The sequence below is a fragment of the Mastomys coucha genome, unplaced genomic scaffold, assembly GCF_008632895.1.
Source record: "Mastomys coucha isolate ucsf_1 unplaced genomic scaffold, UCSF_Mcou_1 pScaffold21, whole genome shotgun sequence".
NCBI classification, from domain to species: domain Eukaryota; kingdom Metazoa; phylum Chordata; class Mammalia; order Rodentia; family Muridae; genus Mastomys; species Mastomys coucha.
This window is the reverse complement of record NW_022196904.1, coordinates 158,478,800-158,543,283: the sequence shown is the minus strand read 5'-3', so window position 1 is coordinate 158,543,283 and position 64,484 is coordinate 158,478,800. Positions and strand designations below refer to the sequence as shown.

The window sequence follows — 64,484 nt, the reverse complement described above, 5'->3', positions numbered from 1 at the left end:
TTTTCTTATGCTTGCCCCCCACCATCTGGTTAACTCTAGTGCTACCTGCCCTTGCTAAATCTGACTGGGGATGTGGCACCTGTCTAGAGGAGGTGGCTGTTGCTTTAGACCCATGGTACTTCAGATAACCTTGATGTACCTTGAACCTTATGCTGCCTGACTTCTTTTTCTTTTGTAATGACCATAAAAGTCTGATGCCTGTTTTGAGAATATACACTTAGATACAACACTCCCTTGTGTCTAAGTCTGTGGGTGTCATTTTTTCTTCACCAAATCCTTGCCCACCTAATTACCAAGACCCCGATTTCTCCCATGGGTTGAGGGACCTTCAACCGCCTTGGCCCATGGCAGGTACCCAGATAGTAAGGGGGCTCCCAGTTTATCCACTGTTGCAACATTAATGTGGGAGTGGTTTATCCATGTTCTGATCCTTTATGTCTTAACTGCTGTAAGTGTGGTCAGGATCGTGGTGTGAGGTCCTTTCCAGTGAGGTTCCAGAGTCTGTAGTTATGTCTCTTAATCCAGACTTCTGTCACCTGGTTTAAAGCAGTGCGAGTTTGGGGGAGGACCAGATACATAAACCTGGCAGATGGCAGGTCAGAGTTGCTTCCAGACTCTATTCAGGGCTTCCAAGGATTTTAAAATCTTAATTTGGTCATATTCAGCTAAGATATCAGACTGGATGTTAGGCAGCATGGGCCTCCCACATAGGATCTCAAAGGAGGTGAGACCTAAAGTATTCCTAGCCCTATATATGTCATAAAGTAGGGTGTTCCTAACCCTATATATGTCATAAAGTAGAAAGAACACCCAGTCACTGCCAGTTTCAAGGGTTAATTTGGTCAATGCTGGTCCATTGTCAGACCCAAGCAGGGTAGGCAAACCATATCTGGGTATGATATGTCCTCCAGAAGTTTCTTTGCCACTATGTTGGCAGTCTCCTTCTTTGTAGGGTAGGCTTCTACCCATCCTGAAAAAGTGTCTATAAAAACTAGCAAATACTTATATCCATATGTTCCTGGTTTTATTTCTGTATAATCTATTTCCCAATTAGCCCCTGGCTATTGACCTCTGATTCTGGTTCCTAGAGAGGCCCCTAGATGGGATCTGAGGAGTTCACAGCCTGGAAGGTGGCACAATCTGAGACTACCTGATCAACCAAGTGTCCTAAATTAAATATTTTGTACCTTGCCCCTCACAAAATTCCTTCAGTTTTCAGTGGCCAAGTGTGAAGCTTGATGAATCTGATGGGTGAGTTGCTTAGCGAACTCCTTCAGTAAAGTGGTGCAGCCTTCAGAGGTCAGCAACCATCTGTCTCTTCTGTAATCTACTTGGCATTTTGCTTGATGTCATTTGTCTTCAGAAGTATATTCAGGGATGGCTGGGAGTGCAGGGGGTGGCAAAGCTACCAGGATGTTGGCAGTGGAAGCTTGAGTGGTATCCTTTTTGGCTTTATCAGCTAGCCTGTTCCCTTAGACTATTTCTGATGTCCCTTTCTAATGCCCAGGGCACTTTGAGAGGAAGTCATAATACCTCCAATAAAGCAAGTATTCCTTCCTTGGTTTTGATGAATTTTCCTTCAGCAGTCAATAATCCCCTCTCTTGGTAGATGGACCCATGTACATGAGCCTTCGCAAAGGCATAGTTGCTGTCAGTTTAGACATAAGTTATGACCCCTTTTCCCAGTTTTAAAACGTGGGTTAGAGCTGTTAGTTCATCTTTCTGGGCTGAAGTTCCTGGTGGCAAATCAGTTCCCCAAATAACAGAGTCCAAATCCACTACCATTATCCATGCATACCTAATTCCATTCTGGATGAATCTGCTCTCATCCATGAAGTAGATACATTTTGCTTCTGGCCAGGGTATGTCAGTCATGCCCCAGAACTATAGAGCAATCATGCTGCACATCTGAGGATGGGTCAGGTAGCAGGGTGGCTGGGTTTAGGGCAGATGATGGGTTATATCTTAGGCAAGGGGGATTCAAAAAAGCCTGAAAGTACACCAGCCTGGTGTTGGACACCCACTGGCTGGGTGAATTCTTGACAGTCCCCTCAATAGCATGGGAGATGATGATAAGTTCCTGCTCCATGGTTATTTTGTTAGCATCCTTGACTAGCAGGACAGTGGCAGCTATGATCTAGAAGCAGGCTGGCCATCCTTGGGCCACCAGGTATGGCTACTTAAATAAGCTACAGGTCTTTCCCAAGGTCCCAAAGTTTGGGTGAACACCCCCTTTGCTATCCTCTTTCTCTGATCTACATACAGGTAGAAAGATTTGTGAATGTCCAGGAGAGCCAAGGGTGGCTCCTCCAATAAGGCTTTTTTTTTTAGAGTCTTAAAAGCCATGTCCATCTCAGGGGTCATTCTATTTTGTCTTCTTGGCCAAAGTGGCCTCATATAACAGTTTGGTTATCTCAGTGAATCCTGGCAACCAAAGTCTATAAGACCTGGCAGATTCCAGGAATTCCTGTACTTGCCTTCAGGTTGATGGAACTGGGATGCTAAGGATGGTTTGCTTCTCACCATCTAACAACATGTGTTGGCTGCTCCTCCTTGAATATATACCCCAGATAGGTGACCTCACATTGACAAAGTTGGGCCTTCTTAGCAGACACTCGGTAGCCAAGTTGACTCAGTTCCTGTAACATGTCTCATGTGGCCTCCTGGCATGTCTCCAGGTCAGGGGCCCCACAATCAGGATGTCATCTTCATACTGGAGCACAGTTATTTGGGGGTGGGCCTGCCAGTATTCACCCAAGTCCTCATGCAGTGCCTTGTCAAAGATAGTGAATGAGTTCTTGAATCCTTGAGGCAGGCATATCCAAGTCAGTTGTCTCGTGAAGACTCTCTCCAAATCTTGGCATTCAAAGGCACTGGCTTTTAGGTGCCAGAAGCAGGCTGCAAAGCCATTCAGTGGCTGAAGTTTCCAACAGATGGCAGGGGCAGCTTGGTTAACAAAATCCATGTTCACAGCTGACTGGTGCACTCTAGATTTTGGGTCAAAAGGAGTGTAGGTCCTATGGGCTTCAAAAAGTCTTTCTAGATTTTCCCTGGGGCTCTCATTCTTTCCCTGCATCACATAAATTAGATAAATTTATGGGCCACCTGGCAGCCTCTCAGAGGCCTTCCATCAGAATCTGGGGGTGGACCAGGAGCGTCTCCTTACCTTGAGCAGTGTTAAAAGCCCAGTAAGGTCAAGACAAAGGAAAGGCTGCATCAATATCAGCCTGGACTTGAATGGGCAGCCCATTTGCTCCTGGACCCAATTTCTGGGTGGCTCCCATGATCCTCCCTCTCTCTCTCTCTCTCTCTCTCTCTCTCTCTCTCTCTCTCTCTCTCTCTCCTCTATCATAAAGAGGACCTGGAGCAACTGCTGACAGTCATCCCAGGTGGGCAGGTGAGTCTGCATGATTGAACCTAGAAGACCTGTGAGAGCTGATGGTCTTTCTAAAAGTGCGGTGTTCTGCCAGTTTCAATTGTAAAGATCATTACTGGCAAATGGCACATATGTCATGAATTGTCTCCCTTGAGTGTCTAGGGGTCCCATAGCCTGGAGGAGTAAGGCTGTAGTAGAGTATGGGCCCAAGTGTAATGTGGATTCAAAGTGGAGTCAGGGGAGTCAAGGGTTGTTCCTCCCTCTGTCTGTGCTGGCTGGGCACCCACAGTAGCAGTAGCAGCAGGAACATAAGGTGGGGGACAGAGATCCTCCCCAGGAGCAGAAAGGGAGAACAAGGCAGGGGGATGGGCTGGGGAGCAGCAGGGCTGGTGACAAAAAAAAAGAAAAAAAAAAGAGGTCTCATCTAAACAGGGAGCTTCTCAACCAGGTATTGCCGCACTTGGTCCCAGTGGCCCCAAGCCTCATATACTTAACCTTTACCCTGTAAGTGATGGGAATGTAGAAAGTTCCCTCCTCAGGCCATCCTATTTATAGGTGGGCCATTCATTCCTGCAAAAGATGGTTAGTTTGTGGAGAGGAACAACCAGACCAAAATCTTCTGAGACTCTGCAAAAGTGCTTAAAATGGCTCAGGCCCAAACCCAGTGTGGTGCTTTGTGCCTGTTCCATCCTAGGAATCAAAGAAAAGTTTGTACTCGAGGACAAAAAGAACAAACAGAACACACACAGACAGACACAGAAGGATAGCCCCTGGGAAAACAAAAACGAAATGAAAAGCTTGTCTTGGACAATCTTCCTCCCTGCTCACGGGAGGCACACAGACCCACAACTGGTTCAGAAATCAGATGAGAACTAGCAAGTTCTCCTGCTTCTGGTAGGGGCTCTGGAGTGTCCTCCATTGCCCCTGCCCAGGGGACAAAATACTTGTCTTCTTTGTCCTTCTCAGCCTCCAGATTAAGCCTGAAACAGAAACACAGAGATGGACAAAAGACAACTTACCATCAGAAAAACACTCTACTATTTGGGTCACGGTGGTCTCCAGTGAATCCCATACAATCTCCCTAATGTAAGGGTTCACGGTTTGCTGAAGAATAGTATTCCAGACTCAAATAGTATGCAAAAGCAAAGAGTGTTTTATTCTGTAAAGTCCAGCATCCTGGGGTCTACCATCTTCCAAGATGGAGGCACCCAGTGAACTTGCAGGCCCAATTTAAAGAACATTAGGGGAGTTCTGGGGAGGGGTAGGTGGCCTCTATCTCTAGGGACATTCCAGAACCATTGTTGGGACATGGGGGCATGGCAACTGTTGCTGAGGAAGTTCGGAAATTGTTGCTGAAGAATTCTGGAAATTGCTGCTGGCCCATTGACCTTGCCTCAGGCCAGGTTGTGGGGCTAGGACTTGCCCAGTTCTTGGAAATAGAGATTTAGGCCTAGTCTCCTGAACTGCCAATTTGAAGCCTGTCATAGAGTCAGTTTAGCCTGTCTCTAGGGCTGGGGGTCACCACACCAAGAGGAGAACTGTATTAAAGGGTTACAGCATGAGGAAGGTTGAGAACCACTGGCTATCAGAGTGGCACATAAAAGTTTTGGGTTCCTTTTAAATTTATAGTAGGCTATACCTTTATATGAAGCAGTCATCATTTCCAGCTTCGGACACTTCAGTTATACAAGAAAGAATGTTGAGCAATTCATGGCGAACAAGCCAGTAAGCAGCATTCCTCTATGGTCTGTGCTTCAGTTATTGTCTCCAGGTTTCTGCCTTGAGCTTCTGCCTCTAAGTGTCTGCCCTGCTTGAGTTCCTGCCCTGGCTTCCTTTCATGATGGATTGTAAGCTATATGATGAAATAAACCCACCTTTCCCCAAGTTGTTTTTGATCATAGTGTTTTATCATAGCAATAGAAACCAAACTAAAACAGTTTCTCTGAATTGCCTGCTTTGAAATGGTTAAAATGACACCTTTTATGTTATGTGTATCCTGCCATAGTTTAAAAAGGTAAGACATAATATTAAACCCTGCTTTAATGAGCTCAGGGAATAGAGGGAAATGTCCCTCAGAGACAAAGGTCTCTGATTTTTATTTTTATTTATTTTTTATTTTTATTTTTTGATTTTTATTTTTAATTCTGTCATGGCATAAGACTTTGGCAGCATACACACTTGGTACAAATCCACGCCCTGCCACACACCAATTGGTGAATACCTTTAGTTGATATATTTCTTGCAGAGCCCCAGCTTTCTTGTTGGTAAAGTGGATCAATGAGAAATGATGATTGTAATATTGTTGTATATGTGAGATGCTTAGCACAGTGCCCAACTCAGGCACATATGGAATAGTTAATTCATAGGCTCTCTCATGCACACCCCAATGCCTACATTCTCTCCCCATCCCTATACCATCTCATCCTTCCCATCATCCTTTTCTACTTGCAAACATTTTTTCCTCTGATCCAAAACTGCCTCAGGGATAGGTGGTGTCCTCCCTGGCTGGCTCAGGGAGTAGATACCATGGAGGTATCTGTGGTCCAGGTGTGTGTTTGGAAAGCTGTGCAGCTGTTTAAACAGAAGCAGAGACTGTTCTTTGGGCCCGTGGTGTTGCCCACACATTCCCACATCACGGTAGAGTCATTAGATTTCTTAGAATGTCAGTTTTACCTTCCTTGTGCCAAAGCATGAAGGATCCTCCTCTTTTCTGTCTGTACCTGGCTTTCTTTTTTAAAGTTAACTATTTTTAGAGCAGGCAACTTTAAAAGTCAAAAGGTTCTACAATGATATAATGAAACCCAGCATTTACTTTCTTACTCATTCCTCTTCCTGCATCTAGTTACACAGAGACAGGTATCATTAACTCTTACTGATTTTATTGCTAATATTATATCACACTCCATTTTCCAAATTATATAATTTTACTGTTCTGCCTTAGTTTTTATTTGGTTAGATATCATCAATTGACTTACTACAATTAAATAGAATTTTCTTGAATTTTGTTCCAAGAGATCTGACATGTTCTTTTGACCTCCACAGAGAATGGAATAGTAATCATACACACACACACTCATGTGCATTTATACACATATACAAACTCACATACAAACACATACATACAAATAGATTAGATAGATAGATAGATAGATAGATAGATAGATAGATAGATAGATTTTGAAAAACATATTAATGGACAATGTTGCTTCCCAGCTTGATTATCCTACCGTCTATGAAAAGCCTCTGGTTTGTCTTTTTAAAATTATATAGCTGAAGATTGCTGTCAAGATTAAAGAATGATCTGTATTATGAAAGATATCTAAAAGGTTTTCAATTTGCTGCATGGAAGAGAGTAGGTCTATATATTCCTTTACAATTCAGTATTTAGGAGAACTGGAACAAAATGGAATGCCAATGGTAGAACGTAGTCTTGGTTCAGCCCTGCCCTGATGTTTGGACGATAAAAGGATTATTTAGACAAATCTGCTACAGAGGAAAATGTTCATAATGTAAGAGAGATAATCAAGAGTTCATAAGATAAAATATGTATAATATTTTTTAAGAAAACTGCAAAATTGTTGTCATTATTAAATACTTTGAATTATAAGACAAAAACTGTGTTAACAAGATAAATGGCTCTTTAAATGTAAAACCAAAGTGGTATCTTTTCAAAAAGCTTTCTCACTTGATGAAGTATAAGGAGATCACATTCTCAGTTGTGTTGGCTTTCTTCCTACCTCTTGTCAGTGGTGTGATTCATAGATACTTTTGCTTTGACTCTTTGGCCAAAGTAGGAGGTGAAATACAGTATGAGCTCTGTGACACCAAGTGACCTAGCAGCCCATGGCCACTCTCTGTGGTATAAACTAGAAACTCAAGGGGCCTGAGACCAGGAGGTGGTTAGCATGAAGAATGAGAATAAGTGAGCCACAAGCATCCTTGGTAAACACTATTATTTTATTGAGGGCCTTAGAAAAAATGTCAATCACACGGCAGTAACTTTGAAAATGGCATGTTGGCCCTTAAGGTTGTATGTTCTCTCTGTCATTCTCTCTCCTTCCTGCTCTTTACCATTTTATTTTTATTGTAAAAATTTATTTTCTCCATATTTTTCACCCCTCCCCCATCCATCCTTCGACTGTCCCACATCCCACACCTCCTCCCCACCCTCCTGTCTCCACATGAATGTCCCCACCCCCCACCCCACCTGACCTCTAAACTCCCTGGGGCCTCCCATCTCTTGAGGGTTATGTGCATCATCTCTGAATGAACATAGCCCCGGCAGCCCTCTACTGTATGTGTGTGTTGGGAGCCTCATATCAGCTGGTGTATGCTGCCTGTTTGGTGGTCCAGTGTTTGAGAGATCTCAGGGGTCCAGATTAACTGAGACTGCTGGTCCTCCTACAGGATCATTCTTCTCCTCAGCTTCTTTCAGCCTTTCCCTAATTCAACAATAGGGGTCAGCTACTTCTGTCCATTGTTTGGGTGCAAATATCTGCATCTGACTCTTTCAGCTCTTTGTTGGGTCTTCCAAAGTACAATCACTAAGGCCCCTTTTTGTGAGTGCTCCATAGCCTCAGTAATAGTGTCAGGCCTTGAGACCTCCCCTTGAGCTAAATCCCACTTTGGGCCTGTAGCTGGACCTTTTTTCTTTAGAATCATCTTTATTTCCATCCCTGTAATTCTTTCAGATAGGAACAATTATGGGTCAGAGTTGTGACTGTAGGATGGCCCCCCACCTCCCTCATTTGATGCCCTGTCTTCCTGCTGGAGGTCGACTCTTTAAGATCCCTCTCCCTACTGTGGGGCATTTCACCTAAGGTTCCTCCCTTTGAGCCCTGAGAGTCTCTCACCTCCCAGGTCTCTGGTGCATTCTGGAGGGTCCCCTCAACCTCCTATCTCCTGAGGGTGCCTGTTTCCATTCTTTCTGCTGGCCTTCAGGGCTTCGATCTTTTTCCCTCACCCAATACCAGATCAGGTAATGAAGTTTCCTTACAATCTTGGATTTCAAAGGGCTTTTACTTAAAAGTTGTCAGTTGACTTTTATAGAACACCTTCTGTAAGCTTTTCCTTACTCGATCCAATCCATTGATATGCTGCATTAGATTGCTTAATATTTAGTATTACTGGTTTAGCTTGAGAATTATGATTTGGTCATGGCAGATTGTGCACTCTAGAATACCTTTGAATTTGATTTGCCAGCATATTCTTTGGGAATTTTTTTCCATTTGCCTTCATAAATGATGATAACCTGTAAATTCATGTAAGCATGGATGTGAATTCAAACAATCTATCCGTGTTAGAAGCAGGATAAGATTATTTCCACTGTAAGTAAAATACAGTAGATAATCCATATTTATAATAAGAGACTTCAGTGTTTCTTAATAATGTATTAATAAGAAGAGCTGTACACCTGAAGAATTTTTATGTCTTTGATCATGGGGTGCATTGGCCTATTTTCTTGTAATATGTCATCTAGTTCTGTATCAAAATACTGTTTGTATCTTGAAATAATTTGAGAAATAATTTGAGAAGTATTCTATAGAGTTCACTTTTCTGGGAGGTATTAGGTAAGCATGATGCTACTGTTTTCTTCAATATTTGGTGGGGATGGCTTTAAACACCATTTTCATGAGCAGACTCATGGTATAAAAAGATGATGTCTACATGGTTTGCTTGAGAAACTGAATCTAGCACTTGTAGTAGGGAGAGAGCCTAGACACTGAAGAAAACATATTCTAATTGCCAGTGTCCCTGAAGATAAAGCTTCTGGCTAATTTTGGAAGGCTTGGGGATATTTGTTAACATAGGAGAGAAAGTGACTCTCTCTGATGAAAACTGAAAGGAATGTGTTCTTCATGGGAAGGCTATAAGAAGGCTGTCACCATGGACACGGACGAGTGACACCTCCTGCCTGGAACTTCTCATGCAGCTGAACAAATCTAGCCTGGCTTCACACATGCTTTTTGAAGTGCCAAAAATGAAATCAGGCCAGAACATTTTTGAGGAACTGGGGTATTCAAAGACTATCTTGGATTTCCTTTTCTTTGTATGTTTAAACAACCATAAAGGAAAGAGAAATCCAAAGGACTTATTCATAACACCACTCTGCAAAGCTGCTGGCTGCCTCCAACTCTGAAGATTTGTCATATTAACAAGTACAATCTGGACTTGGTCTTCTATGCTAGACATGGTGTCCAGAGAATTTTCTTCCACACTGTTCATTGTGTTGAAGGGAACAATACTGCAATATGTGCTCTATTGCCACGGCTGCTCTCACCAAGTTGCCTGGCATTGCATCAGCTCTCAGCATAGGACAGGGCCAAATAAAAAGCTAAGTAAGGCCAATTATAAGAATAGTAATGTCGGCTTATTTGAAGATCAAAACTACAGTATTCTGTAATCTGTTATAGCTCTTGAAGATATCTCCTAAAATACAAGTTTTCTAAGAGTATCTTTTGAGATTTCCTTCTGCCCTTTGAGTCCAAGAAAACCTGTGTGTTAGTAAAGCATGCACACCTTGCTAATGTTAAGAACTGTTGCCAGCAGGAAGCCACAGTCAACATCTCTAGAAGACTTATTGAATTACAGATTAGGGCTCACTGGTATCAGTGTGAATGATTTGGCTTTACCAATGTGGGTGGCATTATTTTAACCACAGAACACCCTGCACTGTGATTCTTGTTGTAAACTGAAGGTCTGTGGTATCAAACATTAGTACAGTCTCTATCTGGGATGTGAACCTGCCAAATGTGCACATGGCAAATGTGTCTTATTCAAATAGCTCTGGGGAAAGAGAGCTCACATTTGAATAGTGCACATCTGTTTTCCCATCTGGTTCTCATAACAACTGTGGGCAGTGACTGAGTCAGAGTTTATCATTGGCTTGTTTGAAGGTGGAGAAATGGAGAGTAAGTAATAGAAGGGAATTTTCCAGGCTTATAAGGCAAGTCTGAAGCAGCTAAGATTAGAACTCGCCACTTTCAACCCAGACTCTCATGGCAGTAGAGGTGTGGTAATTTTTCCAGAATGAAAACATGGATATTGTAGCTAAGGGTTCAGTTTGAAAGATCAAAATACACCCCCATCCCCATGCCACAGTTAAAATCAACATTACACTGCTGGAGTTAGATTTGTTAATTTCTCTCACTAGCCATAGGGTTCTGGGTGGGTTTTCTTTAGCGGGGATGTGCCTCTTCCTGTGGAGTGGACCTCAAATCCAATCAGAAGGCAGTTAATTACCTTTTTCCCCAACCCCTGCCTGCAAAACAGTCAAACTACCAATTGCACAGTAGGCATATCTTGCTAGTAGGTTAATGCTATAGCACAAAAACTTCAAAGCTGAATAAGACTGTTTGTGACGATTCTCCTCCAGCATCCTGTGTAGCACCTTCTGGTTCTATGGACAATGATCAGCAGGGAGGACGCTTACAGCTCAGCTCCTGACTGATTTCTGTGTCCTCTAACCAAAGTAGAATTGGATATTTTGTGAAATTTTCAATTGTTACAACTATATACAGGACACCTAAAGTGTGCATCACATCGGATACTGATTCTGCGGTTGGCTCTGTCCATTTTGGCGGCATCTCAGGACTTTTATGTTGTATCTTAGGAGTAAGGAAACGATAACAGAAAATATGGAGGTTCTGAGATGTATGAGTTCTACCTCATATATTCATTCTAGTCTAAGGTGTGCACATCTTTAGATTTCATAGCTAGATAGCAGGAGATCCCGGGTCACTGACATTAAATGTGAGAATGTGTGTTTTAGTCATCCCTCAGTATCCACCAGGCATATTTCCCAGGATCACTGTCTATTGAGATCTTTTGGTGCTACTTCTAGAAATTTGGCATTTGTCACTGGGCTCAGACAAGGAAGTAGGGTTAGGTAAGAATATTAGAAACAGAGACCATGGGACTTTGTTTACTACTTAGCTGAATTATTACTTTATTAGATCTCTTTGCTTACTACTCTACTTAATTATTACCTTGTGTGATCGTTTGGCTTACTACTTCACTTGATTACTATCTTGTGTGATCTCCTTGTTTACTACTTCGCTTGATTACTTTGTCTTTGTTCCAAGAACTGACCGTGTTTTTTGAATGTACCTAGAATGACATAAAAGTAGGCTGGCAAAAGATAAGGCTGCTTCAGCCTCTGCACTGGGTGGAGTCATGTTACCACTAACATGTTGTCTAATTGTTTTTCTTCTTCTTTTTTTCAATCCTCACTCCCTCCCTTGAGATTCTGTTGCTGGACTGAGGTGGCTTTGTCACCTGTCTTCCAAATTTCATGGATGTCAGAGTTTCTCCTATGTTTCCTTGAATGCTAGCACTTGCATACAACCTATGCCTCTCCTCCTGTGTTCCTTATCATGTCAAGATGGCAGGTTGCGCATCCATAACTCACGAACACCAAGTAGAAACTTTTTGATCTCTAACATGATACCAGAAGAAGAAAATATCACACCATGAACCTTGCTTCATATACAAAATGATCGAACCCTTTGTATGACATCACCTTCAGTCTGCATGTATAAGGGCGCTTGAACCATAAATGAACAAAACTACCTGGGCTCACACTCTCTTGGGCTCTATGCTTTTCTAGAGACTGATGTTCAGTTAAAGGGTTACCTGCTAAGTCCCTTGATGAGCTGACACTTGAGCCCAGGTCTAGGACTGCTGTCTCGTTGTACTTTTCATCAAAAGCCAGGTAAGTAAGTTTTACTGAAGGGACACACACACACATACTCACTCACTGAAACCTGTGTATTTCACATTCCTATTGTTCACTTGAGGCACAAATTTCCACTCCCTACATTTTGGTTCTGCCTTACTCCCTGCTTGATTTTTTTTAAAATACATTTTTGGATCAATGGATTAGCCCAACCCACTGACTCAACTCACAGACATTCTCCAGTAAATATTGAGATTTCCCATTCCTACAGCAATATAGAAATCGCCTTTCCCGGGGACATTATGTTCCCAGGCCTTCTGCCAAGGCAGGAGCAGATACTGTTCCACCTCAATTTCACTGGGTTTCCAAGAGTCTGAGATTGTACGCAAACTAGTATGCCATTCTGATGAAATGATGCTATTAATTAGGCCCATTGAAATCTTTATCTGTTTCTTAATAGAGACAGTTCATAGAGTGTTGGGAACGTTGTGTCTGCTGCTAGGGAGAGGCTGTGAGGAGAACTGCACGGAGTCTCTATTCTCAGCTTGCACTGCCTTCCTGGAGGTCACAAGATCCAGAGATACTGTGGGGCAGGCTTGCTTTTCTGAGTGAGACAAGTACTGGGGCTGATGTGTGGGAAGTGGCTTTCTCTCTCATCAACTGTTAACATTTGGATTCTAGCAGAGTGGCCGTTTGGAAACTCAGTTCCTATATTAGCACATTTAAAATCCTTCAAATTTTAGATCTTAGGGAGACCTTATTTTCTGAGACAATTATATTCTCTCTCTTGTCCTTTCTGTTTCTGTCTTTTTTTCTGTCTGCCTTCCTTCTTCCTTCCCTTCATTCATCTTTCTTCTTCTTCCTCCTCCTCCTCCCTCTCTCTCTTTCTCTTTCCCTCTCTCTCTCTCTTTGTATCACAAGGGCATGAGCTGTCAGTGATTTTGTGGCTTTTGATAAGAGTTGTTGTTACACTGTAGGTGGCTGGAAGCCAGTCTGCTGAATGGGTTCTTTGCTCTACCAGGGCTCTGTCACGTCCTCCTCTATCTGGTATCAGGCTCAGTGACTTAGGGCTCCCCTTAACTCAGAAAAGTCAGGATCCCAACATTTCCTTAAGAAAGTAGTTCAGTTGCTTCTCTGAAGCTTTTAAGAACCAAAGTGGCACGCAGAGACATGAGAAGCAGCTGGGTGTACAGAAAATAGTGTCTAAAGCCACTATGTTGTAAAAGAGAAAATATTGCCCATATAAAGGCGGGTCCCCAGGATCTTGCCTATGGCCAGTGACCTCATCCAAATGTGTTTGTAGAAGAACTTCACCTGGAAGATAGAAAAGGACAGACTGACATGTTAAGGCCTCTGAGCAGCAGGCAAAGATTTCTGCTCCAGGTGCAACTAGATTCTTCTAGATTCTAACATCCCTGGCTCAGGAGCAGCACCATTAATGTTCTTCCCACATTGTCTGCAGAATTGTTAACTTTTCCATCTATGTGGTTTGTGACTATCATCCCTTGTTAGTTAGGGGCAGTCTACTTGGCATCTCCAGGCAGAGGACACAGCTGATCTAGTAGCCTTGGTGAAGAGATGTGTTACACCCCATCCTCCATTCAGGGAGGTATCTGGTACATATATCTTCCTCATGTAATAAATGTGGAGAATAGCTTTCTACCAGCCCCACATCTACTTGGTCCAGATCTGCTGTCACAGTCCTTTAACTCACACCCTGTTTGTGAGTTTGCCTCCCAAATGAAGCATTTGGTGGAAATGTTTTAAAATTGGGTGTGTTTCTGCTGTCTCATCCCATCTCATGTTATCCCATCACTTAGACACTCCTGAGTTCTAACCACGGTCCTTGAAGTTGACAACGTTTGAGCCTTGCTGCCCTCTCTCCTCCCATTCGATGCCTTTGCCTCTGTGGCTATAAAGCCATCTTGCTTTGTCTGTAATAAGTCATGCATGCGTTTCACTCAGAACCTTGCCCCACCCTGATGGGCTTGCCCCACACTTTGTCTGGTTTGTTTTTGTTTTTGTTTTTTGCTCCAGTCACCTCCCTGGAGAGTGTCCTAGAAATGTTACTTAAATTAGGTCACTCTGTGTTCCATGGTTTATTTTATTTTCCTTTATAGTTCTTGTCTCCATCTGGCTCAATGTCGGTTCAGTTCCTGGCTGTCAGCTGGAATGAACACCATGAAGGGTGTGGCTTTGTCTGTCATGGTCTTATTGGCTCCCCAGCATCAAGAACAGTGCCTGACCTATAGGACATGCTGAGCAAATGAAATAAGGATATGATGTGGTGTGTGTGTGTGTGTGTGTGTAGATGAGAAGAAGTAACTTATGAGATGTAGGTCTATGCATCCTAGTTTAATTTCACTAAAAGAGTTTTGAATTTTGTCCTAATTGATGTTCCATCCAGAATCTGCCCATCTTGAAACTGTCCTAGAACCTCTGAGAGACTGTCACTATTCCCCTAAGGCCTGAGGGAGAAACACTGTGCTGTCTAAACTACCTTACACTATCCTCCACTGAGAATTTTTCTCAGAAAACCACGGTCCTATTCATTTTAAGAGCTAATCCGCAGAAAACACCACACAGGGGCTAGAGTGATGACTCAGCAATTAAAAGCACAAACTGCTATTGCAGAGGACCCAACCTTGGTTCCCATCACTCATGTCAGGTGGCTCATAACGGCCTATAACTCCAGCTCCAGTGGAATCCAATATCACTGGTTTTGATGGGTACCTGAACTTACATGGACATACTCACACATAGACACACACCTACACATAATTGAAAATCATCTTTTAAAATAAAGAAAACAAATACAATGACTGAAGACTTAAAACACATTCTGCCCCAGAATTCAACATTCCAGCATTAGTTATTCAGACCTTAACTCTCTTTTTCTTACATAAGGACCAGACTTGTCTACAGAGCAAAATCATTCCAGAGGGTGTGTTAATGTCTCCTTCCAGAGTGGTGTTCAGGTATAAGCTACCTACTCCCACTGATTAAAAAGACCTTGCTGTATAACTGGTGAACTCTAGCCAGCCACTTGCTTTCTTTAATCAGCACAAAGTCACACGTGAGGCCTTCTGCAAAGCCAGTAAGTACAGGCCAATTAATCTTCTTGGTTTTCTTTTCTTTTCTTTCTTTCTTTTTTCTTTTTTGAATGTAGAAAAGGTTGCCAATGTTACTGCTTCAAGGAGAAAATTAAGAAGGAACACTGATAAATGGGTGATTAATTCAAAGAGGCCAATCAGAAACCAGGTCCCTAAGTGAACATGAGTAAAATATTTGAACTTTACTGAAACAAGCAAACAAACAAACAAACAGCCAACCAAAAACAAAAAACCACCACCAACAATCCAAAACAAAGCAAAAACCCGACGATGATGAGGTAGGGATGGTGTAAGAAAAGCTGTAGTTGTTATCAGATTGGTCTAGATCTACTTGCCTCTATCTGAGACACGCATGGAGGTGGGTGTGATAGTTTTCAGAAGAACACAGTTTCAATTGGTGGGAGGGTGGTCCCGTGTGTTGAGCCTCTGCATTCATTATGAACTCACCAGAGTGAGTGAACTTCAAAATTTCAGGGTCCTTCCCTCCTCTCGTTTGTTTTTCTTTTCTTCCCTTCCCACCTTTTCTTTGTCCCCCCTCCCTTTCTTCCTCTCTTCCTGTCTTCCTGTTTTGAGTTTCCCTATTTTCCAACTAGCTCCTTCTGGACTCAGTTTGCACCCAGTATAATTCAAACACTCATGGCCTATTTCTTAGAAGAGTTTCATGTGGGATAATTCTAAGGCTCAGGAAGATTTAACCTTATCACAAACCAATTCCAATAGAGCTTGGGAGACCTGATGAAGGCTGGAAATTCAGGAGTGGTTCACTGCTTCTCAGTGCCTGTCTCATTTCTCATCTTGGAGCATCATCCTTTTAGTCAGTGTGGCCTGATCTGTGAGGAAGAGCTGGTCCAACAGTCTCTCTGGAACACAGTGTTGACTTTGTTTCATTTAAGGGAAGAGGAATAGGAATGGGGGATTGAGAGGTGACTAAGACACTGCTCTTCGTGGTGAGTCCCTAGCTGTCCTTTTCAGGGTAGCAAGACAGAGGTTGTCTTAGCCTGATAAGTTCAGGTTTGGATGATTCTTGTTGTTTTCTTTAAAGGGCAACTGTGTCATCTTTAGTCATTCAGCTGAGAAAAGAAGGAAGATTCGAGTCAATGTTTCCCCAAGATGGTCTCTAGAAAAAGTAGACTTGCAACAGTTATCTCAAAAATAAATTTTTATTTAAGATAAATGTACAGTTCATTTAGAGAAAAATAATTATCTACATGTCAGCAGGACTGGATGTGTTCCAACATGTGCCTTTACAATAGTGACGGTACTAAGACGGCGGGCAGTCTGGTGTGTGCATGGGCCTCCTCGGGCATCACATGTTCTTAAGCCATATTTCTAGTATCAAGTGTAATGTTTGAAAGAGACAAGACAGTTCTGGGAAAGCCAGCCATTTTGTTCAAAGACATTCTTTTCTCTCCAAGTGTATACATAAATTGAGAAATAGCCCAATGTCCCGGCAGATTCTAGAACACTCGAGATCAGTTTTGAAGTCACAGTAGCATCACTTTGAGAACAAGCCATATTTCCTTTCTCCTGTGATGTGTTCTCCATTTGGTTGCCTTGGGAACTGAAAATTATTGTATGGTAGCTTGCTTTCTCCTAATATGCTCTGCTAGGGAGTGATGCCATATCTCCAAATTCCTTTAGGGAATCTGTCTTTTTCTTAAAGCTATTCCTATTTCTACTCAGATGGCCAAGTAAAAGGATTCTACCAAGTCTCGCATCTTGAAGTCATGGCTCAACTGAGTTATACTGTGCTATTCTGATGCCACACTGCCAGCTTTAGAGTTCTGTGCACCATTATCCTGGTTAGGTAGGAAATCTATAACAACTGAGAAACTGCAGACAGTCTCTTTCCTATAGGTTTCTATAGGAAAAGAGACTCAGCAAATGTACAATGTGATATCCAACTTAACATTTGCACAGGACAGCACCCTCTCCCTAGACCATGGCAGCAAGCTTATTTGGTTTGGAATCTCACATCTGCAAAGCCAAGATAATATTTGCCTATTAGAGTTTCTGAGAAGCTCTAATAAAAGACAGAAGAGCACTTATTTAGCACAATATTGAGCATATAGCAAGAACCGAAGAGCCATTAAAAACACTTCAATAGCCACTTAAACACTCTGGAGGTTCCAATACTTGTTTCCATGTCTTAGGAGGAGCAAAGACAGACACATACCAGGGTTTAAATCATATAGTCCTTTAAGGATTTTTCACCTCTATGAATTGAGATCCTTCCTGAATGGTGTGATGGCAGAATATGTATCAGAGCTAAGTGCCCTTGCTACTCACTGAGTGAAGCTACCTGCCATGCTCACTGGTGAGGGCACTTACCAGTCCCTGGGCTGTGTAACAATACACACTGACAGTTATAGTCACTGCATTTGCCCATCTGCACCAGATGCCAGACATCATGCTGAGCTCTGGGATTCCACTGCTGTATCATGCCATTGTCCCAGTGAATTCCTATCATCTCCAGATCCTACAGAGATGTTTACTAATTTGCCCAGCTAGCACACCAGGGACAGGGAATCATGTGCGATTGACAACAGCTCATAACCACACACTCAGCAGCCCATCTGATTTTGCCTGCAAGCACAGCCAAAAAGAAAGCCATCCTTGAGATATCCCAGCGTTCCAGCCGAGCCCACACTCCCCACGCTCACTTTTCCTGTCTCACACTTGCCCCAAGGTCAACACATACACACAACGGGGAAACTTAAATGGACTGTGGCCCCACTTCATTCCTGTGTCTTGGAGGAACCAGATTCAGAAACACTAAACAGATTGAAGTGACACTGTAAAGTGTCACCTCCAATCACAACCTCAACTTAGGAGTCCCTAGTCCTTAGGGCAAAAAACTTACAATCAGCTTTCCATCAGTAAAGGATGATGGGAATGAGACTTCTACAAACATGATCATTATCCTTTTCTTGAAGCTCTTGTGAGCTGGAGACCTACATGCAGGATATGAGAAAACCAAGTAAACAAACAAACAAACAAACAAACAAACAAAAAAAAACCAACAAAACCCACAAAGAATGTCTCATCTTCAAAGCCATTTTCCTTTTTCCTTGAAAGCAAGACACTCTGCAGACTTTTTTCCATTTCTGGAGTATGCCAAATTTAAGTCTAGAATATGGATGAAATTAGGATATAGTTCTCAGTCTTTCCAAAGAGGGCAAAACACCGGCTTTAGAAGTGAAGGGCACAACATCAGGATTAGGAGTAGAATTATTATTATTGTTGTTGTTGTTGTTCTTGAAATTAGGTAAGCAAACGGGTGTATGATTTTTTTTTTTTTAAATTCGTTTGTTTTGCCACAGGTAAAAGAAAACAGTGCAATGTTCATTTGAGTTTAAGGGAACATACTGTTCTTTTGGAAAAGGTTCTACTAGGGAAGAACGCTAGGAAATCACTTCTCTTTACCTATGTGATGCACAGGAAGTCCACTAGCATCTTTGAGAGTGGAGCAAACACAGTTAAAAGCTAGGATTTGGGTGGGTCTCAGATTTCTGCAGGGTCCTTGACTGAAAAGTGAGTCTTTTAACTGGTCAGAAATTGAGCTGTTTAAAACCTACCTGCTCACTTTTGAGAGGGGATATCTGACTTCCAATAAGAAAAGGAATCAAGGCAAGTGCCCAAGTTAAAGCCTCAAAGAATTAGTTTTGTCCCCTATTTACCCAGATCCAAAGGCTCACAAATGATGCCACATCTTCAGGGTAGCTGTTAGAGTATTCTAAGGGACTTGGTGGTATGCGAGGCCTGCATCTTAACAAGGAGCATGCAGCTTGCATCAACCTCTTAAAATTTTGCACTGAGACTTGGCTGAATTTCTTTACTAGGGTCCACAAATCTGTTGATTTTTCTATACTTTGCAGATATTTCTCAAGTCCTCAGATGTTCCACTCACAGTTGCCTCATAACAGGCTACTTTAATTATAAGTATCCTTTTTAGGATTTGATATTTCATATTTTACCCTTTAATGAATTATCTAACACATTGAGCCCTAGAGCAGCGGTTCTCAACCTTCCTACTGCCAAGACACTTTCATACAGTGCTTCATGTTGTGGTGACCCTCAACCATAAGATTATTTCATTACTATTTCATAACTATAAAATTGATATTGTCATCAATCATAATGGAAATCTCTGATATTCAGCCTATCTGTTATGTGCCCCCCCCCTTGGAGGGGTTGCAACCCACAAGTTGAAAACCAATGCTCTAGAGACTCAACCAACTACATCAACCCATCCCATATAGAGCTCTTAAGGTCTTGTTTGGGTGATAAAGGCCAGGGCTCTCATCCCTTGTGAACTATTATACACTGAATCAATTAGCAGTCTTACCAGATAACTAACCACTCTAGCAATACTTAACAATACTCAGCCAATATTTAAGCACTTCAGTTTTATAAATGATGTTGTGACTTTTAAATTACAGTGAAATCTACCTAATGTTGGATTTTTACAGAAGAGACAAGGTTTTTATTTGTTTTTTGTTTTGTTTTGTTTTGTTTTGTTTTTTGTTTTTTGTTTTAAATTAAATGACTTTGTTTCAGAAGTTGGCTCAGTCATCTCTTCCACAGGAACCAGCACCGTGACCACTTCATGGTGGAGTCAGAGCATCTTGTCTGTGTTTTAAGCTTTGTATCTTCCTTCACTTCCAGGAATCTTGAGACTTGAGTCAGGATGTGATGGCCAATGTGATGAAAAACTCACAAAAATCTTTCCTTGACCCATTTCCTCTACTCTAACCCCTTATCTGTTCTCCACACAAAGTTCCACAAACTCTTCACAGAAAGACATCTCTACATACTTGATGCCACCACGCTGACAATTTTGAATACATCACAGTTACACATTCCATAAAAGCCACATTAGAATAGCTTTTGTCAAGCTTTACGTTATATCCGAAGTACATGAGGAATTTGTGAAAACTGTTTCCTGGTCTGTATTTCTGGGGTTTCTGATTAAGCAGGTTTGGGGTGAGAACCAAGAGTCCTCATTTCTGTTAAGTTCCTAGCAGCTATCCTGCTGTTCCGGGGATAGGTTAAGAACCACAACTTAGATTGTTCAGCGATGCTGCCTAGTACCCTTCCTACCCATCTTCATGGCTAAGACAGGTCAGAGTCTTTGAAGAACAAAGCCCTTTCCCATGCCATAGAAGGCACTTGTCTTTAACCTAAAATAACAAAAGAACATGAACAACAAAGCAAGAAAACTCATGAGAATCTTGGCATGTATTTCTAGATCATGGGAAAAAAAGTAAGAAAAAGAAATCTGTTAAAGAAAGGAATTCTGGGAAGACAGTGTCATTTATAAAATAAAATTACATGGGCTGAGTGTAGTGGTGCAGACATGTAATTCTAGAAGTTGAGAGGCTGAGGCAGGAGCATTGCAAGCTTGAGGCCAGCAAAGGAAGAAAGGAAGGAAATAAGGAAAGAAGGAAGGAAGTGATAGGTTTAGGGGAACAAACATTAAATGGTACCTAATTGTTTAGCTAGTTCTTGGCTGTAATAGATACTAGCTCAGTTATGGGCTTGGGTATACAACATTAAGAACTAACTATAGCTTAGATGTCCAGGACATTTGGTGCTACTGTTTTCAGAAGCTCATCTTAGAGGAATAATCAAAACCATGGTTAAGCTGCTTGGTTTAATTTTTTTAGCACTTGAAAAAAAATGTACAGTAGTTTGAAGTCAGTCTTTGCAAACCTCTACAGAGGTCAAAGATTTCATTCATACGTACAAAATTAGTTACAAATTTTTTTTTTTGGCAATTTCATCTTAGTAACCCGTTTTATCCTATTGCCATTGTCCCAACCATTGAAAAAGTTTACAATAATTTACATAGAAATATCTTCAAAGTGCTTAAGAATAGTGATTGTTCTCTGGGATATGTACAGGTGGCCTATACAATGTATGTACAGGTGGGAGTCACTATAGCGCAAGGTTCATTGCTGGAATATGGCTTTCTAGGGAAAGTGCATATTTGGCCAGAGGTGGCAATACTGTCTAGGGATTCAAGGGTTACAGATACTTGGTAACCACATCCAAAGCTGAAGTAGAATGTGGCCAAGAATATTTACAAAAGTAATATAAAAATGATCAAGTAAACAAACTTGATCCATGAAAAGGTATCTTGATATCCTTCCAGATGGGAGGAAGAAAAGAGACTTCAGCGCTGGCTCTGTTACCATTCCAGAGTGGGGCGTTATTGGTGTAGACCTCATAGATCAAGATTTGTTCAGAACTCAAGCCAGATCATCATCTGTGCTTACAACTGATATCTGCAGAGAAGAAAAAGGATCAAGTGAGTTTGGTGGCTGCTCTATGTAGTGGACTTTGCTTTTGATTTGGCCATTTAAAGACCTAAAGAGTTGGAGGTCAGACAAATATGTTATTTTTTGTGTCCCCAAGCTGAAAATCTAAAATTCAAAAGGGGCTTCCAAGTCTGAAATTTTCTGAGTATCACCATGACACTACAAAAGAAAAATTCCACATCTATTGGTTGTGGTCAAAATGAACATACATCAAACTATTGTGTAAAATATCATAGGCTATGTGTATGTATAGATGAAATAAATGGATTTTGTGTTCAAACTTTTTATGTATGCAAAAACTTCAAAATCCATGTCTCTCTTTAAGAAATCTGTAAGTCTGAACACTTTTGGCACCAAGTATTTTAAATAAGGAATATTTAGCCTGTACCTACTTGGTAGGAAAAAAGTTTGACTGATTCTGTTTAAGGACTATCAATCTTAAAGACAAATGTGAAAAGATATACGATATGAACTGAACACAATTTGCTGTTCCACTGGAGAGCATGCCAGGACACTGCTCCTGTTCAGCATGGTCTTGAGGTGGAGGCCAAATATGTACTTGGGTTTTTAGTGAAGAACAAGTGATTGCTGTTGTTGCTCTTGTAGAAAGCTGTTTCTCTGAGTGGGACAGAGCCCCTCTCCAAGGAAAGCACTTATTACTCTTGGCTAATTGAATCTTACTCAAGCTATTGACTTTCAGTCAACTCTCCTATCCACAATTCTCATATGTCCACACTGATTTACCTTTAGGTATTCAGTTTGCAAGGAATTGAAGTTTAAAAAGGAGCTAGGTGGTTCATACACTATTCACATGCCATTTTTATAATCTAAAATAAGGTCAGGTAGGACCTACTTCCCCTTCCTGTGTGGGTGAGATGCTTATTAACTGATTGTTTTAGTGAATCAGACATTTAGCATTTAACATGAAGTCTGTGGATAAAATGTCTGGGACTTAAGGATTCTTCCAAGCCTGGATAGCCATAGGTAGTGATTCTAGTCTCCTTGGAAGCAACTGATGTGAAGCCAGTGAATATAGACAAAGCACACTTACTGCTGGGTACGTGTGTCCTACAGAAGCGCTGTGTCTACCAATGTCTATGGACAGGTCCTCTTCAGTGGTCTTCAAGTACACGGGATTGTCAAAGTTCATGCTTTTCATGTTTTTATGTTGCCAATTCCTCCACATCAAGTATCCACCTACTGCTGCCATCACTAAGAGCACTGATTAAAAAAAGATCAGAGGTGACTAAGTGAAGTCTAATGTTTATGGATCTATGGTAATTAATACTAACAACAGTTCCATGTTTTAGGGAACGTGGATAAATAGAAGTTGGAATATAGGGGAGACTAAGTTTTGAAATACATTCAGCCCAGTGGCTGTGTGAATCTTTGTACTGGGGGTCAGTGGTGGGGAAGTGCATCCCGGGAAGTAGAGTCCTGAGCCTCAACCCTAGGACAGCTACATAAAAATTGTAGAAGCTTTTGGCATGCTAGTCAAGTGGCTCTCTGTGTTAGACCAACCAGTAAGCAAGGTCAAAAGAGACATTAAAGCAAAGTACCTTCAAATTCACATGACTAAAAGTGGCTTTAGAGATTCTTTTCCCTGAGTTTGAAGATACTTAACTACTTTTAATTTACCCTTCATGAATTCTTATAGCTCGTTTAAAAAACATTTGATCCTTTGCCCCCCTCGTCTTTGTGAATGATTATATACAACAAATGGGACTAGAACAAAACTCTTATTAAAGAGACTTCCTCTAAATAGGGATAAGCAAGTTTAACAAGTTCAACAGACCATAAAACCTTGTAGACAACTGATGGATGTTCACCATCAAGGGAAAGATGAAGGGTAGGTACCAGGTAGGTGAGGGAGTGAATGGAATTCAGTGTCTCATGTGTTAAGATGGCCTAAGAGACCACTGGAAGGTGACTGCAGATGAACTAAAACTGTCCATAAAATCTATATGAGAAGCAAATTTACTTACAGAGAGGAAGGATAGCCCAGGCAGCTGAAGTCCCTTTTGGAGCAACATTGACTTCTGATACTGCTGTGGTCACATTGATCCCTACAAGGACATACAAGAAATCAGTCTATAAAGATTTGAATGAAGACTTAGACATCTACCAATTAGGTAGAGATCCGCATACCTTTGTACTTAATATTTATTTCTAGTATCCATTATAATTAGACATCAGAACTTAGGCTCAGAATTATTTGAGCTACATTAAACCTATAGGTTTAAATAAGTCAAGAGAAATCCAGGAAATGCAGGGTCTAAATCTTTGGACTTAGGCATACATAGCCAGTTGGGGCAGAACCAGTAGTTAAAAGCTGCATTAATTATTTAAGTGGCAGTTAGTTGAGATTAACAGTTTTCAGTGCTGGACTCAATACCTCCAGGAACCAGTCCACTAGTTCGAAGAATGTCTGTTGTGTTGATATCTTTTGTCTCACTGTAAGTCACAGGAGTTGAAGTACCTGGATTATAAAAACCAAGAACCTGGTTAAGGCCAAGGTTCCTGAGTTGCTGACTATGTAACCCAGAGAAGTAATGCTGAAAGTTTATTTTAACTCCAGGTGAAAAAGACAACCCACAGAAGAATTAACTTGTAAAGTGGACGTATTCTGAATGGAGAGAAGTAGCCAGCTTTGTGCAAAAATCCAGAAGCATAGGGAACATTGGACAAGGCAGTCAGCATGTGGGATTGGACAACTCAGAAAGATTCAGACAAATGGATTCCTCTCAACAAAGCTCCAAGCTCCTGAAATTTCCACAAATGTTCTCAAAACTACTCTAGTGTGCAATGCACACTAGGGGGTCTTATACCTATTTTCTAAGAAATAAGAAAACTAAGTGCTTATTATGGTACTACATAATGAGGCTAATTAAGACATCACTGTATGAGCTCCTTGCTTACAATCAGCAAATTCAGTTTGCTCCTTAATCAAAACCTGAGAACAAACTATTAAAATTCAAGTTTAGGCTATCTGTGAGTTTAAATTTGTGTCATCAACTGAGGCTGGTAAGTGTTCTGAAACCATGGCCTTCAAGTGTCTTCAGTACATTTGTTCAGCCCTCCATGGAAAAACTTTAATTAGCTAAAAACTGACTAGCTTGGGGGCATTATAAAGCAACAGGTACAAGTTAGCATGATACATTGACACTTCTGTCTGCTCTAAACTCAACCAATGTTAAAACGGGTGACAGGTGAGCCCCGATGCACAGATAGAATGAATGCCTGCCATACAACCATAACGCCTAATCACCTATTCTGAAATCAAATTCAAACAACAGAAATCAGAAGAGACACAACAGAGTCTCTAAAATCAAGGTAAATTGTAGCTGGTGTCTTATAGTGCTCGTTCTACGTCTTGCTTGTGGTTGAAATGCTGAAAGCCTTACTTTGACAAGCTCGTCCATTTTCTTCGAGATTGTACCCATTGGGACAGGAACAGGTATATTTTGGAGAGTGGTCATTGATCTGTGGTGCTGGCAGGCAGAGATATTCACATCCTCCATTTTCCATATCATCTTCACACCAATTTTTACCTAGTTGGGAAAAAAAAAGTCCTTTAAAATAAGCACTGTAGTGTTAACTACCTGTAGTCTTTGTGGAACTTAAGCGTATCTACTCTATCAGTTCTTCAAGTAAGACTAACATCAAAGAAGAATGGGTATCACTGGTATTAAATGGTTATCAATCAATGTACTGGAAGTACACTCTAAAGATACATGACTCAGAGGCTTCTTGGAAGTAGAATAAGAAAGAGTTATGTCTCCCATAGATAGGTGTGAAGGGAGGTGAGAGCCCAGGCCTGGCTCACACTGTTTATTCAAGGCTCAGAGCAAAGACTCAGAAGAAGGAGACAAATCATAATTTCCTGGCTTCTTATTCCTATGAAGTGTAAAGGAACTCAGCCGCAGAGAGGTGCGAGGGTCTCATTAGATAGACAAGCTGGTGTTCTGGGCAGGAGGAAACATGACTAGATACAACTGATAACTTGTTAAAATCATATGTGAGATGTGTCATGGTGGAGGAAAGGTGTTACAGATCAAATTGTGTCCTTCCATAAAATTTTCACATTGAAGTACTAACTGACAATATCTTAGAATGTAACTCTAGTTGCAGATATAGTATTGGCAGAGGTCAGTAGGTTAGGTCTAAACCCCAAGTGTCCAGTGTCCTTCACAGAAGATGAACTATGGGTACGAGCATGTACCCAAAGATGTGACTAGATGCTGTGGGGAAATGGCCATCTTGTAGTCAAAAAGAGAGGGACAGAGCCTTCTCTCAAGTTCTTTGGAGAAGTTCCTTTCTCCAATAGGAACCAACTTGCCAACACCTTGACTTTATACTCTTAGTTTCCAGATTGCAAGACAGTAAATTTCTATTGTTTAAGGCATCTAATTTGTGTTATTTTGCTACAGCAAACCTAGAAGACTAATCATAAACAGTATCTGTGGCCTGAAGGTTACCATGGAAACTAGTACAACAGGCTTAGCAAGGAAGACCCAGAAGATGTACATGAAAGCTATGCCACTAGGGGTTGGAAGGAGCTAAGAGCTGATTCTGAAGTTGTTTCTTTAAGATGGCTGAAAAGAGATATCAGGCATCAAGAATGGAGTTGGGCCTAGGGTTCAAGAGGACACAGGTTCTGTCTTAAAGGGAGTTGAGTTGCTAAGGAGCCAGTAAGTAATAAGTTCAGGATGATACTACTCCTTTAGAATGGTCATTAAGGAGTGGGCACCTTTGTGTTACCTGACGGCTGGACGAGTTCATGGTAGACAATGATGTCTTGGGCATCATTGAGATTGTTCACTAGAGTGGCCAGCTCTGATCCAGTGAATTTATTGGCACCATATACTGCTTCATTTTCTCCATCTATCCAGTAGACGCGATCCTAAAACAGAACCTTACAATTAGCATGTAGACCCAAGACTGGCACAAATCAAGAGCTAAGATTATCATGATTTATTTGATATTTAATGGGGCAAGGTTACTGAATGATTCTCTGGAATACCGAGTACAAAGGGTAAGAGACACAAGTTCCTTGTGGACTTAGCATCTAATATATACCAGGCTTTAAGGACTTAGTGTCTAATGTCTACCAGGCTTTAAGTAAAGGCTTTTCAATTGCCTACTGCTCCTTTTTCTAGAACTGTTCCAAAAGTGTCCATGTAGACGTGAGGCAGGAGTCTTACCTCAAATATGGTGAGAGCAAGAGGATGTGCTAGGAACTCCAGAGACTTGAGCACTATCCTACGGTCTTGACCATTCAGGTCCACACTAGAGAGCATGTGCAACTTGGAATCCAGCCAGTAGAGGCGGCTTTTGACAAGGTCTAGGCAGGAAAATAATTGACACAATATGAGCTATTGCTGCTCTGGTTTCTATTTAAAATACCCAAAGAATCCTACTTTATGGTTTCCTCTCTATCAGTAGTTCTTAATGAGGACATTATAATACTTGTGAAGCCACCAAAAGAATATGGTCTGCACTCCCTCTGTGGGGGTCAATGGGATGTATCATTATTATTATTATTATTATTATTATTATTATTATTATTTATTAGATGTTTTCTTTATTTACATTGCAAATTTTATCCCTTCCAAAAACCCTCCTATTGCATTGCCTCTCTCCCTGCTCACTAACCCACCCACTCCTGCTTCCCTGTCCTGGCATTCCCCTACACTGGGGCATCAAGCCTTCATGAAACCAAGGGTCTCTCCTCTCATTGATGTCCCACAAGGCCAGCCTCCACTATATATGTGGCTGGAGCCATAAGGCCCCTTTATGCAATCCCCATCAAAATTCCAAATCAATTCTTCATAGAGTTAGAAAGAACAATTTCCAAATTCATTTGGAATAACAAAAATCCCAGGATAGTGAAAACTAGTCTCAACAATAAAAGAACTTCCCGGGGAATCACTATCCCTGACCTCAAGCTGTATTACAGAGCAATAGTGATTAAAAACTGCATGGTATTGGTACAGTGTAAGGCAGGAAGAACAATGGAATAGAATTGAAGACCCAGAAAAGATCCCACACACTTATGGTCACTTGATCTTTGACAAAAGAGCTAAAATCATCCAGTTGAATAAAGACAGCATTTTCAACAAATGATGCTGGTTCAACTGGAGGGCCACATGTAGAAGAATGCAAATCAATCCATTCTTATCTCCTTGTACAAAGCTCAAGTCCAAATGGATCAAGGGCCTCCACATTAAACCAGATACACTGAAGCTAATAGAAAAGAAAGGGGGAAGAGCCACAAGCACATGGGCACAGGGAAAAATTTCCTGAACAGAGCACCAATGGCTTATGCTGTAAGATCAAGAATAGACAAATGGGACCTCATAAAATTGCAAAGCTTCTGTAAGGCAAAGGACACTGTCAATAGGACAAAATGTCAACCAACAGAGTGGGAAAAGGTCTTTACCAATCCTATATCTGATAGAGAGCTAATATCCAATATAAAAAAAACTCAAAAAGTTAGACTCCAGAGAATCAAATAACCCTATTAAAAATGGGGTACAAAGCTAAACAAAGAATTTTCAACTGAGGAATACCAAATGGCTGAGAAGCACCTAAATAAATGTTTAACATCCTTAATCATCAGGGAAATGCAAATCAAAACAACCCTGAGATTCCACCTCATACCAGTTAGAATGGCTAAGATCAAAAACTCAGGTGACAGCAGATGCTGGCGAGGATGTGGAGAAAGAGGAACACTCATCCATTGCTAGTAGGATTGCAAGCTGGTACAACCACTCTAGAAATCAGTTTGGCAGTTCCTCAGAAAACTGGACATAACTAGGACCCAGCTATACCACTCCTAGGCATATACCCAAAAGATGCTCCAACATGTAATAAGGACACATGCTCCACTATGTTCATAGAAGCCTTATTTATAATAGCCAGAAGGTGGAAAGAACCCAGATGTCCCTTAACAGAGGAATGGATACAGAAAATGTGGTACATTTACATCATACAGTACTACTCAGCTATTAAAAACAATGAATTCATGTAGTTCTTAGGCAAATGGATTGAACTAGAAAATATCATCCTGAGTGAGGTAGCCCAATCACAAAAGAACACACATGGCATGCACTCACTGATAAGTGGATATTAGCCCAGAAGTTCAGAATACTCAAGATACTACTCATAGACCACATCAAGCTCAAGAAGAAGGAAGACCACAGTGTGCATATTTCGGTCCTTCTTAGAAGGGGTGTCAAAATACCCATGGTAGGAAATACAGAGACAAAATTTTGGGCAGAAACTGAAGGAAAGGCCATCCAGTGACTGTCCCACCTAGGATTCCATCCCTTATACAGACACTATCCAACCCAGACACTATTGTGGATACCAACAAGTGCTTACTGACAGGAGCCTGATATAGCTGACTCCTGAGAGGCTCTGCCAATGCCTGACAAATACAGAAGTGGATGCTCACAGCCATCCATTGGACTTAGCACAAATTCTCCAATGGAGAAGCTAGAGAAAGAACCCAAGGAGCTGAAGGGGTTTGCAGCCCCATAGGAGGAAAAACAATATGAACCAACCAGTACCCCCAGAGCTCCCAGAGTCTAAACCACCAATCAATGGGGGATTTCTGAGACTCTCAAAGTTATTGACTCAGGATATCCTACATTAGAGAGAGAAGGCTTGTGTTTTATATTTCTTACCAGATGATTCAGAAGGAAAACAGTTGCAAGTTACCACCCAGGAAAGACAAAGGCATCCATGCCTATAGTGTTCCATATGAGAAACCCAAGAATCCAAGATTGCCTGAGTTTCTGCTGCCTATTAGACCAACTAGATGACAAGCCAGCTATCCTGGCACCCATAATTTGTTAAGTCTGCCATGTTTGTTTAGCTACTCTTTCCCAAAGTTTCTGCTATAGGTGGAACTAGAAGAATCGTTTCAAATTTATAATGGGCATGCATTTAAAAACTATGAAGGTAGTTAACTAGTCAGTAACGGGGGAAGGACATACATACCGAGTGTAATCCCATTAGGCCATTGGATATCCTCTGTCACCAGTGGACGTCTATCAAATCCATTCATTCCTGCTTTTTCTATTTTAGCTGGCTCACCCCAGTCAGACCAGTAAACAAAGCTGGGAAGAGTGAAATCAGAAAAGTACCTTAATGGATTAGAAGGAATAAAGTTGTCCCTTAGAACAAGAGCTTAAAGAATGAGCAGAAAACTCTTAAGCTCAAGGCTCTTGAGGTAAATGCTGATGCTTAAGGCTCTAAATATGTTTTGAGTAAATGAAACCTAACAGTCACAAGGGTTGGAGGTACAGCTCAGTGGTAGGACATTTGACCTACCATGTGTGAGGCTCTGGGTCTACGCCTCAGGACTATAGGAGGCAATAATATAATTTCCAAATCATAGCCATGTTAGTTGTGCTGATCTGATATGTAACTAGCAAAGTCCCATTTGCTTTTTAAAGACACATTCTTTCAGAACCACAAAGGAAGTATTTTTCTGTCAGCTCTATAGGAAGAGCTTAGGGGTTATGTTCTAATGATATTTCATAGGGACCAATTGTGATCATTGCAGTCAACTATCTAAGCAGCCTGCCTCATTGAAACATTTTGGCAAAGGTCTGTTCTGGACTTTCACATAATTTGCATTTTTAGATAGAAGCTTTGAGGGAACAGGGTTATGCAAATGCCAGTATTTCCTGCAAGTCCTAGATTTGATCACCCAGAGCTAATCTACCCAGTAAAGTCTCTCTCTCTCTCTCTCTCCCTCTCTCTCTCTCTCTCTCTCTCTCTCACACACACACACACACACACACACACACACACACAGAAGTTGGGTGGGCAAAGAGTTCAGACATAGCTTTTGGTTTATGTCCTATACAAAATCTAAAGCTTTGCTAATGCCACCAAACAGCTGGCTAAGAAGAAGGGAGATTGGAAGGGCCCATCACACACAAGGGCTGCCCATGGCTACTCCATATTTTATCACTCACAGCATTTTTTATTAGTATACATTCATTATGTATCATGATTGGTTTCAAGAGGATATTTTCATTCAAATTTTATCATGCACACAATGGAATTTTATTTAGCCAGACAGCAGGAGGAGGAGGAAAAGGGGGGAAGGAGAGGGGGAGGAGGAGGAGGAAGAGAAGAAGAAGAAGAAGAAGAAGAAGAAGAAGAAGAAGAAGAAGAAGAAGAAGAAGAAGAAGAAGAAGAAGAAGAAGAAGAAGAAAATTATGTAATTTTCAGGAAAATGGAAGCAACTGTAGGTGATCATATTAAGCACAGAAAGATGTCAACAACAAATATCACGTCTTTTCTCCTATTTATAGATCCTAGATTTTATAAAGATAAATTGTGTGTGTGTGTGTGTGTGTGTGTGTGTGTGTGAGAGAGAGAGAGAGAGAGAGAGAGAGAGAGAGAGAGAGAGATATGAATAGAGACATTAGAACAGGGAAGAAAGAGAATTAAGGAGTGGTGTAAAGAAGAAAAATGGGAGGGGCTGGGCAATGAACACTGTCATTGATGTCTTGAACCAGCTAATTCTGTTCCTGGGAACTCTTATGATGAGTGAGCTCTTTATGAGAAAAGCTCTTTGTGACCACTTTATGAGAAAAGCTCTCAACCTCTATGGCTAGCACTCAAAAGGCTAAGTGAAGGAAAACATAGAATACAAACCCAGACAATGGATCCACAGCTATGGATGCAGGCTCTCGTAAGTCAGAGTTAAATAGGAACTTCCTCTTGGCTCCGTCTAGGGTAGCTACTGAAATAGTCTTAGAAGCCGCATCAGTCCAGTAGATGGTCTTGTACACCCAATCAACAGCAATGGCTGCAGGATTATAGACATTGTCGATCATTTTAAAATGTCTACCAACCTTGTCATCAATTGAGGCACTGAAACAGAATAGGTCACAAGAAATTTAAAAGTTGTCACCATTGGACCCTGGAGAATGGACTTTTCTGCTTACAAAATGTTCAAGGACTTTACTCCGAAAGGACTCTAGGAACCCCATCGCTCAGCACTGGAATTATTCAGCCATGTTGCTTGGGGATGGAAAATTAGTAATAGTGTAGTTCTTATCTAGTTGTGGATATGAACTCTAGATACGAGCTCAGAGCCCAGCAAAATTAGAAAAAAGATATTTGACTCAGAAGCCATCATCCCAGGTCTACAGTTTCCACCGAGGGAAAGCTGCTGACATCATTTTTATTTGTAGCAAGAAAAGTCAATTCACAACTTCAAAAGGGGAGAAATTCTCATGTCATATGCAGGCATAGTCACCTTTTACATCATGATCAATGATTATCAAAGTAACAGCTGGTGATCATTTAATAGCTAAAAACATCAGTGTTGAATTTAAAACTCCCAGCTAAGTAGATGGCAGCCTGGAGCCACAGACAAGAGAAGACCCACCCATACTCCCATCCTTTCCCACAGACCTAATGACAGTGACTTCTATGCCCAGATGTCAGGGATGCAAGTGGAAGTTACCTGAAGATGGCCTTTTGGCTTAGATCAGCCCAGAATAGCTTCTGAGCTGCAATGTCAGCATCGAGAGCCACGGTGTTTCTTAGTTGTTCTACAAGTTGGATATATTCTTTCCTCTCTAGGCCAATCTTCCTGATGTCTCTTCGATTAGTGAAGATCAGACTTGGCTCTTTGCCTGTAAGACATAAGCCAGGTTGATTTAGTTTTTCTAGGAGGAAAGATCCTCTAAGTCACCTCCTCTCCACAGAGGACCACTTATAAAGATAATGCTGAACATCTCGGTAGTATCTAACCTGGATCTCCAGCCCCTCCACCCCCAGGACCTGCAAGTATTTCCACCCTGTTTAGGAAGGCAGTCTTGGGGTTACAGCATTCAAAAGTAGGGTGGCTGATAAATGAGTTACTTGTTTGAATTGTGCTCAGTTTTAGAAGCAGAAAGGAAGAAACTGGTGAATATTCATAGTATCCTATGCAAAAGGAAGGACCAAGGCCAATGCGTGGGAAGATGGTTTATTTTAAGCTATCCCGCTGCACTAGGAGTTTAACAGCATTGCTCTGGGGTGTGACTTTATGTGTAGGTTGACTGCTCCAGTCACCGACTGTACCTTTTAGAGTCACTAACTCAAAAAGGTACCAGAGCAACACCAGCCCAAGTCCATTTACCTACTGCCTTGCACACGCCAGTGGCAAGATCCATTTGATAGCCACGACTACATTCACACTTGTAACCGCCTTTTAAGTTGATACAAATTTGACTGCAGATCCCCGGATTTTGGCATTCATCAATATCTAGGAGGGAAATTAGAATTAGTCTTGTTCTTCCTATGCCTTACTAGATGTATGCTGCCCTTTCCCACGTCCTCCAGGGGCCAGGCTCTTTGCTTCAACTCACCTCCACAGGTTTTCCTATCTATCAGTTCAAACCCAGCTGCACAGTCACATTCATAGCCTATAACCAGGTCTTTGCAGATATGGGAACAGCCACCGTTATTGACCAAGCATTCGTTGATATCTGGAATGAGAGGGTAGCAATGATTTTTTGCTCATTAAATCTGATAGCTTATTTTTTTGTTGTTTTTAATATAATGTTTTAGATTTATTCCTTGAGATTTCCACACACAGATCATATCCAATGCTCTGCACCCCACTCAACTTTCTAAAGATGCCGCACAGATGTCTCCCTCTCAACTACCTGGTGCTCATTCTGTTTTCTGTTTTGTAAACCCAGAGTCCAAAAATTAGTCTGAAATCTTACTCTTAATTGATAGTTGTCTTATTCACATTCAATCTCAGGCTATTGCTGATGGCTTTTCTAAGATTTGATTATTTGTTTTGTAGATATACATTTCAGACTGGATGGTAGTTATAAAGGATTTACTCAAGTTTTGCTATGATTTTTAGCTATCTTAATGGGGTCCCTCAATCCTGAGCTAGTGTGTCACTGGCTAGAATTCCATTTTGTAACACCTTATCTTCAAGCTCAACTACTAAAATATAGTTCATTCTGAGTTTAACAGCGCACTAAGCAGGCTTCAAAACAGCATTAGTCCTGATGGGCTGAATGGAACTTCCCAGCTCTGGCCTCGAGCTAGCCTCTCACTTACGGCATTCTTTCAGGGGTTCATCACTCCAGTCTCTGCAGTCCTGTTCCTGGTCACATACTTTGCTGATGTCTATGCATTCCCCACTTCTGCACTTGAACTTTCCAGGGCCCAGGCACTGATTGACTACAAAACCAAACACAGGAGAAAAGTTCCACTGTTGGTCTGACTGGAGCAGCCAACGGCCTAACTGAACACGATGGAGAGAAAGAACCTCACCATTTTTGCAGTTGACTTCATCAGAGCCATCAACACAGTCTCGGATGCCATTGCATTGCCTGCTGCCATGGATACAGCTACCATCTTCACATTCAAACTGGTCAGGTCTGCAGGTTCGAGAAGCTATGAAAGGAGGTAACAATGATGGAATGAAGCCACCCAAATGGCTTCCAGTCGGCACATGGAAAAGAACCGGAAAGTTACTTACGACAGTTGACCTCATCGCTGCCATCCTTGCAGTCAGGGTCTCCGTCACACCGCCATTTTTTGTGAATGCACTCGCCAGAGCCACACTGGATCTCACTGGTGGGACATTTGGTATGTATCACAGGCTGACGGCCACACTGCTCAAGAGACTCGTCTGATTGGTCGGAACAGTCTGCGTCATCATCACACACCCAGCTGAGGGGGATGCAGGAAGAGGTGCTGCACTGGAACTCGTGGGCACCGCAGGTTGGTGGAGCACAGTCCAGCTCATCACTGCCATCATCGCAGTCATCCTGGCCATTGCACACAAAGTTCCTAGAGACACAGCGGCCACTGGAGCAGGTGAACTCATCCGCACTACACGTTACATTGCCTGTTAGAGGAGGGATGCCCATTGAAAGTAAATCATCACTTTAAAAAAAGTGATAATACAAGCCTCTCATCACCAAATCAAATATATTCATCTTTGATGATTAACTTTAGCTTTCTAGTTGAAAAGCTACAGTGATGTTATATTGAGAATAAGTTTCTGAAATATGATAAAACAGTTTCACAGTATAAAATAAGATGCAGCCATACTATGTATAAGAGCAGAAATAAAGGACCAAGAAAACAGTAGAAGGCTTGAAACTTATTTGAGATGAGACCCACAACTGACACTTAAAGGGACAGTGTTCAAAAGCTTAAGCTGGTATTGGGTATTTCATTTTGGAAGGCAGAGTTATGCCTAGACCAACCTATTACATGCCAGTCCAAATCACATCACTAGCTGAGAATATACATCAGCTATATGGGCAAGGTATAATGGATACCAAGGCACTATCCAAAAAGAAACAAACCAAAAAAACATTCTACATGGCTCCTTCCTTCTGAGTCTTTTAAATAAACATTAGGAATACCATCTTAATATTATTATTATTTTTTTTTTTAAAAAAAGTTCCTGCTAGGACTAGAATTGCAGCCTAGCGACACCACATGCCATTGATGACAAGGTATTCATAGTAGCCAGTTTAGATTTTGATTTAAATTCCTGCCAAATACACCAAGATTATAATTTGGTGGTAATTGGACAGGAGACCACAACTCTCTTGGGAAGCAAAGTGTAGATTTGCGAGGGAAATGTTTGGTAGCTCCAGGGCTTGCCATGGCAATGTATGAAGCTCCATTCTGTGACTGAACGTGAAACTCATTGGACTAGGTGCAGTGGTATTACACTCACAAAGTGACTTGTCTATGCCAGACTAGAGTTTGACCTGCAAGGATCCTGAGCTCCCTTGGATACTGCTGCATCCTGTAGTTAAACTCATCAAACTCAGGTTATAGGGGGAGCACGAAAGGGGTAGTAGTTTGAAAGAAGTCAGGGCAATGTTTCTTTGACCTGCAGATTTTCTCCAGGGCCTCACCTTTAACAGGGAACACTTCATTATAGACTTTCCAAGAATATAAGCATGAAAGAATAGGAAACAGGGCTAGCATTCTGAGATGGGCATCATCATAGGACACAGAGGTCGGGCAGACTTTGTTAAGTATTTGTGGCAACATGCTAGATCCCAACTTAACCATAGATCCTAATTCGTAGAAGTGTTTCTCTCATACTCATGTACCTTATTCCAAGAAGCTAATCTAACTAAGCCTAGGAATGTGTCTGGTGGTCCCATCACTTTCTAGTTTATTGAGCCACTGTAAGAAAGGCCCATGAGTTACTGTCGTAAAGGACAAAAGCCCACATCGCTGCTACCTTACTAAGCTATGCTGAACGTGAGCATCAAGATGACTTCTCTGCTTGCTTCTATCTGCCTGGAAGACATATCAGGCAACGGGCAATCACCAGGAAAAGGCCTTTCACAGTTTTATGGTGGTTAAAAGAGAAATACTGAGCAGACAGTGAAGCCACTGCAAAGTGGGCCAGCAGCACTGGGTCTTCAGGCTTAAGTCCGCATCCCTTGGCCACCTTTCTTTAGGAAAAGGGTCTCTGGGGTATGCCACTGCACACTGGTCTTCTTACCACAGTTTTCTTCATCTTCTCCATTGTCACAATCATTTTCACCATCGCATCTCCAGGACACGGGGATACACTGAGTAGAACGGGCGCCACAGCTGATTTCATTTATGCGGCATGTTCTCATATCTGTTGATGACATACAGTCTCAAAAGAGCCTCCAAACTGGTCAGTGCAAAGCTGCTGCTCCCGTGCTGCCTGGAAGTGCAACACCTGGGACTCAGTGCTCAGGTACACAGGGCACCGTGAGTAGTGGAAGCCAGGCAGATCCTTCGCCAGCTCCGTCCTTAGAAGCTACGCCAAGCAAGGCCACCTGGCAGCATACAGAGAACCTTGACCAGGTTACTCCTTCAAGGTTCTGCCGCATGCTTAGTTCTGGCTTTTGTTTTACTTGGCACAGTTAAATTGATTTGTTAGTCCATTACTTATGTTTGGATATCAGTGGGCATACCAGATATTGTCACCTAATCCTGATTCCATTACAGGTCAGATGTGTTACTACCTATGAGACCTACTATGGAACAGTTTCCTTCCTAGGCCCCCTTTCACATCTTTCTTTATATCCATAATGCAGGACTATGCCCTTTTTATTGATTTTACCATGTCATTCACCACTGAAACATGGGGTTGAATTTGTGTAGATCCTGTCTAGGACCCTCGAGTTTCTCACTCACTTGACAAAACAGTTCACTTCTTTGCTAGAAAATGAAAGTCCAACCTTAGTTATTTTCATAATCATATCCTAAACCTAAACTTGGTCCATGTCAATCCTATTTCTTCTGTGTGAGCAGGCATCTACTGCAGTGAGTCATCGGACTTGCCCTTGTCTTAGCATCCAAATGATCCCAGTGTGATTCCAACACACCTTTCTCTGTGGTTTGGGGACTTGCTCCTGCATATCAGCCTATGAAAAGAGAAATGTATTTGTTCCTTATGAAGTTTTCCTTACTCAATAACAAACTCCGTGGCCCCTGCTTTTGGTTGTATGTTTGTTAAAAAAAAAAATTACCCTATTAGTAATCATCTTCCTGTTTTAATAATAGCATGTGCATTTCAAAGTTTATGTGTATCTCTTAGGAAACCTTCCCATCTCGATTTTACTTCCAGGATCAGGGAACCATCTATCCAGTTCCTGTCAAACATTTGAGATCTGTGCACCTAGTCAAGGAGTTCTTAATTGAATCTTCTGGCTTCAGTCTTAAGTATTCAATGAGGAAGCTACCCAAGAGAATGTCAGTCTTGTTAGACTAGGGAGAGCAGTCTTTAAAGGAGAGGGAATAACTGTTAATAGCTTGAATGACCTTCAAGTCAGTTGGCCTCAAGTTTAAGGCAGGCAAAGAAAAATGAACGCCAAGCAATCGATAAAGCATCACTTAGAACGGAGACAGGACAGCATGAAAGAGATCAAGTCCAAAGCAAGTCAAGGCACACTCACGGCACTGTTCTGGGCTTTCATCAGAACCATCTTCACAATCAGGATCCCCGTCACACTGCCATCTGTTAGGAACGCACTGGCCGTTTTTGCACACGAAGTCAGACTCAGCACATGTCTTCTTTACTATAAACGTTTATTCTTAGAGTTAGAATTAAGGTCAATTACCCCAGACATCAATTTTCTGATTAAGGTAAAAAAAAAACATATTTAGGTATATTTCCCTTTAAAAATAATGCTGAGTCAACTGACTGATATTCAAATTGTTGGCATCTGTAGGGAGACTTTAGAAATCTCATCTTCTCCTCACAGGTTTCAGAGGAGGGGGTTGTTTATTAGAGAGATTTGGAGGATGAGAAAGTCAAGGGAAGACAAAGGCTGTCCATTGTCTTATGACCCAGGGTCATCTTAAAATGAGCCTGTCCATGTACAACGTTAGCGCCATGGATTTTTTTCCAACTCATTCACATACCCTGAAGTGTTTTTCTCCAAGACCATTTTCTGTCCCTATAATAGAACATTTGAGAGTGGACAATTTACAAAGGAAAGAAACTTATTTTAGCTCAAGGTTCTGAGCTGGGAATCCTAAGAGCATGCCACTGCCACCTGCTTGCTTTTGAGTGTGGCTTGCTTCCTAACCGACTCTCTTAGAAATTAATCAGGTCCGGGGTGAAAGGAAGGATTTATTCCCTTTCACTGACCTGATCCCATCCTAAGTACCCTACCAGCTCTCAACACAATACTATTAAAAACCAGAAGTCAACATGAACTCCAAACCATAGAAAAGATTTCCTACTGGACCCCAGGATAACTGTTTGATATGGAGTATGTGTGTCTTCATATACTTATATCTTGAAATCCCTATAGTTCTCTTCTCAGAGGGAGGACCTGAGGGAGGTGAGGCTGGAACCTTCTCAGATGGGATTGGTGCCCTTATCAGAAACATGAGTGCTTGTCTGCTGCCCTCCCATCTCTCTTTCTCCTTTCTCTCCTACCCTGGGAGGACATGGGAAGAAAACAGCCTCTGCACTTCAGAAAGGAGGGCTTTTATCAGACACCCCATCTGCTACTTCTTTGTTTTGGGTCTTCCTAACACCCAGAATCCTAAAATCAAATTTCTATCACTTAAGTCTCCCTACCTATAGTATTTGTGTTATAGCAATGTAAACCAAAGCTGTTTTGGGGACAATTGTCACAATGCATGAATTTAGTGTAGCGGTATGTAGAGATATGCTCTAGAACTGGCTATTGCCACTCTTGCTGGTCTACTGGCGTAGAGGAGCTCACATATTAGACAAGGTTAATGCCAACTATAACACTTATAACAAGTAGCAGGACTTGGAATTCAAAGAGATTTTAGGCTTTCAGCCAAAGTTTGGTTTAACATCAACTAACTGAAAGTCACCGAAGCTGCCAGGATTAAGTCCCATAATTCACAGCTCCCATCGAATAGCTTAAGGCAAAAATCTCAATTCTCCTACTAATTTTTCCTATAGCAAGACTTAGAGTTAGACTACAGCTTGCCACCCATTAATTAGACCAGGAAAGTAACTACAAAGAAAGCAGGCAGCTTGATCGCCATACCCATGAAGGAGTCCCAGAATCGGGAAGAGTCTTGCCAAGATTCCTTCATCCCTATGTGTCTATATGTTCTACTTAAACGTCCCTTCAAAAGAGCCCTCTCATCAATTTTCTGTGTTTGTAAATCAGCCAAAGCCTACAATACTTTGAAAAATTCAAAGAGATCACTGGGCATAAGTGGTGTGAGCTGGCTAGAGGCCTTACAGGCTGTGGCTTATTCTCATGTTTTTCTTGTTAAGCCTATAAACTTGGAAGACAGACACTTTGTAACAGTCAGCATGAGCTGATAAATTATGATGATCCCTAAGGGCTTATTCATATCCTTGAACATAGCTAAGGAACCATGCAAAGCCATGCCAACTCATAAATTGACCCATTTTTTAAATCATAATACAACATCAACACAGCAAGGCCTGTGTTCTTCTGGGCCCATACGGAAACTGAGGTCAGGCTATAGGGCTTGATGCTGTACCTCAACCTGTGATCAGCTTTGTAAGTTGCAAAAGAGAGAACAGGGTAATGGCCATAAACAAAGCAGATGATTTTGCAGGTAGAAAATGATATGAAAAATCAACTGCGCAACGAAGAGTTAGAGCAAAGATAAATACGGACACATCTTCATAGAGTCTGTCTTTCTCAATTCTCAGCATACACCGTAGGGGCAAAGAAAAGCTACTCAAATCAACACTGACATGCAGATAGAAATCATTCCACAGAGGAGGAAAGCCATCAGATACATACTCTAGGAACCCTCAGGAGCAAGTGGCATAGGGAATCCACACTCAAATTGATCATAGTAGTTTTCAAGTACAAAAATGAGCCCTCCCAAAAACTGCAACTATGTTTGCGTCAAAGCTTAAATGGGGAAGTTGGAAGAAGGCTTCAGAAGTTTTAAGTAAATGTGTAGTATCCCATTTCAGACACACATCTAAGGCTGCTTTTGGTGACACTTTCACCTTCCCGGTCTGCCTCCTGGGAGCCAGCCACAAGTCTGCAGATTGATGTGTTTAATTTATGCCACCTCAAGAGATCTTGAGTCATTATACTGTTCATCTACCTATCTCCACCACCCAAATCCTTCTACCATGAGGCTGGTAGACAGTATTTATGCAGAAAGGACTTAAGAAAATTCAGTCACTGCTCCTATGATGACCCAGGTGTCTCTGGTGAGCTAGATGAGAAAACCTCCTATAATGGGAAATATACAAATAGGTATAAGGTGCCCTTTGCCTAATATATGATTTTTTTTTTTTTTTTGGTAGCCTTGAACCATACCACCACAAAACAGCTGAAAGTCCTCTTAGTGAGAGGTGAGTTGAGAAAACTATAGTCTTTAGATAACCTCAAAGTAGCAGGGCGCTTGGTGTTCTGTGGAGCAGAGTGAAATCTTTGCATGAAAAGCACGCAGTGGAGAAGGATAGCACAGGAGAACTGTTCTTGGTCCTGAGACTGGCGATAAGTTCCCCCAGTTGCAGAATGGACGTTCAGAGCTGGCACTGGCGCAGAAACACCAGAGGTATTGCTGCTGTGACATTTTAAGATCTCTTGAGGTGGGATAAATTAAACACATCCATCTGCAGCCTTGTGGCTAGCTCCCAGGAGGTAAACAGGGAAGGTGTAAGGATCTTCAAAAGCAGCTTTAAAATGTGTCTGAAATGGGAAAACTACACATTTACTTAAAATTTCTGAAGCCTCTTTCTGACCTCCTCATCTAACCTTTAACCTGTATATGGTTACAATTTTCGGGAGGGCTCATTTTTGCACTTGACAACTACTATGATCAATTTGAGTGTGAATAATGTCTGTGGCATTTTAATGCTGATAAATAAAGAAGCACCAAAGGCATAATCAACAAGGCAGTCAATAAAACCCTACACAGCCTTTATTTTTGTTCTCTTCCCCAAGTGCTGGAGCACATATGTGCCTCCACACCCAGCATTGTCCGCACCTCACCATCTTTCAAAAGGCAAACGTCAATAGTCCCACTTCCCTCGCAACATTGCGCTGGGATTTTTCACAACACCGAGCAGAGTAAAAAAGTAAACTTCAATAAAAATTCCAGGTCCATGTGATGTTGACACACAGTTCTTAGCTAGTCTTTATGGCATGAGATTATGGGGCCAACACATGCAGGCATTTCTCACAATGACCTTTTGATAGGTTCTGATCAATGGTATGCTGTTATATTCACATTTGTTTGGGAAGAGAATAGTTTCTACCCTGCCTAATGGTTTTGTAGAAGCAAGTATTGTAAACAGAAAAATAGACAGAAACCTTTTCTGATCTTTGATGCCTATTGTTGTCTTGTCATTTTTATAGCAATTAGTTAACCTCTGAAATGTTAGGGGAGTTTGTAGTGTCCATAGCTTTCTACATTCTTGGATCAGAGCCATTTGTGAATTTAAAGATGTATTTATTTTATTTATGCATACATGTGCATAAATTTACATTTATGTATAATTGTATACCATATGTGTATCCTCATGTGGATACACAAGGGATGCACATGGATGTCAAATAAGGGTGTCAGATCTCCTAAAACAGGGAGGTTATGAGCTATCCAATCTTGGTGGTAGGAATTGAACTCAGGTCCTCTGAAAAAGCTGTACACAATCTTAACCACTAAGACATCCCTCCACCAATCCCCCCATTTATTTATTTATAAAGTTACTTTATTCAGTCTTCTGCCTGCTTCCATGTCTGGTCCTCTATTTCCTTTCTCAGTCCCCCACAGTACATTGGTCTGAGGTATGATGAATCAGATCTCAGCATTTGAAAGAAACCCCACTTGGTAGTCAACATTCTATATTCAAGTTGATCACCTCATGTCAAATATTCAATTATATTCCTCTAGACCAGTCTAGATTCATTGGCTCTGATTCAAAGCCATACTTTAGTGAGTTTTACTTATAGAATTTCAATATATTTGCAGAAACTAAGAGAACATGTGTACATTTCTGTCAAATGCATAAGTCCAATGTAAAACTGAAGCTTGGTGACGAACAAGACCGCCCAGGTCTATATACTTACCACAGTTCTTCTCATCGCTACCATCCGCACAATCTTCATCTCCATCACATTTCCACAGCAGAGTAATGCAGCGGCCATTTGTGCACTGGAATTGGGAGCTATCACATTTGGCTTTCTTTCCTAGGAGGAGGAAGGGACATTGATCAATGTATGCACAGACAGTAAGTCAGGGATATAAGTTCCCCCAAAGCGATGGATATGGACAGCTGTAGACTCAGTAAGCTGTAACATTCTAGGGGCTAGCCTCGGATGTGTTTGGGGGCAGTGGACAACAGTTGCAGACTCCTTCACTGGGCAACAAATTACAACTGAACATTAGCGTTCTAGCCTTTCTCCCAGAGAGCCACAGCTGTGATACCAGGTTCCAACTGGTGGAATACAAGCAGAGAAGAATTTCGTGTGGCTTCTAAGAAATCCAGACACATGCTGGCCAGTGATATTTTGGCTAATATGTCACCATGTACCTCATCTCCAATGGCAACGGTAACATTGCAATAGAGCAACATAATTCCCAGTGTCAAGAGAACACCCAGTTGAAGAACTAGCAAAAGAAAACTTCAGAAGAAAAGAAACCACCTCTGAGAAAATGCAAGGGTTAGAAGATTTCTGACTTCAACTATCTTGGGAATGTATCAGCAAACATGGACACCAAATACCTAAATGTGCTCTCTGACAGGGAGATATGTCCATAGAGAATTGTCTAATTGAAAAGAAAATACAAAGTACCATGGGCACATTTCTGAAAAGTGTGAAAGGAAGGAAGAACCTGCCTGAGAGAGCTCCTGTTATCTCCTTCAGGAGAGAACCCAGAGGCCTTAGTGTTGTAGAGAATAACTTCATGCACACAGCAGGGAGACGCTAACAGGGCTAACTCTCTATAGGCCAAGGAGAAGGCATATGTATGACCGTGTGTTAGTTCTCAGGAAACATTTGAAACACAAAAAGATAAAGACAGAAAAGCTTATAAAATGGGAATATAAAGAAAATTTTCCCGCATAGCTGTGTACCATGCGTTTTAAGCTGTTATCAGAGTTTAATTTTTTTTTTTTTTTTTTTAAGATGGCCAGTGAGGTAGATGGCTCGGTGGGAAAAGGCACTTGCTTTCCAAGTCTGGTCACCTGGTGTCAAGTTCCAGAACCTATGGTGGAATGCCATGACTCCTGAAGTTTGTCTACCAACTTTCATACTGGTGCTGTGCACCCCGAATAATCATTTTTTAATATTTAAAAGAGTAAAAAGAATATTGATTATTGAAAGCAGAAATATTTTTACAAAGTTATTCTACATCAAAGGCCTACTAAGTATACAGTGCTTCTGAAGTGACAGTAATGTCTTAGGCCTTGGATGTCACTTTTTATTCACTCACGGGCTCATCCAGAGCAACCTCCACCCTGCCAAGTCCATCCGTGCTAAGCATCCTGTACAGAGGTCCCATTTTAACCTTGCACAGATACATTTGCATGTGCGTTTTCCATGTTTAGATAGATTTGGCTACACGCATACCTGCCACCTGCCATTGTGTTATGGATGTCTACAAAATTTAGTGCAAGTACCATGCTGTATACAGGCAGCCTAGAATCAATAGGCTGGACCCTATAGCCCAGGTAGGAAGTCAAAACCATTGTGTTTTGAATGAGAATGGTCTCCATAGGCTCATACATTTTAATGTTTGGTCCCCAGTTGGTGGAACTGTGGGAAGGATTAGGAAGTTTCAAAAGCCCACACTAAGCCCCCCTTTCTCTGTGTCTGTCTGTCTGTCTGTCTGTCTGTCTGTCTGTCTGTCTCTCTCTCTCTCTCTCTCTCTCTCAGCTTTTGTTACAGTGTCATGCCTGCCTGCCTGTTGCTATGCTCCCCACAATGATGGTCATAGATTAAGCCCCTGAAACTGTAAGCACTGCCTAGTGAGGTTCTTTCTCTTCTGAGTTGCCTTGCTCATAGTGTTTCATCACAGCAATAGGACAGTAACCAAGACAACCACTGCTGTGTGTTTAAGTAAAGGAACAATGAATTGTAGAGTGTAGGACTTATCTCTATCATTATGTGATGCATGGCTATCTCTCTAAAAGAACAGGGAGTTCATTTTCCTTTCCTCTAGTTTTTGCTTCCATGATCCAGAGGTGAGATGGCTCAGCAGGAAATGGCACTTGCTATCAAGATTGAGACATAAGTTTTATTCTTACAGGGTTGGAGAGAACTGCTTCCTGCAAGTTGCTCTCTGTCCTCCCATCTATGCTATGACACATGTGCAAACATATACACATAAATACATACATGAGTAGGTAAATGTAATTAAAAAGTTCTTTTTATGTCTAAAAGAGTTGGATATGGTAGCTGGAATAGTGATCTTGGGCCAATGGAATCAGACCACGTTTAATGAACCTAGCTAGGTCAGAGACACAAGGGGCCATCAAATGGCCTCTAGACTCTTCTTTGTATAAACTTGTGTGTGTGTGTGTGTGTGTGTCCAACAACATGCAGACCACCCTAATCCTTAATAGCATTTTCCTGGCCACAGCCACAGCTTTATTCAATAGTGACTCTGCTATCACCAGCAAAGAGCAAACAACTTGTGAGGGTGGCAGGCAGAAACAACAGATTGATAATGGTCCCATGTCTTAAAAACTGAGGCCCCCTTTGGGAAAATATACATTTACAAACCAGCTCCAAAAGCAAGTCAAAAGCATCAAGAAAGCATGGCGTACGATGTCTAACTCAATGAAGAGAGAAAAGGAGAGCGGGCAAGAGCCAGAGATCTGATTCTGAATGCCTGAGCTCAGTGGCCTTGGCTCACTGTGGACATCATGTCCTCTAGAGAGGGGTGAACTAAGATTGTCATGGTGGTGGTAGTCCACGGCCAGGACAGTGAATGCTCAGGAGCTTTCATCAGCAGCACTTCTATCCTTCTGCAAGACCAGACTTCACTGCAGTAAAAGATGTAGCTCTTGTCCCTTAGAGGCCTCTCTTAAAAACACTGCCTAGACTTGTAAAACCCAGCATGCGTCCCAGGGTGCATGCAGATTTGCTGGGCGAGAGCGGTCCCAAGCAGAGAGCCTTCAGATTTCCTGCCACCTCTCAGCACTTGCAGCTGGGGCATGCTGGCATAGAAACAGAGAGGGCAGAGGCAAGCACAGACTGGAACACTTGTGTGAAACGCACAATGCTCTAGTTGGTCTCCCTGGTGTCAACTCTGCCCTGCTGTCAGGGAGAATTCTGCATATTGTGCCAAGTTCCCAAAGAGTTTAAAATTCAGCCCAAGACAAGATTAACACCAAGGTGTGGCAACCTCAAGTACTATAGACGTTGCTTTTTAAATCTACACGGACCTTTCTGCTCTTAAATGTTTGTAGCAAGCTAGAACCTGGCTACCGAGCATGATAGCTTGGTGATATTTCCTACCACCACTTCATAATGTTTATTCATTCTGCAAATATTTCGTCAAATAAAAAATACTAGGGAGTTAAAAAGAGAATGAGAGGTGAGCATCAGTTGTTTGTTTCAAAACTGAGAAGCCAAGTGTGAGGTACCTGGCTGCCATCTCCCTCTCTCCCGCCCACCCTCTCACCTCCTGCCACTGTGTTCTTGGAATGCTTTCCTCTCCGTATTCTTGGAGCTGGAGGTCTATGTTTCTGGGGCCGTTTGCTACGGCTCTATAACCTTTCAGCTCTGAGGACTACAGAAATGGCAGGAAACCACTCAGAGGACTTTATTAGAAAAAAAGGGATTTACACTCAGAGAATATAGAATAAAACAAACACACATAGAAAGGACAGCTCCCTGCAGTCAGGGTACGGTAAAGAAAGAGCAACAGTCAAGGCTTCCATTCTGAAGAGCAAGTTGAAATGAGCCAAAACATTAACATTGAAATCTATATTGTGAGGGTGACAACCATGCCATCAGACTTCCAGAGAGACTTGGGGAGAAATGATAATCATGTCATCAGACTTCCAGAGAGACTTGGGGAAATTTTTTTTTTTTTTAGCCCTAGGATTAGGCTTGTAGGAGAGGACATCTTCAAAAATAAGGCTGGCATGATGGATTTTGTAGACCCTCAAGCTGTCTTGGAGCTAAAAGCCCAATATATTACATGATAAAGCTAATATACAGTTCCTGGTCATTTTGGATTTTGGATTCAGTTGTAATACACAAGCTATCAACAGTAGTAGGTTATGTTAAAATCCTTGGAGGGTTGGCTCAAAACAGGGTTATAACAGATATAGCACTTTCATCTATCATTCCAATATCCTAAAGCAGAAAGGGATATAATGTCTAGGTTTTCTTTTCTAACATGTATCCACGTCACCAAGGCTTCTGCTTGCTTATCAGGAAGTTGTATGTTACTATGACACACGTGACACTCCATTATCAAAGAGGAGGAAATGTACATGAGGAAGAGTGGTTATCAAAACATCCCTGCTTGTCTAAAAGATGATGGAGAAAAGGATGGACAGAAAGCCAGCTGGCTTGATGAAGGTCCTCTAAAGAGAACCAGCAATGCTGGCTGGCGCCTCTCAGATTTCCAGCTCCCTGTGCACTTTAAGAGGCTGCTGCTAGGTAGAAAGCGCTCCCTGCTTCTGTTTAGTTCTCTGTTCCATGCACAGCAGGGAGAGCTTGGCCACTAAATTGAACACAGAGACCCCAGCCACCCTCCTGGGACACTACAGATTTTCTCCACAGGTTCCCCAAAAGATTCTACCTTTCCATTTGGATGTTCCAATGAGACCACTGCTGCTCGGAGGTCCAGAACTGAAAGCACCACATGAATTAAGAAGCTTTTGGTTCACAGAGCTTTGAGGATTATAGGATTGTAGACCTGTAGTCTATTTTTCTCCATGGACGTTAAATCTCAAGTTCACTATTACAGTACATAGAGGGAACAGATTGGCATGAAATCATCCACCATTGGGCTTCTTTTAATTGTTAAGCTGAGCTAAAGTCACAGTACACCATAAATAACCTTGGGAGTGGAAATGCTAGGGACTCTAGACCCCTGCATCTGTCTGTTCTGAAAGGTGGGTAGCTGGAAGTAAAATACAGTTTCCAGTGGCTTCCTTAAAGCTACAGTGTACTCGGGGAAATAGTTTGGGGCTAAACGAATGGGGTGGGGATGGGCTAGAGCTGAGCGGCATGGAGCCTGGAGCTCTACCTCTACTGCAAATGAGAAAGATTCTCTTGGTATTCATTTAGGAATATGAAAAGGCTCCTCTTTCGTGAAGAGATCAAACTTTCTAAGTTTCCTTCTAGCTCTAATATTGAGCAGGAATACCTCTGTCCTTTTAGGTTTGCTTATGTCTACCCACTCACACGGCTATTAGATTTACTGATAGATACATTCCCCAAAATGCTTCTGTTGTCCCTTGAATAGGTGGCACCAGGCTTCAGAAGGTATCTATGTCCCAGGAGGTTTGCTCACCCAAACACTTCACACTCACTCACTCACTACAGCCTGCAATCATCTGGTTACCGGCCTTGGGAGGTGTAAGGGTTTGAATGCCTAGAGAAGCCAGCTTGCCACTGTCTAATTGGTTCTTCAAGGGTTAACGTGGAAACTCAGCATGTGCGCTTCAGTAAAGCACTGCATAGGCCTCACCCTCAATAGCCTAGCTGGCTTTCAGGATGGGCCACAGATTTCACTGTAGGCTTTGAGTAACATTGGCAGGAGTCCTCTTGCTTGAATGTCTGGAATATTGAGTTTTAGGCTCAGCAAGAACTTGAAGCTGTTAGGGGTACAGGGTTGCCACACTCTGCTAGGCCTAGCACTCATTTTACTGGCTGACATGGTAAGGGTGCTAACATCTACTGGTTTTTCTTCAGTCCATCCCCTTTGGCACTTCTAGGGCCACCAAGGGCATCTATTTTTAGTCTACTTCGTCTCTACTGCTTGCTAATTTAATGCCAATCCTATGCATAGGCCAAAACTCCTTTTAGGACAAGCAGACTTCTGAGTCAGCAAAAAAAAAAAAAAAAAAAAAAAAAAAAAAAAAAAAAAAAAAGTTCTGCTACAGGAGTGAGAGGCTGTGAGCAGCAGATTCTACAGCAAAGGGGCCCAGGAAGAGGCCCTGAGATGCAGCCTAATGAATTTTTCAGTTCAGTTGTCGAAAGTTGTTCCATTTACATCTGATGGGGATTATCCTCCGTACAACCAAATGCTTTTAATTGTTGGCCAGTTGCACCTCTAGGACTTCTCCTGTCTTCACTCCTTTAGTTCTATGTGACCCTTTCTTTTTTCCCTCTTCACAGTTTTGGAAAAGAAAAATGGTGACTTGCCCAAGATTACCCTGGGCTGACCTAAGATCTGAACTCAGATACCCTGGCTCTAAATCCTGTGCTACCAAGAATGCAAAGGATAGTAACCAACTCAGGACAACCTAACTCTAGAATCTTTCATTTGCCTAGCACAGTCTGCTTAAATTCATCAAGAATGAAGTAGTTTTCCTTCTCAAGAAGGACACTCCACAGCATAGCTTTATAGTTGAGACAGGGCCCTTTTCCTCTGCCCATCGTAGCCTTTGAAACATGCTGCTACAATTCCCCTAGTAGTTTTTCCTAGAAGGACTGAGTCGCTTGATTTTCTTGATTAGTGTGCACTGACCAAGTCGTTGTAAAGGCTCTGTGCCTTATCTGCCTAGGGATGGAGAATAGCCCAAGAGGGCATCAGCATGAAGACCGACAAGTTACAGAGGCCACACATCATGGAAGAGACTTTGTTTTCAAGGTTGTACTTGAAATTGAATACTGAATATACTGTTAATCCCCCAGAAGGTCTCGTGTCTGTCACTGGGTGGAGATAGGAGATACATGAGAGTGTTTTATTAACAGACATGTTGATGACATCCCGAATATAACTTTTGAGCACATGACCTAGGTGACATTCATCTGGATGGCTTACCAGACATGCGACGGAAAGCAGTTTGATCCAAAACCCACCCTCTTTGAGTCGTATCCTCAGTTGGCTCACCACTAACTCTAACTTAGTAGCCCAGAGGGAGCCGGAATCCTTCTCCCATGACATTGGGCCATCAAATCTTGGCCATGGGTAACCCCTCATTTCTCACACAGTCTAAATTTAAGTCGCCCTTCCCTTTGCCTCCAGGCTGTCCGCATTCTCTGTCCAAATTAAGAGAGTGATTTAAGCCACTTAGAATATCCAGAAGGATGGGATCATTTCCTGGCTTCCCACTGACTCCAGAATTGAGTCTCGGTTCCCCTACCAGCTTCCCCTGACTTCCTCCTCTCAGTCATCACCCACCATCTGCTCCGGCTACAGCAGCTGAGCTAACAGCCCTAAGGGGCTTCCCTTATTTCCCAGGCTTTCCTCCATGCTCACTAATGCTTCAGTTACCTGTGTCCCTTTGATTCCATCCTCTTCCCAACCAGGGCCGGGTTCGGATAGCACTTTTTCATGAAGGCTCTCTGTGCCCCTCTGCATCTTTAAATTCTTTCCCCAGAACCAGGGGGAGATCTGGCTTACTTCCCAAAACTTTTCATACCTTTCCCAGAGCCATCGCACTGAGGATTTATCACCCAACGTCCAAAGATTTGCTAAGTCCCAGTTAGCAGCCATGAATGTATTAGTTGGTTAATGAATTCACCTGTAAAGCTGTTCTGCATTATAGTCTTTTGTCAGAATATTTTCTCAGCTTTTCTAAACTTGAAGTGTGACCTGCTAAATGAAGCTTTGCCTGGTAAAATCCTTTGAAAGATAAAGTTATAAAGGGACCTGCTTTCTATGCCCATGAGAGCACTTTCATCTCATCTGTGTGGCAAGTTATTAAAAAAAAAAAAAAGACACATTGCACACCTGTCTGCCATAATGAGTGTGTCAGCCACATTTTCACATGAGAGAGATTCTAAAACACATGGAGGATCTGGGCAGGTTAGGAGGTTGGTGTGTCAGACCCAGGTCTTAATTTGATATACTACTACTTTTTAGGGACCCTGGCCATAGCCATTACTGTTATTTGAATCTTTACCTTCATTGGACCATTTGGCAGAGAAAGAAAAATCCCTTCTGGCTTTGGCATATTAAAGTCTAAGTTGCTGATAATTTTAGGGAAACATTACAAGTGATGATCAAAGCAGCATGTGGGAGCTCACAGGACATCTTCAACTGATGTCGGTGGCCTTCGTAATTGAGAAGCACCAGCTCTGTTCACTCCTCTCACAGCTTCTATGCTCACCTCTTTTTGGATCTTGAATTTCCTGGTTTGACTTTCTACAAACACCTGGCACCAAGAGGCCAGCTTTCTGGCTTCTGTGCTGACCTGATATCAAGTGGTCTTGAGCAGATGTATAAGGGAGACAGGCTTCAAGTTCACCAGCAACTTAGACTTTAATATGCTAAGGCCAGAAGGGATCTTAATACCTGCCTGGTAACCTCCCAGCCAGTTAATAACTTAGGTCTTGAGAAAGCCTTCTTAGAACAATTCAAGATCAGAGGCAGGTATAGAGAATGGGACAATATACACTAAATTCTTTGCAGGAAATGTGGTTATAACATATGAACTCTTATCTTCCTGCCAAACTGCACATCTCCCCCACCCCCTCACTTCCATGACAAGACTGTTTTTAAACACCCAAAGACTACTGGCGAGTTGCCAACCCAGATGCCCCACGTTGGTGGCAGAATTGGCCATTCTAGTGAGTGCCTGACCCTTCCAAGTTGTGTTTTCTTGCCCTATATGTACTTCTAAAGTGCTGGCTCTGGCTTACCATCTCCCCTCCACACAATGCATCTCTACCATGCAAAGCTGAGCATTTCTAACACACAGATGCTGGTGAAAGGCCCCTGCACAAACACTGGAACATTTATGGAAGATCTCTATGCTTACTCTTACTCTATGTAGTGGTTTCTCTCTTACATTTCTCATTTAGAGCATAAAAATGGCTAACAGGCCCGAATCATCCAGGGTTCTTTCCCCACCTGAAGGCAAAATAGGTCCAGTTTAAGGTGCTTTCTCACATAGCTATACCATAGTTAACATATCTAACTAGTTGGAATTAACCATGTTTAGGACCATGATTGCAAACCAACCCTGGAGCTAAACAGAGAAATGAAGATTCATATTAAAAACAAATAGAGTAAAATTGAGCCAGCTTTCTCTTACTAAATCAGGTTCTCCAAGAACTGGGTTATAGCATGCCTTGGAGACCTCAGAAAAAAAGCTACCAGTCCTCAGATTATCCCCTTCTCAGCTAGGAGGGGAAACACTCTTAGAGTCTTCTTTTTAATAAGTATATTTCACTCATAACCTCCAAAGAAGGGCTTCTATTTTTCATGAAAGCCATCTGCTGGCTGTGGTCTGGGGGATCATCTTGGGTGATCATCTCTTGAGATTATCTCAAGTTAGAGGACCTGTCATGCGAAGGGCAGCTGCCTTAGTCAGCTGTGAGACTCTCCCTTGTAAGCCAGGTCTGTATGTGACAAGCACCAGTTCAGGCCTGATTTGGCTTTGTGTTGTCCCTAATGTATCATAGGCTGGCACCTCCCAGTGGCTTTCCAAAGTAAGGTCAAGTTAAGCCAATCAGGACCAGGATCAGAGGCAGAGGCTGAAAGGGGAACTCCCTCATCTCCATCTTATCTCCATTGAGATAACTTAACACTCTGTGAGAGACTAGAAAATATTTACTATACATTTTCTCTTTCTATGCTGTTTGGTAAATGACAGGGTTTAGGAATCTAAACCTGAAGCCATATGCCTGGGGCCCTATCTGTGTTCTTGGTCTTATTGTTTTATGGTCCTGACATTGTCCAGGGAACAGAAAGGGGTCACAACAGCTCTTTAGCTCTTCCAGAACCTTCAGAAAAAGTACTGCAAGGAAGTCCTGTCTACAGCTATTCATATTTTAGAAAGCAGAAATGTGGTGATCAGGTTTGTTTAGAAGATGGAGAGAGGCACCTTTACAAATACAGCATAGCGTTTGCAAATGCAGTTGGTTGGCCTGAAGTCTTAACATATGCCAGCACTACTGAACTTGGGCTTTATATACACAGTGTAGGTTTCTGGAGACTCAAGCATTAAAAGTAAAGAGTTGCGTTGAAGTGACACGGCACTAGAGTTACTGGTAAGAGGATGAACCTGGGCAAAAAGCTCTTTCAGGCTTTAGGAAATGTGCTGCCCACGAAGCTTGGTCTGTGACTCTTTTCTAAAAGAGAAAGCCTTCACCTACATGGATTGCTATGGTCTCTACCTTTTCTTGGTGCTCTGGTAAGCCAAGAATTATTTCTCTTGGTCTTCTAGGTTCCTACCTGCAGGTATTGCTCAGTCCCAGAGTAAGAGAAGTAATAGTCACAGGTCAGATTGGAAGAGCTCTTGCAGAACTCTGGCTTTGAAGATGGTACAGCACACCGTATCTCAATCTATAGGTAGGCTGGAGGGAAGAGTCCTAGAGCCCCCGTGTATTCTGCCATCAGCCCTTGTGATGTCTCCTTTGTTAATGTCCCTTGTTAGCCTCACTTTAGTTCCTTGAAGAAACTCTGTGCACACATACCCGACCTATGTCAGGTAGTTCGGCATAGCATGTGTGTGTGTGTGTGTGTGTGTGTGTGTGTGTGTATGTGTGTGTGTGTGTGTGTTGGGGAGACAGAAGGAAGGGTTGGAGAGAAAGAGTAAGCACAGAAGGTCTAGGGCAGAAAAATCAGTCCGAATGTTTTGGGACTTTGAACTTATGACACGACTGTCTGGGTTCACTTATGGTCAATACCTGCTTCAACCAACTCCAAGTTTGCTGCAGTTCAGAAAGAACTGCTTCTCCCACTCTCGACTATTTGGGTTTGTGCCTGGTTCTCTCTTCTATTTTTGCAGCACCACCATATTCCACTTGCAGGAAAGGGGGAGCGAAAGCTATCCCCACTTTCCTGGTCCCGGCTGAACAGCTTCTGGTGTTTGACTAGCTCTCTGCAGCAGTCTGAGTGCTTTCTGGCCACTCTGTGAAAAAACAGCACCTGATAGCAAGTGAGCACTTTAAACATCCCAAGAAGAGAAAAAGGTTCTGCGCCTAAGCCGTCTCCTTGCTCCCACCTCCTTGGATCACAGTCAGTAATGGATTTTACACATTCATGTTTTGAAATATTGCAAAATATATAACGCGAGTCAAGTCACTCTTCTGAGAGATGGTTTAATAAGTTAACATTACTCATCCATTAATGATTAATGTCAGCGCCTGAAATGTTCTGTTAAGCAGGGCTTCTCTGGGCACATAGGTTTGTCACATGTAGGATTCTAGCTTCACTATACATAGACTCTTTTCAGAGTGCAGCTGGAGAGAGAAAAAGAGCCAGAGGGAAAGGCCCCTCTGAGCCTGGCTGATCTTAAAGGTAACCCAGCTGGGGCAGCTCAATTAACTCCGCGTAGACACGTGACCAAGCTAAACGCAATCCAGCTACCAGCCAATCGCATGGGGCAGAAAAGCCCTGCCCAGCTTCTCACGCTCCCGACAGCGGAACCAAAGGCCCAGGGGTGCTGGGAGACTTAAACACCTCACCATAGCTCGACAGACTGCTTGACCACACACTTGAAAGTTCGCTCTCACTCCAGGACACACGTGACCGCACGCAGGCGGGCCTTCTAAGCTACCCGGCCGGCGACAGGAGATGGGAATTGTGGACTATTTAGAGCTGGGACAACGTTCTGCCCTAATTACCTAGAGCTGGTTGGCAAGCAAGCACTTTGGTGTCACCTCTTAAGACCTCTAAGACCGCTTCAGTAGCCCGCCAAGGATCAGGCCGAACCTTGTTAGGAAGTCTTATCACCTGCTCTGGAAAGTTGTGTGACCCAAGATGGGGTGCTGAAAGAACACAAGGCTCCGAAGCCAGTGTGCCGACCCCCGGGGACTCGACAGTAGTCACCCCCGTCCTCCCCAAGTTCCAGTCACACACCAGCTCCAGCACCACACCTTCGGGTCTTATTGTGTAGAATAAAGGCTAATTACAGTCACTACACTGGGACTCAGTTTCTCTGGAGGAAAGTGTTGCCCAGAATGAGGCTCAGCAAAGTAACCTGATTAAGTCTTGATCTCATTCCCCTCCCCCGTGCAGTTATCTCGGAGACCCCAGAGGTTTTTTTTTTTTTTTTTTTTTTAAAGCCGCAGTAGCTGCGGAATCCCCGGGGAAGGGAGAAAGGAAAGCACTCGGAGGACAGTCCAGTTGAAAGCCTCACTTGGAGCCCGAGAGACGGCCCGGCGCCTGGGGAGTCGCAGTCCCGGGCGCAGGCTGCGTACTTGTCATGGTTCGGCCTCCAGGCTGCCGCCCACCGAACGTGCGCTTGCTCACGGCGGCGCGAGGACTCCAGGCTCGGCCGGCACCTGGCGCCCGCTGTCCTCGGAGACGCCCACCTTCACCCACAGTGCGCTCTCAACCCTGCTTAAGTCTGAGGGGCGCACCGGGGCTTCCAGGCCCCATGCTCTGCCACGGTCCTAACAGCCCGCCTGGCAGAGGAGGCAGAACCATTGTTCAGTGGCTCCAAAGCCCACATCCCCTAGCCCTTGTCAATGAGGGATGAAAACCATGTAAAACAGAGGTTCTGGAAAGAAAGGGGACACAGAAGGATGACAACAAGTTCAAGGGACGCTTTAGGACACCCGAAACCCCAACGTCCCCCAGGCCTGGCTCCCAGTAACCTCGGCTCTGACAGCTCAGAGGCGCCACCCGGGTGGGGAGGGGAGGCAGGAGAGGAGCGTGGAGAGGCGCCTGCTAGGAGGGGATGGGCAAGAGGAGCCCCGGGGTCCCCCAAAACGCAGCGATCGCGAACGCCCCGGCTTGTTTCGGCCCGAGTGTGGAGGGGCGCGTCCCCACTCACCGCTTGCAGTGGCGCCGCTGTCCCGGGGCGCCCAGCACAGCGCGAGCAGCAGCCACAGCGCCCAGCGCGCGGACGTGCCCATGCTGCCCGCCCGGATGGTGCCTCCGTCGCGCCGTCGTTGTCGCCGTTCGCTCCGCACAACAAGTTACCAGCCCTTCGGAGAGGAGGAAGGAGGTGGGGGCGGGGAGGGAGGAGGCGAGGAGGAGGGGGAAGGAGTGAGGAGCCGGGAGCACGGAGAGCACGCAAGGAGCGGGCACCCCTTCCCTGCAACTTGCACACTCTTCTCCCCGCCAGCCACCCACCCAACCACCCACCCGGTCACCTCCCCCGCCGCGGCCGCGGTGTGCGCGCGGACCCTGCGGGCGGAAAATAATGCAGGCGTTGCAGAGAAGGGGAGGGAGAGGGGAGGGGAGGGGACGGCGCGGGAGGAGGGGGCGGGGAGCCCGTTCGCCACCGGGGACAGCTCAAGTGAGAGGTCTGGGGGCAACCACCCGGGCGGCGGCCGGAGCGCGGCCGAGCGGCGCGGGGACCCCAGCGGGGGAGCTCAGCCCAGCAGCTCCGGCACGCACCGCTCTCCCGCGCGCAGCAAGGAGGGTGCGGGGGCAAGTAGCGGCGTGCGTGCGTGAGTGGCTGGGGCTGGGGCTGTTGCTGCGGCCATCCGGATGGCTCCAGGGGCTCGACTGCTCCGCGCGTTGGCCCGGGGCTCACGGGGGACCCGGGGCGGCCGCTGGTTGGTTCGCGCACCGTCCTCACCTCCAATCCCGGGTGCCTGTCCTAATTTCCTGATCCAGGGAACCTGCGGCCGCAGCAGCTGTGCGCTCCCTAGCTCCCTATAGTCGCTACTGTACCCTCCTGGCGCCGTGGCTAGGAGCGCTGATGCAACTATTGCCGCTGTTGCCACCGCCTCCGGGCTTGATGGGGCTGTCAGTTGAGGGGTCTGGGGGCAGCAAGGAACCCTTTTCCTTCCTCTCCCGAGCCCCTAGGAAGGGCTGATGTTGTGAGGTCGGTAGGTAGCATCTTCGGGGTGGGGGGGGGGGGGAACTCTTCTTTCCAACCCGAAAGTGATGAAGAGGAGGGGTGCGAACGCTCCGCTGTTCTGCTGTGGGGTTCGGAGTTCCATCTCAATGGCAAGCTGAGATGCCATTTTGTTAAAAATTAAATGTGGCTTTAAGTAAGAGTGTGTGAAAGAGAGAAAGAGAAAGAACAAGAGCGCTCCCGCGGTTGTGGCTTGTCCTCTGTAATAGAACAAGACTAAAATAACCCGAGTCTGGGATGGGGAGGAGGGAAATTGCCAGCGCACTCTGCATTCTCTCATCAACGATTATAGTTAATTGCTAATTGCACAAAATGATAGTTTGAGGGTCTGTAATTAAAAGCTTAACCTTTTTCTGGTTGGAGGAAGGAGACCCCGGTAGATTTATTCTTGGTCTAGTTTGTAACGTTCAATTATAAGCGTTGTGGAGGGAAAGAAGGAAGAAAAGTCAACCCTCCCAGAAAGGATAGATGAGACGGAGGTGGGTGCCAGACGGGACCTCAGTCTATGATTTGTTCTTAGTGTACTTCCGTTTTCTTGGTTGAGTTGCTTTCTGGTCTATGGTCTAAGCAGAGGAGAGAGATAACCCCACATTATTTCACCTGTTAATGTATGTATACACTTCTGTTTTATAAGTTGCTTGTACCTCGAATGAGTCAAAGCTGACAGCTTTCAGATGTCGTGTCCTAGCTTTCTTCTGGCGTTGTTGCAATGTCCTTGCCTTGGTTCTCCTGGGAAGTTCTCAGTGGCAGACTACTGGGGGAGGTGTTTCTTTGGAAACCTCCTGTACCCAGGAGACCCTGGGGGTAATGCTCAGCCAGGACACAGTTTGGTTCATTGGGATTGATAAGGCCACGTGCAGATGGGATCTTTCAAAGCTGCTCACTGCGGCTGCTGCTGTGTATAACTGGAGCATAGAAGATGGCTGGAAACTGAAGGGCGATCGCGGTCCGTGCCATTTTACCCCGCGGGTGCTTAACAGTTAGTACCCACCCCACAGACAAAGTCTGAAGGGGTCTAACTTTTGTATCTCTGGGGTTTGAAAAGCTCACTTTACACCTGGTGAAATGGGTGGGGGGCATAGGTGAAGTCAATATGAACAGGCTCAGTAGTTAACTGAGATGTCACATGCTTGATCTTAATGTTTTACTTGAGAGAGAGGTGTACACTACAAGGGAAACATTGATATGGCACAATAAGACTTATCTTTGACAAACATGTATTATGCTTTCTAGCATAAATAAACTGTTGGTAAGCCGAATTATGGCTCTACACTCAATCTGGTGGCTTTTTTTTTTTGGTCTATCATTCGACTGAATGCCTCTGTGCAACTTCAAACAACAAAAACAAAGCACTCCCTTTTCTGTGCCTGCCGTCTGACCTGTAAATGGACAACAGAAACAACCCACATGATACTGAACATCTTCTGAGGCCTCAAGAACCAGTTCTCCTTCAGACCAATCCATTCTTGGCTGACAGAAGTTACAAAGAAGGCATGCATGGGATTAACGCAGAAAGTAACTGATAACTAAGAGAATAAATTAATCACGATTAGATAACGTGGGCAAACGAACGGAGGCCTTCAGGTAACTGCGTGAGCAGTACTATTTACTTCCACAATCCACTAAGTGAACTAGTGTGTCCAAACAATACACAATGATCAGTGCGGGAGTCTATGCTATGCAAGGCAACTGCCGTAGATAGATGCTTAGCTGAGGAGGCCCTGGGAGCTGGGGAAGAGAGACATGTTGAAAATTACAGCGGTGTTTTACATACGGCACTACAATCCAAAATTGTTTAAGGTGCTGTAGACTACGGACATGGGCTGGGGCTGTGGCTATTGGCTGATCCTCACTGGTGGATTGCTTGCCTAGCATGCATAAGGTTGTGCATTCCATCTGAAGCATCACAAGGATGAATGAATGAGCGAATGAATGAATGAATGAATGAATGAATAGGATTACAGCTGACTTGGTCGCAGGATGAGGATATAAGAAAAGGTTCCTCGGTGCTTGATTTGAACTGATCTAGTTAGCATTTTTCGCTTAACTTTCACTATTTTTTTTTTTTAAGTATAGAATAGAGTTTATTTAGGGCATGGGGAGGGGAGTTAAGAGGGTAGAAGAGTCAGAGAACGGCAGAGAGAAGGAGAGAGTAGAGAAGTGGAGGCCAGCCATGACCATGTGGGGGGGGAGAATGGGAACAGAGGGGGAGCAAGAGAGTAAGAGGTGAGAGAGAGAGAGAGAGAGAGAGAGAGAGAGAGAGAGAGGCAGCAAGGGGGTAAGAGGCAAGAGCGGAAGAGAGCAAGAGAGCTAACTTTCACTAAGTAAGGGACAGAAGTTATAAGGGCATCACTTCCAGACCCAGATGTTTCATTGCTCGTAGGAGGCTCTTTTCATCTCTCCGGTAACAGGAGGCATTCAAGAGGTGACTGTGCCATTAGCCCAGGTTTCTGATCTACTGCATGAGCAGCAGTACACACATCTCTGACAAGGTCTGTGAATAAGAAGATTTTTAAATACACTTTAAAGGTTTGGATACATATACTCACGTATCAGAGACCATGTTACTCATAAAGCCTAAAGTATTTACCATTTGTACTGTTAGGGAAACACATGCCAACCAGTGACACAGAATGAGGACACAATACATGTTGGCTTAATCTACAGAGAATTTGTATACAACGAAACCTGGTATTAACTGCTACACTGGGAAGAGGGAAGAAAGGGCTTAGATTGTTGAGGAAATAAAGTCATAAGAGCTCTGTCTTAGGGTGTTACTGCTGTGAAGAGACACCATGACCAAGGCAACTCTTATAAGGGCAACAGTTAATTGGGGCTGGCTTACAGGTTCAGAGGTTCAGTCTGTTATCATCAAGGTAGGAACATGGTAGCATCTAGGCAGGCATGGTGCAGGAGGAGCTGAGAGAAGACTAGCTTCCAGGCAGCTAGGATGTGGGTCTTAAAGCCCACTCCCACAGTGACACACCTACTCCAATAGGGCCACACCTACTCCAACAAGGCCACACCTCCTAGTAGTACCACTCCCTGGGTCAAGCATATATAACCCATCACAAGCCCCATGGGTCCAAGACAGTGTGAGGAATTCAGAATGGGCTCCAGAATGGAGCAGTGGGAAGCAGGGCTGAAGAAAGTGGCAGTGACTGGCTTAGTGTGGCTTGGGGACTCACCCTAAAGCTTTGGAGTTTACTCTGAAGCGTGGAGAGGCTTGGGGATAGGATTTGAGCCGAGGTTTGGCATCCAGTTTCTTTTCCACAGATGACTCTCCAGTGGTGCGAGGTAGGTTCACATAACATCAGAGAAGGAACCCGTAGAGATACTGGTGGTGATAGCATCTATTAAAGAACAGAAAGAAAAATTGTTGCTCTCACTGCAGACTCTGGCCTCTTCCTCAGAAATCCTGCTATAATAGAGCTTTAAAAGAAATCTGTCTGTGTACCGATATTCCAGTGATCTGGGAGGAAGAGAGATTACCATATTTCAATGGATACACCTATAAAATTCTCCAAAAACAAATTACTTCACATCTAGAAATATACAAAAGAAACTACTTTTTAAGAGAATGACTCCACTGTGTTGTGTTTGAGAAGTGGGATTGAGATTATGTAAATTTATTTACTCAATTTCTCTGATATCAGGGCAGGGCCTTACAGAAAACTTGAGAGTTCGTGCTCTTCCATCATCTTTCTTTCTTCAAAGGCCTTAGATGAGCACATATAGGGCTCAGAAGTCATCTTCAGACCAGTTGGCTAGCTGTCCTGCTGATCACTGAAGCCTCAGCCAGTCAGAAGTGAACAGAGCTGGCCCTTCCTGATGTACTCGGGTGCTTACCCCCAGGCCTCCCTTGCTATCCTTTTTTCACTGTGTGAGAGGCCATCGAAACCTACAGATTTCACCTTCTCTCTAGGCTAGGGCCTGATGCTTTATAATAGTGTGTTATATTTCAACTTCTATCAGAGTCACTTGAAAAGCCAGTCTCAATAGTGTGCCAGGCTCTGTCCTGAGAGTTTGTGCTTGAACAGGTCCAGGGCGCTGCTGAAGATTCTGAGCTTTTAACACATTCCCCAGGAATACTGATGCTGCTGGTCAGGGAAAGTGCTTTGAGAATCACTCTTGAAGCTACCTGCAGAACTTCCTCCCTCAACCAGTTAGCCCAAGGCATTCTCCCTGTGCATCATTCAAGGCTTAAGCCATAAGCACATTCCCGAAGCTGCTTGAGTTGTGAGAGGCTCAAGAACTTAGTTTTGACCTCTTTCTTTGTTAGATAGATGTTTACTTCTAACTAATATGATAAATAGGCTAAGGCCAGAACTATTTTTGTCATTGTGTCAACATGTATGTGGTTTCATCACAATAATCCCATTTTGTGAACTTTTACAAGATTCACACATGGGCAGCGATGATATACCTGATATTTCCTTACACGGTTATGTGTCTGGTTTGTGTGACATCACAGCTAGTGCTCCATGAAGAACACATGTGCCTCCTCCCAAGCTCTTTGGGAAGGTGTTATCCAAATATCTTTATTGTTTTAAAAATATATTTACTGGCGTTCAAATAAAGAACACAAATGGCTTATCTAGGGACTAAAGGAGAGGCCAGATCTGAAAACTGTTTTGATTTAGGATCAGCAGGTAGTTTGGAACTGTAGGAAAATAGGTTAATTTGAATTGAGAGGAGATACCAGAGAAATGGATGAATACACTTGAGGAAGGTATGGTACCTTCTCTATTTATTCAGAGTCTAGGACACCATTAAAAATTTTATGGTCAAGAGTTGATGAGAGCTGATACGTGTATGTTTTGTAAAGATTTATTTATTTTTTTTATGTGTATGAGTACACTGTAGCTGTACAGATGGCCGTGAGCCATCATGTGGCTGCTGGGAATTGAACTCAGGACCTCTGCTTGCTCTGGTCTCACTTGTTCTGGCCCTGTTCACTCCAGCGAAATTCACTGTAGCTGTCTTCAGATGTACCAGAGAGGGAGTTAGATCTCATTACAGATGGTTGTGAGCCACTATGTGGCTGCTGGGATCCGAACTCAGGACCTTCGGAAGAGCAGTCAGTGCTCTTACCCGCTGAGCCGTCTCGCCAGCCCCTGATATGTGTATTTTTAAATATGATCAAGAAGGTGATTTCCTTTGCACAGGATCTGGAGGTCATCCACAGGTACCTGAAAAATCATTGGCACTGAATGAATAGGAAGAGGTAGTATAAGTCAGTTGTTAAAGGTGGAAGCAGGCTTTTGGGGAATCAAAGCCTGACTCTGATGCTAACTAGTCCATTATTTAAACTCTATTTTTATCAGTTTTTCCCCCAATCTGAAAGTGGGTTAGCAAGCCCACCCACTTCTTAGAAGGATTAATCTGATTTAAACAATCACTTATAATATCACCTAGCATATAACAAATGATCAATAAAAAAGTTCCAATTGACAATAAGAGTGATGTTTGTTGTTCTGATGATGTGAAAGGAATAAAAGACCTTACAAAAATATAAAGCAATATTTTTTGATCCTCGCCGCACACTAGCCCTTTTGTTTGGTTTATGGGAATGTCAACACCAATGCCCTTCTTAAGAACGGCAGTGATTATAAACAGGGTCTGCCCATCAGCAGCTTCAGTGTTCCCAGCTAAGTCTGATGTATGATCTAATTCTGAATCTCTCCTGTCCAGTCTGAAGCTCAGGCCTAGATTATTATAGAGGACATCTTGGGATAAAGTTTGAAGGTGATATCATCCATAGAGAGGATGGGGGGTCTTGCAAATGCAAATCTCCCGTCAGAGTTCCAGAGCAGCCTTCCAGTCCTTGCTCTGGGCATCCTGCTCTTAGCCTGGCATCTCACACTAGCTAAATTTGTCAGCTGTAATAGAGCCAAAGACCACAGGAGGTCAAAAACTGGCACAGCCAGCCTGTGAGAAACCCAGCTGGCGCCCACCTATCAGGTGATGGATTACATATCACCAGTCCCGTGCCTTTCTGAATTGATCTGACAACAAAGACTTGTTGAGCTCCTTCTGTGTGACCAGCAGTGTGCCAGGTGACTGGAGGCAGCAACCAGATAGCCATGTGGCTGCTGTTGGGGAGCAAGTTGCTATTATTTTGCTTGCTCTTTCTATGGGAGCCAACTCAGGCTTGTTAAGTGGTAACTGACAGTCCTTTCGTCTAAGGAAGTTTCTCTTGGACTTGCTGCCAATAGGAAGTGTATTATTTTGCAGAGCTCTATAGCATTCATTTATCGAGTGCCCACTCAATTATGAGGCATGACAGAGTTTGCCATCTGAGAAAGGAAAGACCACTTAAGGATTCTTAGAGTCAGAAGTCTGGAAAAAAATAGAAAGACAGATCAAAGAGTTAGGGGTTGGATTTCATTACAACTGGTGGAAGCCCTGTTAGCAAGAGCTGGGGTTTCCATTGTAGTTTTAAAGATCTTTCAAGTTAGTTTTATACAAAATAAATTATTACCTGAAGAATAAAGAAACAATGAATTTAGTTGACATTATAACAATGTGGATACTTTGCAAAATCATAACAGAGAACCTAGGTGTGATGGATCATCCTTATAATGCCAGCCTTCGGGAGGCAGGAGCAGGATCATGAGTTCTAGGCAAGGCTGAGCTACATAGCAATCTCAAGGTTTGCCTCTTGCATCTCACACTTGCTTTTCATTCTTTCCACCATATTGTCCTAACAACATCAGAAGATTTCCTTGCATTCAAAACATACTCCTTTGCTATCTGTGTAAGAAGTATGTGTGCAAAGGGCAGAACTAAATCCTTGTTTGGTAGACTATCAGATTAAAGTCCAGGGAGGTATCATTCAATCAGGTTCTCTCTGTGAGCTCCAGAACAGCCCCTTTCAATGAGTGGCTATGAGAGGGGTGGACTACTGCTTGGTTTTCTTTGTATTTATTTCTTCTCTTTTTCCCTTTTGCCAAGACAACACACACACACACACACACACACACACACACACACACACACACACACACCAAACAAACAAAAACAAAAACCCCAGAAATAAAGAGAGGGAATAGAGAGGAGAAAAGAGAGGAGGATGAAGAGGAGGAAAGATTATGTGAAGAACTCAATTTACGAGGGTCACAAAGGATCTATGTTCCTTTGTGTATTGACTCTATAGAGCTGGCTGAGCAAGAGGGACAGCTTTCTACATGCAGAACAAAAATATGATAGCTATGTCTTGCATAGTGTGAGAAGAATGTCTTCAACTTGTGTGTTGCCTTTCTTCCGTGTTTGTTCAAAGAACTCAGCTAACATGACATCACTACCCCTTCAAAGGGGACCATGGATCAAGTCTTGGGAAACTAATCCCCCTTGGGAGCTTACAGAACTCAGGCACAGATTAGAGCCCATGTTGAGTTTATCCAAACTGTCCCCCAAGGATTTGACTCCTGGCCCTCACTTATAGGAGAATGGTCACTATTACTCATGGGTGGATGGATGAAGTCTAAGTAAGGCCTCTTAGTAAACTCATACTTTAAAGAGGCAAACTGTGAGGTTTTATCACTTTTTGCTTGTTTCACCATAATGATCAGTCTTAGTACATAGAGATATTTATCAAACATCTTTGCTTTAAGTAAGGCAAGAGAGAAAGAGAGAGAGGCAGAGAGAGAGAAAGAGAGAGAGAGAGAGAGAGAGAGAGAGAGAGAGAGAGAGAGAGAGAGAGAGAACAAAATGAGATACCAAGTCGTATCGAATCAAGCCAGATCCCCTTAGATAGAGTTTGAGGTCTCAGCATCCCCAGAAGAGGAGCAAAGCACAGTTGCTAAAACCTAAACAAGTTCAAGTGCAGAATATAAGCCGAAGTTATAATTTTATATACGTATACACAAACACACACACACACACACACACATACACACACACACACACACACACACACACACACACACACACACACACACACACACATATATATATATATATATATATATATATATATACATGCTTTTCTTATTTTTTCTGTGTTGTAAGAAAATGTCAGTCATATTTAGTAAAGTTGCTTATATTTCCATTTCTTGATTCTTCCCTGTCCCCTAACCCTGTTCTCTCTTCTGCTTGCCTGTCTGAAAATACCTTAGGTGCTCTGGCCATGGAAGAACTTCATAGGATATGAAGAAAAATGGAGCTGTCTCTCGTGGATCTAATAACATTTCCTCAAGTCTAGTTGATTTCAGGAGACATTCATTGGAGAAATTATCGGAACTGTTGCAGCAAGGGTTATTTGGAAATTGAAGGTGAAAACAGGAACTATTTATCAGGTCAAATTCTATTCTGATTTCTTTTGTTCCTGACCTGAACTGCCTGAAGTTTATTTTTACAAATGGGTCTTCTAGTCTGTCAGACAGAGTTATTATTCCATTAGTGTCTTATTTTTCTTTCACTTTTTTTTGTTATTTTGTAAATAAAATTAAATCTTAAATTATTTCAATGCTGTGTTTGATAAACATCATGATTGCTGTCTATGGGATATAAAGTGTTGTAATGATATAAATGTTGCATGATCAAATCAAGCTCATTGACCTATCACTTCATTTACTTATAAGGGTTTTTTTTTTTTTTT

At 42.9% G+C, this 64,484-nt stretch overlaps 1 protein-coding gene across 4 annotated transcripts; it reads right to left on the bottom strand.

Annotated features, from left to right (window-relative positions):
- Positions 1–18,270: 18,270 nt before the first annotated feature.
- On the bottom strand, positions 18,271–55,797 carry Vldlr (very low density lipoprotein receptor). 4 transcript variants are annotated; one of them, XM_031390011.1, is made up of 20 exons: positions 55,601–55,797; positions 54,848–55,001; positions 42,054–42,173; positions 37,446–37,568; positions 36,017–36,139; positions 34,013–34,384; positions 33,805–33,927; positions 33,589–33,711; positions 32,877–32,996; positions 32,648–32,773; positions 31,988–32,159; positions 31,171–31,389; positions 29,497–29,615; positions 26,694–26,833; positions 26,251–26,392; positions 24,894–25,040; positions 23,885–23,968; positions 23,475–23,555; positions 22,541–22,710; positions 18,271–21,456 (listed from the first exon to the last, which is right to left on the bottom strand). In XM_031390011.1, exons 2-20 carry the CDS (start codon positions 54,927–54,929, stop codon positions 21,421–21,423), a joined length of 2,622 nt encoding a protein of 873 aa, XP_031245871.1. In that variant the 5' UTR covers positions 54,930–55,001; positions 55,601–55,797; the 3' UTR covers positions 18,271–21,420. The 4 variants fall into 4 exon arrangements, with proteins under 4 accessions (XP_031245871.1, XP_031245874.1, XP_031245873.1 ...); XM_031390014.1 differs by lacking the exons at positions 36,017–36,139; positions 55,601–55,797 and having other exon boundaries at positions 54,848–55,552; XM_031390013.1 differs by lacking the exons at positions 23,885–23,968; positions 55,601–55,797 and having other exon boundaries at positions 54,848–55,551.
- Between the last annotated feature and the right edge of the window lie 8,687 nt (positions 55,798–64,484).

Bases quoted from the DNA above. Each gene is read 5' to 3' on its own strand.
- Vldlr (XM_031390011.1), bottom strand. From the start codon at position 54,929: ATGGGCACGTCCGCGCGCTGGGCGCTGTGGCTGCTGCTCGCGCTGTGC. The intron at 34,385-36,016 runs GTAAGAAGACCA...CTCCTCTAACAG, and splicing joins AGAAGATGAAGAAAACTGTG to GCAATGTAACGTGTAGTGCG. The intron at 21,457-22,540 runs GTAAGTGTGCTT...TCTTCTCTGCAG, and splicing joins TAGGACACACGTACCCAGCA to ATATCAGTTGTAAGCACAGA.